We start from the raw sequence: 72,089 nt of genomic DNA, 5'->3' as shown, positions 1-72,089 counted from the left end.
TAGTGCAAATGTTAGAAATATGGTGAGATGTCCTGCATGAGGCAGGTCAGAGGCCATGCAGACTTAGCAGTGTGGGGGTTGGGGCAGAGTTTAGAGCAAGGCAGCGAAGATGTTGCATGTCATATTGAGCATGGTAGAGCATATGCCTTCATGGGAGGTAGGTGCAGTAGCAAAGGTAGAGTGAGTTTAAGTTATCAGAGAGAAGAAAGTGGCACTTACCTTGGTGGAGCAGCAAAGGTCATTGACCTTCTTCCTAGACTGCTGAGCATTCCTCCAAATGGTTGAGACTACTCTGACCCAGGTAGCAACTTGATCCCAGGCTGGTAGGGCCTGATGTTGTGGCCTTTCTCTGTCACTTCTGGTGGAAGAGAAGGCCTTCCTCTGCATCATCCTATCCATCAGGTCCTCCACAAAGTGTAGCGCCAAATTCCCCTTACCTGCCAGGTCTGAAGTGAATATCATAAACTGCACAGTCCGGCTCCAGGCTATCAGAAACAAAATTTAAAAATGCTTGAGAAACTCAGCAGGTCTCGCACCATCTGTGGAGAGAAAGCAGAATTAATGTTTTGGGTCCAGTGATCCTTCTTCAGAATAGGTTGTCAGTGCTTGACCAGGTGCACAGTGGCCTTTTAAAAATAGCACCGGGTTCAGAGATGCTAGTCTTTCAGGAATATCCAGACAGTGGCAAGTACTTCCAGCTGCAGCAAGTGGAAGAATCAGGCTAGCATCTGATGAGAGGAGGGTATCAGGGCAGTAAGGTAGGTAGACAATGAGATGAGTTTGGGATGATGGCATGAGAAAATTGGCTGAGCCTCATAGAGAGAATTGCCCCATGGAACTTGAATATGCCAGTAGCCAAAAAAATTTATGATTTGCCCAGTGTTCTGGATTACAGTGCGATTGGTGGCCTTATTAAATCTCTGCTCACAGGCAGGCCCATGTGATCTGATTGTCACTTCAAGAAACTTCGCCAAAACCTCTGCCAAATCAATTGATGGTTTTCACACCTTCACACAGAGATGGAACAGCTGCTTTTTGAGGAATAAAAGGCAGACTCTGAGAGATATAATGGAACTCCTGAGAGCTAGTCCTCTGTAAGTGGATAAAACAGGTAGGTCTTTTGAAGATTTAAGGAACAAACAGTCACCAAGGTTGTTCTCAATATTGGAAGCCAATTCACATTCAAATAGTATAAAACAGTCAAGCTGAGTTAACCAGATGCTCCCTCTGATTTGCCTGAACAATATGCATTAGTCTTCCAAAAAAAAATTGTACTTTTATGAACAATTATTTTAATTTTTGTTACATAACTCTATATCTGTAACTTTTCTACTGAAAATAGCAAATGTATGCCAATTGTACCGATGGCTAACAATTTATTATAGAACTTGTAAGCACTATAAACAACAACGTACAAATGAAATATACTGCATGTGCAGGAAAACTGTAATATGAACAAAAAGTGCTAGAAATACTCAGGACTCAAAGCAGCTTTGTAAATAGTCATAGAGTCATACAGCACAGAAACAGACGCTTTGGTCCAACCAATCCATGCCAAATATAATCCCAAACTAAACTTGTCTCACCTGCCTGCTCCTGGCCCATATCCCTCCAAACCTTTCCTATTCATGTATTTATGCAAATATCTTTTAAGCATTGTAATTGTACCCACATCCACCAGTTCTTCAGGAAATCTATTCCACACAGGAACCACCCTCTGTGTAAAAAAAATTGCCCTTGATGCCCTTTCTAAAGCTCTCTCCTCTCACCTTAAAAATGTGCCCTCTACTCTTGAAATCCCCCATCCTAGGGAAAAGACAACTAATATTAACCTTATGTATAACCCTCATTACTTTATAAACTTCTATAAGGTCACCTCTCAACCTCGTATGCTCCAGTGAAAAAGTCCCAACCTATCCAGCCTTTCTTTATAACTCAAATCTTCCATACCTGGCAACATCCTGGTAAATCTCTTCTGAACCCTCTCCAGCTTAATAATATCTTTCTTATAACTGGGTGACCAGAACTGGACACAGTATTCCAGAAGAGTCCTCACCAATGTCCTGTACAACCTCAACATGATTTCCCAACTCCTTTAATCAAAGAACTGAGCAATGAAGGCAAAAATGTTAAACACCTTTTTAACCACCCTGTCTATATGTGACGCAAACTTCAAAGAATATGTACATGAAACCCTAAGTTCCTCTGTTCTATAACACTACCCAAGGCTTTACCATTAATTGTAAAAGTCCTACCCTTGTTTGTTGTACCAAGATGCAATACCTTTACATTTATCCAGGTTGAGCTCTACTGCCATTTTCAGCCCATTGACCCATTTGATCAAGATTCGTTTGTAATCTTAGAAAACCTTGTTCACTCCAATGGAGATATTTCTTAATCACCCTGTTCAGAGTTGCTATCACCTCTGCAACAGGTGGTGACCTGAATGTGGGCCTCTTGATCCAGAGATTATCACTGCACCACAAGAGCCCCCTATAGTCCAATGGGCAAAATTTTAACTAACTCAAAACACATGCACTTACCTAGACTTGAAAGTGGGCCTAACATCAATGGCCTTTTGTTGGAACTGAAAAGGTTATAATTGTGACAGGTTTTAAACAGAGGTGGTTACGATAAACAAAAATGAACATTTGTGCCAGGGTGGAGGGCAGGAGAGACGAAAAGAAGCCGACACAGAGAATAGTGGAGAAACTCAGCAGGTCTGGCAGCATCTGTGAAGAAAGAAAAACAGAGTCAAGTTTCAAGTGCTGTGTGACACCTCTTCATATTAGACTCAAAACATTGCCTCCATTTCTCTCTCCACTGATGCCACCAGATCTGCTGAGTTTCTTTAGTATTCTCTGTGTTTATTTCAGATTTCCAGTATCAGCAGCATTTTGCCTTTACTCAAGAGATTAAAAGACAAAAGGATAGTGATATAAGGCAGAGGGATGTGGTTATGGAATGTAATAAGAAACAAAAAATGAATATGTTAGAATTATAAATAGCAACAACAGAATCATTAGCGAGAACTTCTTTCTGAAATATAGGGACAGTAATAATGATCTGAAATTGTTGAGTTTGATTTTGCGCCCAAAAGTGCTTAATTGAAAGTTGTATCTTAAGCTTCCATTGGGCTTTGGTGAAACAATGTATTTGGCAGGAGAGACTCCAGTGGGAGTATGGCGGAGAATTAACATGGCAACTGACTGGAAGTTCAAAGTCACGTTTGTAGACTTAATGGAAGTATTCCACAAAGAAATCACCATTGAAGATGAGACACATTGTGAGCAGTGAATGCTGGAAACCAATTTGAAAGAAGTAAAGAAGAAACAAATAGCAGGTTCTCCTAGAAGAGGTATTGGTATGTCTAGATGGCAAATTAAGGAGGTAAAAGGACACGTGTTCCATTCCCTGGACTTGTGTGGAAAGGTGCCACAGGAATGGGAGTGGTGTTAAGGAAGCTCAGATATTGGAGTGTGTCACAGAGGAAATAATCCCTTTAGGATGCTGAAAAGGGAGAAGATGCAGTTGGATGACATCGCAGAACAGGAAGATGAAGACTAGGGAACTCTGATGTGGTTCTGAGAAGGAGTAAAAGGATTGAAGGCAGAAGTACAAGAAATCAGAAGGACAGAGCCCTGTCAACCAATGGGACTAGGTGAACACTTGTCAAGGAAAAAAGAAGACATCAAAAGTATAGGCAATGTTCCTTACAATCTGTTTGAAGAGGATTCAATCAAGGTTCTTTACTATGGCTATAAACAGAGAACTAGCCAAAGACAATACATGGTCTGATCAAATAGATATACCTCCTGTTCTATTGGTTGTTAACTATTTAATTTCAGAAAGAGATAAGCGAAATGCTGAGCTAATTCTGCCGATTATGCAGCACTAAGTGCGGTGCTTACAACTAAAGTTCGGTTTATCCTGGCTGACTTACCTTACCCAAGAACGCATTATTGCGATGATAATATTTAATTGTTAACTGTGGCATAATGAGAAGTAAATAAGCCAAAACTGAGGCAAACTAAGAGGTAAATCCTAATTTTTTGTGTATGTGAAGAAATCATTATCGAATGTTCTCGATCCCAGAGGCGAAAGGATAATGCGCTACAGAATTATGCCGTTCACTTCCAACACAGCTTTTATTTAGCACTAGAGCAACATTAAACAGAGGCTCGGAAGCAGACTGTTACGCCATTGGTCTCGCATGAGAAATGATAATTGATATTGGACGGCGGTAGAAGAGGCGAGAGGGTAAACGAACACATTGAACCATAAAAGAAATTATTTAGAACCTGAGAGTTTCAATTACTTCTGCCTTAAACCAGCTCAAAAAGGATTTTTTTTGAAGGGGCATGAGATAGGCACAGTCAATTCGTGAATGAATCGTTTAAATGTTTTGAAATGTCATATCTTCATAAGCAAACCGAATTTATCCGGAGTGGGTTACTGTTTATGAGCACAATAGAAAGTAAATTGCAACGTTATTCAGCTTTTAAAAGCTTTAACTGTCAATCATGCAGCGGAATGAAGCAAATACCAGTCTCGACCAGTTGTCTGAAAATTATATCGCCCAAGAAATCAGAGCAACTGTTAAAAGAAACTGAATTAATGACCGCTTTTTCTTTCTTTTTTTTTCAAGGCAAATCATTTTCCTTTGTATTTGTAAACGTAATTTGACACACTTTCAGGAAGAAAAGCTCATGAGGAAAAGTCAGTGAGGCTGGCGTCCACGAAAAAGGTGCTTGAACAGACTGCCCATGAACTGGAACTAGCAAACTGGCAGAGACAGACATCACTGGTCAATCGATTGTAACTTTAATTTTAGGGAGTTCACTGCAGGCGATTTATTTTGTTAGTGGACAGATTATCTTAAAAAAAAATTTTACACAACTTTCAGGATCAAAGAAAAACTTACTGAGCATTTAGAACAGTTAAACCAGTTTTGATTTCAGTCTAAATATTCAGGGGTTTGTTTTCGACTTCAACAAGTACGTCTTTGATTTCTTTCCTTCGCGTGACTCTAAATATGACATATGCGTCCCCTCTCTTTGCACTGCAAAAATTTTGATGAAATCACGTTTTCCTGCTCTTGGATTACCCCAGACTTCAAACTTCACCGTACAATATGACTGTCGTGTAACAAACACAAATAGGAAATGCTGGAGAAGCTCAGCAGGTCTGGCAGGATCTGTGGAGTGGGAAACAGTTTAACATTTTGAGTCCAGTGACCCTTCTTCAAAATTATGCTTTCTCTCCAGACATGCCATTATTGAGCTTTTCCAGCGAATTTCTTATTTTGTTTGTTTCAGATCTCCAGCGCCCGTGGTTCTTTGTGTAATTAAGTTATTATTATGTAGCTGTAAATAGTAATTTTATGTATATTATTAGCATTCTACATTCGGTGCGCACCATAGACTAATAGTTGATAGTTTTACTCTTAGAGACGTTCATTGGAAAGGAGGTTCATTACCTCAGGATCACACAAGACTGATTTTCCTCCCCTATTTTCCGCAGAGTTGAGGAAACAAAACATGCCTTTAATGACCTTCCAAACTTTCAGACTGGAGTTTATTTCCATTTTGTGGGAGATAAACAAAGCAAAGATCTATAGAAGTTGCATTCCGGCTCAGCATTCTTTTACGCGTGTGATCATTTGAATCTCATCAGATGGTCTATTTTATCCGATCAAATGGAAAGGTCGATTTAGTCCCACCTGGTAAAATCGACCGTATTGTTTACTTGGGCTTTATAAATTTCAATTTTCTGGTAATGCTGATTTTTGGCCGCAATTATTCACAGAAGATTTTGTTCGCTGGCGTGTGATGGAATACCCTGCACATACCTGGATGAATACTGGTACATCCTGACACCATCCAGGACAAAGCGGCCTGCTGGATTGACATCCCATTCACTGCCTTCCCCATTCACTCCCATCACCACTGGCGCACAATGGTAGCAGTGTGCACCATCAACTCGAAACCTTAGCTTGCTGTCTTTTCATGGATGCTGCCTGACCCGCTGTGATTTCCAACATGTTTTGTTTTCTGCACCATCTAAGAGACGCAATTCAGCAATGTTCCTTCAGCAGTACCCACAAAACTTACAACCGCTACCAACTTGAGGAACAAGGGGAGTAGATGCAGGAGATCACTTGCAACCTCCTCTTCAAGTCATGCACCATCCCCACTTGAAACTATATTGCTATTCCTTCGCTATGGCTGGTTCAAAATCCCAGAATTCCCTTCCTAACAGCACTTGAGTGTCTCTAAACCTCGGATTGCAGTGGTGAAGAAGGCAGTTCACCACCACCTTCTCCACAGCAATTAGAATCAGGTAAAAAATGCTGGTTTAGCTAGTAGTGTCTATACACCATGAAAGAACTAATAAAATATATATGGTTTGGTAAAATGTTCATTGGATAAATAGAACAATAATCAAAAACACCAATGGAATGCTGGCAAATTATAAGTAGATGAGTAGAATACAAGATGCTAGAAATTATGCTACAGCTATGGTTAGACTGGACCTGAAGTATTGTGAGCAGCCCTTAGCAATACACCTAAGCAAATATATTTTGGCCTTGGAGGAAGCATGAATTAGTTATTATTAAATGTCAGATTAAGAATCTCTAAGGGTCAATTTACAAGACGAGATTTCACAAAATAGGGGTTACATTCCCTGGAATTGAAATGATTGTCAAGATATTAAGCAGAACAGAGTTTTTTTTTCCCACCAATATTGTTTCTGGATTCTAGAAAATTCTGGAACCATTGACTATAGTGTAAAACAAAAAGCCAGATTTTGAAATGCAAAAGGTAATAGAGGTTTTGAACTTTCTTCTGCAAATGACAGTTGATACTAAATCAATTGTTGTGTCAATGTCAATGTTACCTTTACCTTTACCATCTCTGTCCACAACCACTACAACACCACTGCCCAAGCAATGTGAAACTGTCCAGTCCAATTTATTATTAGCTTAAAACCTCAACAATGGGAAATTTCAGTTAATTAAAGGAACTTGGTCATCTTTACTAGCTATAGACTGGGTCCTATAATGAAATGTCCACTTCTCTATGAGTTTTCAGATTAGCAAAACTATGTCAGGATAGGATATATATATCAGCATCAGAATAGTGAAAGGCATTTATGGGGAAAATAGTGAGGGTACAGGGCAAATACATTCCCACAAAAAGACAAAGGGTAGGACCAAGACTGGAGAATCCTAGATGTCAAAGACAATGAGGGTTAGAATTAAGAAAGAAAAAGCAAGAAGCTTGTGACAGATACCAAGGGCTCAATGCACCAGAGTTCCCAGTGGAATATAAAAGTACCAGTAGAAACTTTAAAAATGTAAATTAAAAAATCTAAGAGAGTGCATGTGAAAGCTTTAGTGGATAGAATAAGGGAAAAGCTGAGTTGTTTTATTAAAATATATAAAGTAACTATAGAAAGACTAAGGCCATTGGGGACCAGAAACATGATCTGTGTGTGGATCTGGAAGATGTTATCCATTGTTATCCTTGTTATCCAATGTTATCCTTGGAGAGCAGGTTCAGAGTTCCTTGAAAATGGAGTTGCAGGTAAATTGGATAGTAAAGAAGGTTTTTGGTATGCTTGCCTTTATTGGACAGTGCATTGAGTATAGGAGTTGGGAGGTCATGTTGCAGCTGTAAAGGACATTGGTTCGGCCTCTTTTGAAATATAGCATGCAATTCTGGTCTCCCTGCTATAGGAGGGACATTATGAAACTTGAAAGGGTTCAGAAAAGATTTACAAGGATGTTGCTAGGACTGGAGGGTTTGAGCTATAGGATTTGAGCTGAATACACTGGGACTATTTTCTCTGGAATGTCAGAGGCTGAGAGGTGACCTTATAGAAGTTTATAAAATTATGAGGGGCATGGATAGGGTAAATAGCCAAAGTCTTTTCTCCAGAGTGGAGGAGTCCAAAACTAGACAGCATAGGTTTACATTGAGAGCAGAAAGATTTAAAAGGGACCCAAGGGGCAACTATTTCACGCAGAGGGTGTATGGAATGAGTTGCCAGAGGAAGTGATGGAGGCTGGTAAAATTACAACATTTAAAAGGCACCCAGACGGGTATATGAATAGCAAGGGTTTAGAGGGATATGGGCCAAATGCTGACAAATGGGACAAGATTTATCTAGGATATCTGGTCGGCATGGACGAGCTGGACCGAAGGGTCTATTTCCATGCTGTACATCTCTATGAGTCCATGTGGGCACAGGCCTCAATGCATATTTTGCATTGGTCTTCACAAAGGAAAGTAATGACACAGATGTGGACTAGTGAAGGACTGTGAATTTTTTTTTTAAATAGAGAATGTACTAGGGGAATTAGATGCCTTAAAAGTGGATAAATCCACAGATCTGGATGAAATGTATCCCAGGCTGTTGAGTATACAAGGGAGGAAATATCAAGGGCCTTGGCAGTAATTTTCAAATCTTTTGTACCCACACCCGAGGTGCCAGAAGACTGGAGGACTGCTGATGTCCTATTATTACAAAAAGGAGAAAGAGATACTCAGGTTAAGTAGTCTAACTTTGGTGATTGAAAAGTTGTTGGAAGGGATTGTGAGGGATAGAATATATCTGCACTTTAAGAGACACTGATTTGTCAGGGATGGTCAGCATGGATATTTAATGAAAGGTCATGTTTTAGAAATTTGGTTGAGTGCTTTGAGAAAGTGACCAGCAGTGTTGATGAGAAATGCATTTCATGTGGTTTACTGGGACTTTAACAAGGGTTTTGAAGAGGTCCCTCATGGCAGAATGCTCAAGAAAGTAAAAGACCCATGAGATCCGAGGCAAAGGGGCACATAGGATGCAGAAATTTGCTGAGAGGTAGAAAGCAGATGGTGATGTTTCTATGACTGGAAATCTGTTTCCACTCAGATTTAGCAGGGTACTAATGATATTGTTGTCTGTGGTGTACACTGATGATTTGGAATTTAATTTTTGGAGGAATGGTATGATCAAGAGTTTTGAGGATAATACTGAATAGGAGTAAATGGTGAGGAGGATAGTCATATCAATCAACTGGTCAGGTAGGCATAGAAGTGGCAAGTGGAAATCACCCTGGAAGTGTAAGGGAAGAGAGAGCTAACGGTTCTGATTCAGTACGTAGATACACCTACTCGAGAAGGTACAAAACTTGACCTGCTCTTGGGAAATAAGACAGGGCAGATGACTAAGGTGTCAGTGGGGGAACATTTTGGTGTCTGCGACCATAATTCTATTAGTTTTAAAATAGTTATGGAAAATGATAGACCAGATCTAAAAGTTAAAGTTCTTAATTGGAGGAAGGCCAATTTTGAGGGTATTAGGCAAGAACTTTCAAAAGTTGATTAGGGGACGGATGTTTGCAGGTAAAGGGATGGCTGGGACATGGGAAGCCTTCAAAAATGAGATAACGAGAGCCCAGGGACAGGATGTTCCTGATAGGATGGAGGGCAAGGCTGGTAGGCGTAGGGAATGCTGGATGACTAGGGAAATTGAGGTTTTCATCAAGAAAAAGAATGAAGCATGTGTCAGGTATAGACAGCAGAGATCGAGTGAATCCTTAGAAGAGTACAAAGGCAGTAGGAGTATACTTAAGAGGGAAATCAGGAGGACAAAAAGGGGACATGAGATAGCCTTGGCAAATAGGGTTAAGGAGAATCCAAAGGGATTTTATAAGTACATTAAGGACAAAAGGGTAACTAGAGAGACAATGGGGCCCCTCAAGATCAGCAATGTGAGGAACTGCAGGAGATGGGAGAAATAATAAACAAGTATTTTGTATCAGTGTTTACTGTGGAGAAGGATAAGGAAGATGTAGAATATGGGGAAATAGATAGCGACATCTTTAAAAATGTCCATGTTACAGAGGAGGAGGTGCTGGATGTCTTAAAACTCATAAAGGTGGATACATCCCCAAGATCTAATCAGTGTACCCTAGAACTCTGTGGGAAGGTAGAGACGTGATTGCTAGGCCCTTTGTTGAGAGATTTGTATCATTGATAGTCACAGGTGAGGTGCCAAAAGGCTAGAGATTGGCTAATGTGGTGCCACTATTTAAGAAAGATGCTAAAGAAAAGCTAGGGAACTGTAGACTGGTGAGCCTGACATCGGTGATGGGCAAGTTGTTGGAGGGAATCCAGAGGGACAGGATTTACATGTATTTGGAAAGGCAAGAACTGATTAGGGATAGTCTACATGGTTTTGTGCATGAGAAGTCATGTCTCACTAACTTTATTGAGTTTTTTGAAGAAGTAATGAAGAGGGTTGATGAGGGCAGAGCGGTGGACATGATCTATATGGACTTCAGTAAGGCGGTCGACAAGGGTCCTCATGGTATACTGGTTAGCAAGGTCAGATCACATGGAATACAGGGAGAACCAGCCATTTTGATACAGAATTGGCTTGAAGGTAGAAGACAGAATGTAGTGGTCATGAGTTGCTTTTCAGTCTGGAGGCCTGTGACTAGTGGAGTGTCACGAGGATCGTTGCTGGGTCCACTGCTTTTTATCATTTATTTAAATGATTTGGATGTGGACATAGGAGGTATGGTTAATAAGTTTGCAGATGACACTAAAATTGGAGGTGTAGTGGACAGTGAAAAAGGTTATCTCAGACTACAATGGGATCTTGATTAGATGGGCCAATGGGCCAAGGAGTGGCAGATGGAGTTTAATTTAGATAAATGTGAGGTGCTGCATTTTGAAAAGGCAAATCAGGGCAGGACTTATATACTTTATGGTAAGGCCCTAGGGAGTGTTGTTGAACAAAGGGACCTTGGAGTGCAGGTTCATAATTCTTTGAAAGTGGAGTCACGGGTACATAGGATAGTCAAGAAGGCGTTTGGTACACTTGCCTTTACTGGTCAGTGCATTGAGTATAGGAGTTGGGAGGTCATATTGCAGCTGTACAGGACATTGGTTAGGCCACTTTTGGAAAACTGTGTGCAATTCTGGTAACCCTGCCATAGGAAGAATGTTTGAAACTTGAAAGCGTTCAGAAAAGATTTACAAGGATGTTGCCGGGGTTGGTGTGCTTAAGCTATAGGGAGAGACTGAATAGGCTGGGGCTATTTTCCCTGGAGCGTGACCTTCCCTGGAGGGGTGACCTTATAAAGGCTTATGAAATCATGGGGGGCATGGATAGGGTAAATAGACAAGGTCTTTTCCCTGATGTGGGGGAGTCAAAAACTAGGGGCATAGGTTTAAAGTGAGAGGGGAAAGATTTAAAAGGGACTTAAGGGCAACTTTTTCATGCAGAGGGTGGTGTGTGTATGCAATGAGCTGCCAGAGGAAGTGGTGGAGGCTGGTACAATTACAACATTTAAAAGCCATCTGGATGGGTATGTGAATAGGAAGGGTTTAGAGTGATAAGGGCCAAATGCTGGCAAATGGGACTAGATTTATCTAGGATATCTGGTTGGCATGGACGAGTTGGAACGAAAAGTCTGTTTCTGTGCTGTACATTTCTGTGACTCTGAGTCATGGGATCACACTTTGATTAGTAGGATCCCGCAAAGTATAGAGGACCTTAGTATGCATATCCACAGCTCCCTGCAGCTAGCAGGTCAGGTACATAAGTAATTTAAATTTACATACAATTTTGAAATTTTAATTTTTAAAAAATGTTTTTAAATTAATTTTAAAGAAACAAGTGGATATTCAAACAAATGTATGTGATGAAGTGTATGCTTGCAACCAATATATAGTATGAAGTGTCTTTGTCTCAGTCTTTAAGTGGAATTTGTATCTAACAAGATGGCTAAATTGTGATGTGGGTCTGTGTCAACTCACGTGGACTTTTTAATCTGTGCTGCTGTCAAAAAATCAAGCTGGCATTTGTATTATGTAGATGTATTTTTAGGTCACAAAGGCAAGTCACTTTTTTTTAACCTTCTCACTTACTTTCTTAGCTTTCTTTAATTCTTCTGTGTTCTCATTTTTATGAGATTTAACAATAAATAGTTCAGTAGCTTTGGTTCAATCTTTCAATAAATAGTTGATTGAGGCAGCACAGTGACTCAGTGGTTAGCACTGCTGCCTCACAGCGCCTGGGATCTTGGTCTGATTCCAGTCTCAGGTGACTTTGTGGCGTTTACATAATCTCCCAGTGTCTGCGTGGGCTTCCTCCAGATGCTCTAGTTTCCTCCCACATTCCAAAGATGTGTAGGCCAGATGGATTAGCCATGGGAAATGCAGGGCTATGGGGATAGTGTAGGGGGTGTGGGTCTGGGTAGGATGCTCTTCGGAGCGTTGGTATGGATTCAATAGGCTGAATGGCCTGCTTCTGCACTGTAAGGATTTTATGATTCTAATAGCTTCAATAGATATTCAGAAACTCCATTCACCTTTTGTGTTTGAAATTTATTTGATATCTAATTTATTGTGAACGAAGGGATAAGCGGGGAACAGAGATGTCTAAAATGGACTACCGTTTGGAACAGCAAATCTTCCATGACAAAGCATCCCCAAAAATGGCAAGCTAATAAGTAAGATTGCAGAAGTTTAATCAGTTTAAGTCAAACAATGTGACTCACAAATGTATGAGAAGAAAACAGCATTGATATTTCAAGTCCAGTGACCCTTGGCACTGCTTTCTCCCGACAGATGCTTTTGGACGTGCTGAGTTTCTCCAACAATTTCTGTTTTTGTTTGTTTTGGATCTCCAGCATCCGCAGGTCTTTGTTTTGTTTAACCATTAACATCTATTTTGTTCTTCTATTACCATTAACACTCCCTTTGTATTTGCTCTGGGTATGCTCACCATTTTTTCCACTAACTCCTATTCCCCCTCTCTCAACAGTACAAAAACCATCATTCTCCTTCTGTGGATGGGTGGTGAATTTGAACTACTGTTCACTAGAATTATTAACTTCAAATGATTAGTAGGCTACTGTATCCAGTAAGTGAGAGAGAAACCAAATGGAAGAAAAAAGATTAATCACAATTATAAGCTAGACCATAATAGCAAGTCATGTTCTGAACTGAGAGCATGAAGCCCCTTTGTGTACACACTGATTAATAACTGACTTAGGGTTAGGGTCTGCATGAATGAGGGATGGTAAAAATTGAGCAAAAAGCAATTGGGTGCAGTGATGGGAGATTGTAAGGCTCTGTGAAAGGATGAGTTTTATTTCCATTTTATATCCTTGAATTGCAAACAATCTGATTTCATTCGACTTTTCAACAATAACAAATTACAACTTTATAGTTCCATTAATGTGGTAACATGTCCTTCACAGAAACATTATCAGGCAATAAGTGACACAAACTCACATTAAGTTAATCTTAGAGTAGGTGATCTAAAGCTTGAGATAAGTTTCAAAGGAGTTTTTTTTATATAGAGGAGGAGAGAGAGTATGAACCGCTTGGGGAGAGAATTCCAGAAATGTAATAGCTAACATCAACGAAGTGATGGCCACCATTAGTGAGAAAAAGGAGATTGAGGAAGTCTAAGAGGTTAGAATTGAAGAGTGTAGAGATCTATGGGTGGTTACAGATAGAGGGAGGGGTCAGGCAAAGGATACGAAGGTAAGGCTGAGAATTTTAAATTTGAGTCATTGCTGCTGTATGATAAATATGACATCTCTCAAAATCTCAAAGTCTGTTCACATCAACACTGAAGAGAGGCTGACTCATTAAACCCGCCATCCAAATGATGATACATCCTCGTGATCATCTAACTTTCAGATAAAAGAAGAATAACAGCATTATCAAACTGTGTTTTAGACTTTAAATCAAGAACAAGATGACAGTGCTGGAACGATAGGTGGTGTTCGGGCTGACCCCTTCTGCTCCAGGCTGGCTGCATTCTTTTTCTTTCCCTCCTTTTCATTTTTTTTCTTTTTCTCTTTCTTTTCTTCATCTTCCTGACATTGCATTACTGTTTTGATGGTGGATCATTGGCTGCAGTGGTACAATGCCCAGGGTGGGCACTCCTGGCTGCAGTAGGCCCAGAACAGGAACCTTGCAGAAGTCCTGGAACCTATTTGGAACCTTGGCCAATGAAGATGAACTCTATTTAAATACTTTTTATACTTTATGTACCTCAAAATGGCACCAGATTGTGGTGACAGAACACATTTCACTGTATCTCCCTAAATATTTGTGACAATAATTAATTAATTGGGTGGCACGGTGGCACAGTGGTTAGCACTGCTGCCTCACAGCGCCAGGGACCCAGGTTCGATTTCAGCCTCGGGTGACTGTCTGTGTGGAGTTTGCACATTCTCCCCGTGTCTGCGTGGGTTTCCTCCAGGTGCTCTGGTTTCCTCCCACAGTCCAACGATATGGATTGGCCATGCTAAATTGCCCATAGTGTTCAGGGATGTGTAGATTAGGTGGGTTATAGGGGGATGGGTCTGGGTGGGATGCTCTGAGGTTCGGTGTGGACTTGTTGGGCCGAAGGGCCTGTTTCCACACTGTACAGATTCTATGATAATTCATTCAAATATACAATAGGACAGCAAATTAAATATTTTGTTATTTCATGGAGAAATGCTGTGTAGATTAAACTAAGTGAAACTAATCATAATTAATGGTCTGTGTTCACCTTTCTATGTGATAAATCAGCTTAACAATTAAAACAAAACAAACCCCATCTGCTTTCAACTCAGTTAGCTGTCAGAGAGATTAATTATTTGTATGCGTGGGAGATAAGTCATCCTGTTCCTGTCACAAACAACATGATGGTTATAACCACTGTTTCTATTGTTGTTCCAGTAGATATTGGCAGTTCTGAAATAACTGTCATTAAAGTTACTCTGTCCTTGTGCAGAATGACCGGTGCCATTCAACAACAGATGGCATCTGTGGCAGATCTGAATTGATTATGGGAGGACAGTGGTAATGAACTTTGACTGGTAATATAAAGGCGCAATGCTCTGGCTCAGCGGTTCAATCCCACCGATTTAAATTCAATTAATATATCTGGAAGGAAAAGCAATGTAGATAGGCATGTGCTGTCAGTTTGCTAAGTAGACAAACAGAATTTGCAAGATTAATCATTCAGACTTCAATGTAGTGTTTAGAAAGCTGAACAACTCATCCTGATCTGGTGATCATATACTCATGTGGAGAGGTATGTGTTCTGCTTGGTTGCTCTTGCTTGACAACTTGGTTGCCTTGCTGCTGGTTGCTGTGACTCAACATCATGTACAATCATCATCATGAGTTTTCTTCCTTACTTTCCTCATGCATGATGTGTTATACTTAAGTCTGGCTTCTATTCTATTGCAATGCAATGTGATGATCTGTAATAACTTTGTATGATGTGAATTGGTTGTATGTTCTAGAAACCTTTGCTGATATCCAAGTACCTGTAATTGTATTTCTCACATGTGCTCAGACAAGTGTGCAGTTCTGATAGCTCTCTACCTGCTCATTGTATTTTGTCATGTATTTAATTAATTCTCCTCTGTATTTGAAGAAGAATGTCCGGTGCCTCTGAGTGGATAGAGAATTGATTGTGGTGAAAATTTGTTTGTAATTGCCTACTTAGCATAAGTTGTACGAGAGATGGCAGTGCATTCGCTTTTAGCACTGCATGAAAAAGAAGCTTTGCAAATGTGACATTTGACACTTGATCATTGATTTGATATACATACAATATGTTTTGCTTCATGGTTTCAGTGAGGATAATGGAGTGATGACGTGATATAGGTTACTCAGTACTTAGCACCTATCTTGAAATGATCTGTTTTGAATTGTGGTCCATTGTTAAAAACCACCCACTCTGGAACTTCGAATAAAATGAAAATAGCTGTTATCATATCTGCAATGGCTGCACTCGTATCATTAAGAGGTTGAACAATGGGTAATTTGGAGAATTAATCTATCAGAAGGATGTAAACTTCCCAGTGCACTGTGAATAGGTCCATTGCTTTTTTCATCCAAGCAGTGAAAAGAACGTTGTGGAGATGTGAGCTGCCTCCGCTGCTGGTGCTGATACATCTGGTATGCCTCACATGCATTCATGAGTCATTGAATATTATGATTCATCCTTGGCCAGTACACCAATTCACATGCTAATTTTCTTGCAATGCAGCACCTCATCAAGACTCCTTCAAACCCATGACCTCTGCTCTGTTGAAGGACAAATGCAGTGCATGAATGAAACATCACCATTTCCCATTTCCCTTCCAACCCACAGAGTGTGCTGATTTGAAACAATGTCACCATTCTTTTACTTTCACAGATCAAATCCTAGAATTCATTTTCTAATAATACTTTGGGCATACTTACACCATGTGGATTGCGAGCAGATGAAAAATGTAGTTTAGCACCATCTTCTCTGGGGCAATTAATGGGATGGCCAACAGCACATGCTAGTGACACCTTGTACCATGAAAGAATAGATGAAAAAAGGCAACATTGTACACATGTTTCATTAGAATTCAATGCAAACTTGTATTAATATGAATCAGAGATAGTAGGAACTGCAGATGCTGGAGAATCCGAGACACCAAGGTGCAGGGCTGGATGAACACAGCAGGCCAAGCAGCATCATAGGAGCAGAGAGGCTGACGTTTCGGGCCTAGACCCTTCATCAGAAAAGGGGGAGGGGAAGGGGGTTTTGAAATAAATAGGGAGAGAGTGGGAGGCGGATAGAAGAGGGATAGAGGAGAGGATAGGTGGAGAGGAAACAAACAGGTCGAAGAGGCGGGGATGGAGCCAGTATGGTATCAATGTGGATTTCACAAGTTTCAAAATCTCCCCTCCCCCTACCGCATCCCAAAACCAGTCCAGCTCGTCCCTGCCTCCCTAACCTGTTCTTCCTCCCACCTATCCCCTCCTCCCACCTCAAGCCGCACCTCCATCTCCTACCGACCAACCTCATCCCGCCCCCTTGGCCTGTCCGTCCTCCCTGGACTGACCTATCCCCTTCCTAACTCCCTACACCTACACTCACCTTTACTGGCTCCATCCCCGCCTCTTCGACCTGTTTGCTTCCTCTCCACCACTCTATCCCTCTTCTATCCGCCTCCCACTCTCTCGCTATTTATTTCAAAACCCCCTTCCCCTCCCCCTTTTCTGATGAAGGGTCTAGGCCCGAAACGTCAGCCTCTCTGCTCCTATGATGCTGCTTGGCCTGCTGTGTTCATCCAGCCCTGCACCTTGTTGTCTTGTATTAATATGAGTTGAGTCACCACTGGTCAGGGTAATACAATGTCAGTTAGGCAATACAAAACTACTTTAGCATGGACAAATGCTCATACAATTGACTCATAGTATTGCGCGAGTCACAATCTGATGCAATACCAATATTTTCTGAGAACACAGTGGCTGATTGGCCAAGCTTAGCAAATCCATCTAAATTTGTTTTGGGGGAAAACATCAACTGTATAAACCATGAATATCAGGAACTACCAGTGCTGGCACTAATCTTATGCAATATAAAAGACAATATAGGATGTTATACTATATATCAGCTTTGCCCCTCTTGAATTTATCCTTCAGTAGCATTCAGGCTTCTCCCTGTTTCTTACTGAATTGATACCACATTGGGGGGGTGGGGGGTGGGGAAAGGGTCCAATCAGAGTCAAGCTATAAGGTATGGATGATGGTGGTGCTACTTGTAAAATTTCTACCACCAATGCATTGTTAACTAGACAGCACAATATTACAGACAATAAGTAATATCTTTCTTGGCAGAATGCAACAAGCTTTGGGAGACCAAGCTATGACAGGTCCAGCCCGAGATTGAGCAGAAAGGTGCCCTCTGTTAAACCATGTTAGTTGCTGACTATTCAATCATTACTTTCAAGCAGGTGGCACAATATTCACACAGACTTCACTCTCTTTATTCTAGGTTTTCCCAATGTAGTGAATCTGCATTTTAATACAAATCGTACTTGATTTGTTTTGTACGGAATTTATCCCATGGGGTCAATGACTCTCACAGTCCATACTTTCTTAATGTTCTCATTTTTGGCAAAGTTTGGATTAAATAGGTTTTAACTATATGCTTGAAATTTAGTGTGGGAGCAACTTTCGGTGCCAGCCAAAGGACATGTGCACTGTAAGATGTGCGCCATAAGCAAAGCACTAATGTAAAAAAGACAAAGGATTGAATTTGTATTTTATTACCATTGTTGATACATTCAAGAAAGGATACTATTACTTTTTTTTCGTATGATTACTCTACTTGAACTGCAGTACTGAAGACATGCTGAAGTCCATGTAGGGGGAGTATTATCGTGATTTCGCGCCCTCGAGAATCACCAGAAAATGTCAAACGACATCCACATTCGTCAAAGTAGCATGGCCTATTTTACGATGCAATTTTCCAAGCTTTTTGAAGAAATTGTGGTTCAATTTTCTCGAGACCGGTTACAATTTTGTAATCACCATGGACAGCTCTCAGCGTTACGCAATTTGCTGCAAAATCGGAGCATTTGTGGTGTTTCCTCTATACAATTAGGAACGGAGTGGACCACAGCTTGTTCCAGTAGGAGTTAATTACCATTACATTCGTATTTTCTGTCAATGCTTTAGATATGCAAGTTGGAAGGTAAAAGTTAGGTTAGGACACAATTGGGAACTTCTCGGGCACAAGATTACTTTTTCCATTATACCAGCAACATCACTTCAAACTGCTTACATACTGCAAGGATGTTATCCTGTACCACAATGTGCCTCATTTATTAGCTTTGCTAACGAAATATTTGTCTATAGGAGGTTTATCGAATAGTGTAGTAAATGTGATTGAATTCGGTTACTAAATGTAACAATTTTATTTCCACCCAGTATACATCAAGCTTTGACCACGGGTTTTAACAATGCTGAGAAGGCTGGTCGTACAGAGTGTTCTGTCCCCAGGAATCCCTCAGTTTCGAGTCCGTACTGCGCTGTGAAATCAAGATCTGCTGACGGAGGTGATTGCTGACGCTAATCCAGCTCCATCTACTGAGTCCTGTAATAAAGTTTGTTTTTTTCTTTAATAAAACCTTTTTTTGCATACGATTGCCAGCTTTTTTTTTTCGTTTCCTTTAATGATTGGCCACATTTGTTGCAGTTGAGTGGTTCGGGATTAGTTTTCGGATGTGATGATCATCATCAAACCGGCTTACTGAAACGCACATTAACGTGGTGTGATGTCAGAGAAAAGGTACTTATCAAGGCTCGGTCTCAAGCCCCCACACAGAGAGTTTGAAACCTCGGACAACAGCGGTGCGAGAGTATGATTGGCAAAGGCAAGGACAAAAGTCAGTTATTTTTGTATTAGTTTTAAAGTTTGTTCGGTGAAGTTCTTGTTTCAGAAAGAACTGTTGGTCATCCGCAAAGAATTCCCGAAGTCTTCCAAGATCTGCCCAATCTTCAATTCGAAATTCCGCTACAAGACGTCTATTTGGTGAGTGTTGGGCTTCAATTTCCTCGTATCGGTTTTTACAAGTCAAATCTCGTCCACACATTCTGTAATACACATCCTTGTACGGGATAACTGGTATAGTCGTTGAAGAATTGACAAATGTTCGAGATAAAGTGTCGATTATTATATCAGAACGTGGTGTTCCTATAAATTTTAATTTCGACTACTCAGTGCTTCTTTAAACTTCTACAGGTAAGATAATAAGCACAGGCGCGCACAGTTTAAAACGGATCGGGACAACGCTGTGAAATAGTTGACATTTCCATTGCAACGCCGCTGGATTCGATGGACCCTGGAGAGGGTTCCTGCGTCTTTAAATTGATGAGCGAGTTTAAATTCGGAGCTCTGCTCCTTACGTCTCTGGCAGAGCAGAGCCTCCCACTGGCTCCAACCATAGTCAGCGAGCTGCAGTTTCATCCATTCCATGCGATCGTGAAGAATAAATCAAGTGTTTTTATTTTAAAGAGTCCTTAACACGGCTGGTTAATCCTTTAGCAATTAATTTCCCTCTCTATTCTCTTCAACAGACCACCTGAGGAGGACCTGTATCTTGTAAGGATTCCGATTCAATTTCTCTTCACAAGAACTGACTACCTAGAAGTAAGTGAGGGAAGAGGGATCGATTTACATATGCAGCAGAATCCTGTTTTACATTTTTCACACCGTTCCGAGTCACTGTGTGGGAACATGTCTATCTTTAAAGGTTATGCTGAAATTTCTGTGCATTTGATTTTGACTCGCACATTCTCCTGTTTACAGGTTAGAACGGAGATGTCCAACACAAGCCGATTGTTTGAGCAGCTGAGTTTTGCGATATTTATTCTGTGTTGTTCACTGCCCATATTTGGGAAACCAGTGGATGAAATCTCCATTATAAAGTAAGGCTTTCTCTTGTGGTTTTTATTCCTTATTTGTGGTTAGCAGAGACTGAGCGCACTGACCGGGCTGTAGTGTGTGCTGAATGCTGCGCGTAATGTATTCACATATTTCCCTGTGCATTGCAAGAGGTGAATTACAGTTTTCCTTGTAATAACTGTACCTACTTAAATACAGCAATTGTGTCAGCTTTTCGTTAAACTGTGACACGTGATTTGGGTGCACGTTTCATCAGTTTTAAGTCGAAGGCTGTGGCGGGTCGCGAAAAAGTTGGCGATTTAATCAAATTGCAGGCAATGACAAAGTGAAACTGCGCAGCCAACACTTTGTCTCAGTATTTAATCCCGTTTGTACCGCAGCGCCCCAGCTCGAGGTGCAATCAGTTTGCGACCAGTTGCAAACGCCGTTCGACTTGGGAATCAACTGACTCAGGATGAAGAGTGCTGTACCTTCTGGCCGCATGACGTCGTTCGGGTCAAACCTCGGCTTTAGATGTCCAGTTCACTTTCTGCACCTTGAAGTGATCTTGGCAGAAAATAATTCATAATGAAATCAAAGCATATTAAAACGTTGACTCTAACATGACTGCGGCGCTGTGTTCAGTTGGAATGCATTTTGGATAGTACAGCTTTCCTCTTACGGTCGATTGGAATTTGATGGCTGTGTTTTGATGTGGTTAGAACTGGTTTGAACTGTGCTTGCGCCTGTGCCGAGCTGTCTAATGTAAAATAATAAAAATCTCGTGTCTGTGTTTTGTAGGAAGAGGTCTGTCTCGGAGCACCAGTTCATGCATGACAAGAGCAGGTCTATCCAGGAGCTACAGAGGCGGATCTGGCTGCATAATGTCATGGGCGAACTGCACACAGCAGAGGGCCGGGGAATGGCTCAGCCACAGACGCCCCGTAACCCCAAACACCCGGCGACGTGGCCGGACTCGGCGGATCTGGCCGTGCTCCTCATCAAACTGGCAGCCAACAACAACAGCAACAACAACGAGGGCACCAGGACTCCGCTAGAACAGATACAAGACACCAACAAGCCCGGTCCTTTCAAATACCAGAACTCGAAGAAAAATGGCAAGAAGAAGAAGCAAGGGAAAAACAACAAGCGCAAAGCTCACAGAGGTCGGGAGGAGAAGAGCAGGAGGCAGGCACGCTCGGTGAATTCCGAAATCGGGGATCCCAATATCGCATCCGATTCCGTGCCGCTCCCCACTGCCGCCTCTGGACGGTTTTGGCACTGAGGGGCCAACCTCTAACAAATAGCCCTAGGTAATTACGTAATATTCTTCCAATAAATTATCTCAGACTTGCTTTAAAGGTCAGTGTTGCAGGTAAAAAAAAGCCGAGAGCGGTAAATTGCGGCTGTCATGTACAGTCAATAAAATCCGGTCACTCACATAATGATCCCGGACTGACGAGAGCTGCCAGATACAAGGAGCACAGGTCAGTTTATACTCGAGTGCTCGCACCTTACTCCCTTTTAATATTCACAGAGGATAGGTCCCATTCAACATTTTAAATGGGTACGTTCCAAATGTATTTTTGCACCAGCCTATAGGTATACCATTCATCCCGCTCAAACCTGCAAGTGCTGTGAGACAGGGACCTGGAGGGTATCCAATGGAATTGATGGCAGATCAGCAACCAAGTTACTTTTCTGATTTTCACATTCCGTTCCGGTGAAAGTGGCTGCCTTAGGGATTTATTTTGCTTTAATAACTAACGAACAAGAAGGGTACTTAAAAAGTGAAAATTATAGCCAGAGGCTGTAACATGTTGGAATTTAATCGACTATGTACAAACCTAATCCTTCCCAAAATGATTTACCGCTGCGCTGATGCTATCATTTTTTCTGACCAATCAAAGCAGTTTTGACTGTGTGCCAATAGAAGTTGGGATCGAATCTAAAGCCAAGGAGGTACCAGACCTCTCCAGAAATCAATTTTGCAACAGAGACTGGTCACTATATGGAATGTAATTCCCATGTGCGCCAGCAGGTTTAAAAGCAGCTCAGATGAAGCAATCTCTTGTGCACTTTTAACTTTTTATACCGTACAATTAATGTCACATGTTTTGAGAAAACGACGCGACCCCCCAAGACTCCTGCAGTTTAAAAAAATGTACAGAGGGAGTACAGCTCTGTGCAAACACTCGCAAAGCATCATCTTACATGAAGACTTCACAGAAACATGGTCATTGAGACCAAGAAAACGATAATGCAAGGCGAATTTAAAAATTGGTCAAAATGCTGGGGTTTAAGAGAGGTGTTAAATTAAGAGCGAGATCGAAAGGGTTAGGAAGAGAATTCCAGAACTTGGGACCAAGATATCTGAATGCCTTACCTGCTGTGTATTCGGAGGAATGTAAGGGTTAGAGAAGACTGACCGAGATAAGGAATAATTACCTACTCTAGCCGGCACCATCCCGTTCACTACCACATTTAGTGCTTGCTTTGGTTTTGTATATTGCAAGTACGTATCTTGTGTTGACACTACAACGTCAGTGTTTCTGTAAAATAGGTTTTATAAAAAGATAACGATACAGAATTGCAGTTCTGTATTCTTTTAATCCCGTGGATATTTCTAAATGTGTAATTTGACATCATGCTGGAGTTATACTCTATGTTGTGCCAAACCCAAGTGATTTGAGGCTGCCTCAAATCAGTTGGGTTTGGCACAACATGGAGTGTAACTCAGCATGATGTCAAATTACACTTTTAGAAGCATCTACAGGATTAAATGAATTTCCTAGATACATATTAAAAACCAGCAGAATTTAATTTAAACATTTAGATAGTGTGGAACTGCTGGAGTGGCTACAAACTAAACCAGCCTGTATTACAGGCTGGTAACAGCTATTTTAGCAACTTGCATTATATAGTACGTTTAAAGTAATGAAATGTTCCAAGGCACTTAACATGAGCCTTATAAAGCCTTTCTTTAACAATAAGGTACATAAAGCATCATTATAGCAATGGCAATAAGCTTGTGCAAAGAGGAAAATGTAAGTAATGTTTTAAAGGAGGGGTGGCGGCTGTGAGGTTCAGAGAGTGAATTCCAGAGCTTAGTGCCTGGGTAGCTGAAGGTAGAGACCCCAATATTTGAACAACTAGAATCTGGAATGCTCAAGAGGTCAGCAGATATCTCAGAAATTTGCTGGGCTGCAGAAAATCACAAAGATAGGAAGAGACAAGGCCATGAAGGGATTGGAAGGAGGATGAGAATTTTAAACTTGAGATGTTGCTTAATTGAGCACTAATAATATAGACTAATGAATATGGGAAAATACCACCAGGTGCAAGTAAAGACACAAGTACCAGAGTTTTGGTTGACCTCAAGTTTACAGAACATACAATTTGGGAAGTTGGCTAGGAATTTGGTGAAATAGCCAAACCAGAGATAACAAAGATATGGATAAGCGTGTCAGATTCTGAAGATCTCTAGGACAGAGTCAAGTGACATAACAGATGTGGAAATAAATGAAATTAATCATGATGCAGTTACGTGGTCAGAAGCTCATCTCATGGTCAAATCTGATACCAAGGTCACAAACAAACCAGATCAGCATCTAACAGTTGCCACAAATCGGATGGCAAATGCAGCATGAGATTGTCAGAGTTAATAATAGAGCAGAGAAAGTGGATAGTGACATACGAATGCTACAATGTACCAGGAAATCATAGACAAAGAGAATACAGTTAGGGTGGGTTTACATTTTTAACTTTGTGAAAAATGTTGAGAGAATACGTGCAATATCTTTTGACTTCACTCTGTTAGATCAGGTTCTGACTTTAGATTACACTTCAATTATTTTATTTGCATTACATTAATTTGCACCAATGCTACACTTACCATGTGTAAGACTAAGAAAAATACATAATTGGTGATTGTTCTTCAAACTTATGAACTCGTGCATCTAAAATCTGTTTAACTAAGCATTATTATTGTATAAACATACTATTTGTTGAAGCATAACTGCTCTGATATTTACTTTGTGTTCTAATACCTGTTTTTGATTCATAGATTCATAATTTAAAGGTATTAGGATGTGGTTTAGTAAAGTATTATATGAAAGCTATCCAACAGCCAATCCAAAAGTGATCAATATTTTCCAATGGCCTTCTTTCACACTACAACAGAATACAATGGAGACAACTTCAAGTAATTTGCCCTGCTGACCTTTTGATTTACAAGAACAAAGAAATTTCCAATACATTCATATTTTATCATATTTTGTTTGATTTTGTAATCTGCCCTTGGAGATGAAGAATGACGTTTAATTTCAATGGTCATGAGATATCAAACCAAGTACACGTTGTGACCACATGGAGTAACCTAACAAGGAATGAACGATTGTTATACTTTGTAAATTTGTCCCATGGGAACTGGAATAAACTTGAAGGAACATAATTAACTTAAGCTTATAGGTTTTCTAGCCCACTATGCCAAATGACTTCCACGCCTAAAACGCAAAATATAAACTAACAAGTATTCGATTACATTAAGTTGTAGAATTTCCCGTGACCTGGATAGTGTTTGGAGCAACATCGAATGAGAGCCAGCAGCTCGATATTGAGCCGGACAGCCTGCATGACTTTTTGATATTTGAAGAGGAATTCCCAAATAAGTTTCATTGCAAAGCTATCAATATAGTTGTTGATTGGTTGTATTTCTATGGAACGTTGCTGATTTTGTTTATTTTAAATTCTAAGTGACAGAAGAATTTTCCTTTTTTTCCAGGCAGGTCTGTTATTCAGGAAAGACCAACAAACTCTTTTGCAGTATTCTGTATTTGTGATCATAATTAAAGTATTAGACATATTTATTGATTGTAAATATTAAAAAAGAATAAAGAAGTGTGTTCACTATGGAACTGTACATCGGTTATTATGAATATTTAAAATTCATGATTAATGTCACATACTGTAATTTATTTGTTAAATCATCTATTTATTTAAATTGTGTATCTTGGTGCTGCTAATATGTAGGTACATTGTAAATATATGCACTTTAGAGTTCGAGTAATGTTGTTAAGTGACCTATAATAAAGAGTTTCGTGGTTCGTTGAATTGCAAAAGGAAGTATTGCTCTTTAATAACACGAATTATACATTTTACCGTGGCATCTGGTGAAATTTTTAAAAAATCAGAATGTTCAATTATTTGGCAAAGAGCCCTGCAATTCCTTAAAGTGCTCTGATTTGAAAGGTGTTCTTCCAGTGAGTAAACGAGGATTAGATATAATAAAAGGGGGTAATATCAGCGGTCTCAAGCCAAAAAATACTTCCAAGGAAGACATTCGAGTTCGCGGCATAGCGTTTAGACGAATCATGGGCACACCTGCTTAGTCAGGAATGCTTTGTATGACCACCCAGAAACCTTTGCTAACGAAAATGTTAACTTCTGATTTTATTTTGAGGAATAGATCCCTGGTTTTGCAATAAGAATCTGAAGGGAAGCTTATATTTAAAGTCTGACAGTCACAAAGCGGATTTCGGTGAAACTACACAGCCACGTGACTCGCACCACGTTAATCTATCGATTAGTAGGTTTCGCTACCTACGTTAGATTATGAAGCAAGAATTTCAAACAAAATGTTGGTATGAGTGAACGGAAACCTTCAGCTTCCGTGTGCCAGTGGAGGGCAGCACGGATCCGAGGCACAATCGAGAAAAAGCCGAAATTAATCCCCAAATTAAAACGCCAGAGTTCAATTTCAGACTTGAAGCGATTGTATAAATGAAGCATTTTTTTTTGTTGTTGCTGCGTTATCAAAGAGAGGTCAACTGTGAGGGAAACACATTCGGCTGTTCAGTAAGCGGTGTCTAACCATCTAAGTAAAAACCGAAAGAACTGCGGATGCTGTAAATCAGAAACAAAAACAGAAGCTGCTGGAAAGCTTGGCAGCATCTGTTCTGAGGAAGGGTCACCAGACTTCACAGATACTATCAGACCTGCTAAGCTTCTCCAGCAATTTCTGTTTTTGTACCTATCTAAACCGGGTATTTCACCTTGTTAATTCCAATCTTTTCCAGGCTTCTATACAGCACACCGATCTCCTGCTCTTTTCCTTCCTGAAAATCTTCGTAGTTAGGAGACAAAAACAGCTTGCGCCTTTATTTAGATCTAAATAGTACTTTATAAGTAATAATTAAGCACACAGTTAAGCAAATGCTGAAATAAATATCGACACATACTGCGAGACAGTCCTCATTATTATTCTTGAGTGGTACTTGAGACTAAATATGTAAAACAAATCTTATTTTGAAATTCAACCTGATTCGTATTATTCAAATCTCTGCACACGAATTTATTGATGTGCGTTTCTCATTCAAGAAATGAATCACAATATCTTTACCCTGAATGAGTAGTATTTTTCTTTGTGTCAGACATCCACTTCTAAGTAGTTGCCAAAATCAACTATGCTATTCATGGTGAAAACCTGCATGAAGTTTGGCTGGAAAGCCAGACTTCAAAGTTTGCATTTGTACCACAGCGGCCCCAATTGGTCTATGGAGCAACACTTTTTAATTCCAGATGAATAATTTTCAATCTGATTGCAACAATTTCTAAATCCTCCCAGAACAAGGACATGTGACTTATGTAAAGGTTTCATTTTCAAGTTCTGTACAAGTCTTCTGTTGCAAACACACTAGAAAACTAGCAAATAACGTAATATGTCATAAAAGTTTTGAAAAATAGAGCGGCACGGTAGTTAACACTGCTGGCTCACCGCACCAGGGACTCGGGTTCAATTCCATCCTCGGGCGACTGTCAGTACGGGTTTCCTCCCACAATCTAAAGATTGGCCAAGCTAAATTGCCCATAGTATTCAGGGATGGGTGGGTTTGCCATGGGAAATGCAGGGATAGGGCGGGGGTATGGGTGTAGCTGCGATGTTATTTGGATGTCGATGGGCCGAATGGTCTGCTTCCACACTGTAGGGATTCTATGAATTCTATATCTAAAAAGGAAGAGATCAGCCAATGTAAACGTGCCTCCGTTACAAGTAAAGATAACATAAATAAGGAAATGGTTGTATATTAAACAAATACGGTAAAATATGCCTAAAACGAGTTCTAATGAGAATAAGAAGCTTAAAATAGCACGGGTAAAATTAATGGAACAAAAACATTAACCTACCAAATCAATTCGACTTAATGACTTATATTCTATAAATTTAAAAGGTTCACTACAAAGTTAGTGGATGCCATTAGTTTTGATCTTCTCAAATTCCCTAGATTTTAGTATCATTCCCACAGATAGGAAGGTAGAAACATAAATTTGTTGTTCAAGGAAGGAAGTAGAGAGAAACAAGTAGAGAGGATAATGTAAGAATCCATTGTCAAGTAATGGTACCAGGAAACATAAAAAAAATCATAATCTGATTTGAAATCAACATACTGTTAGCCAGTCTGTTGGCTCAGTTGGCTGGTTTGTGATACAGAGCGATGCCAACAGTATGGGCTCAATTCCTGCACCAGCTGAGGTTACCATGAAGGATTCTCCTTCTCAACATCTCCCCTCACATGAGGCTTGATGACCCTTAGGTTAAACTGCTAGCTGTCATCGCTCTCTAATGAGAAAGCAGCCCATGGTAACTTTATCTTTACCTAGTGTATTTGGGTTTTCAAAACAAAAATACATCTCATTGGAAGGGAGAAATGGCTTGGCATGGATTGAGGATCTGTGACTGGGTAAAAAACAGATCAATTTGAATTTGACATGTTGTAACAGAAGGACTCTCTGCTATTTACAAATTATATCATTGGTTTGGATGAGGGAACTATAGGTATGTTAGTGTATCCAAGTTTGTTGATTTTACAGCATCAGATAGAAAAGTAATCGGTGAGATAGACGTAAAAAGGCTCCAAAAGGAGATAGACTAGGTACGTGGGCCAGAAGGTAGGCTGGCGAAGTGGGAAGTCATTTACTTTGGTAAAGAAAATAGAGTAACAGAATTGTTTTTAAATAATGAGAGTCTGGGAAATATTGGTATTCATAATGATCGAATGTCCTTGTATATGAATGACAGATAGCTAACATGCAAATTTAGTGAGATTGTTGGAAAACAAATAGTGCATTATTCCTTACTACAAAGTGTTCAATGTACAAAAGTGTAGAAGTTATATAGGGTTATACAGGGTCTGAGAGAGATCACACCTGAAGCATTGTGCACAGTTTTGATCACCTCACCTAAGAAATAATATACTAATCTTGGAGGATATGCAAGATAAACTCACTAAACTGATTCATGGGGTCAAGGGAACAAAAACAGAAATTGCTGGGAATACTCAGCAGGTCTGGAAGCATCTGTGGAGAGAAAGCAGAGTTAAATCAACTTGATATGTTAATTGTGCTTTCTCAATAGATTGAGTACTAAAGGATTCAGGGGTATGGATATTGGGTAGGAAAGTCAATTTGAAGTATAGGATCAGCCATGATCTTGTAGAATTTTGTAACAGATTCAAAGGGCAGAATAGCCTACTCCTACTGATACAATTACTTAGAAATTATAGATTTCCATTGTAAATTATTAAAGGAAAACTGTCTTCAGAAAGTGGTAAAATGCTCTTATTTGTCAAATTGAAGAACTGAAGATAATTTTCAGCAGAAGTGTCACACCCAAATGTTTTTAATCAATTTACCTATAGTCAATTATAATCAAGAAAATAAAACTTAAGTGCTTTTTTTTATGAAGAGAATGCCCACCCTCCAAATTTAATTCTCCACAGTTGCTTTTGTATGGCAGACTGTGAACATATGCTGAGACTGGGGTGATCTAAGGTCAATTAAACATTTATAAATCTGCCATTAATTAAAATTCTCACTTAAATATCCAAAATAACTAAAAAAAACACATTAAAAAGATCATTTACAGATGTGCTTTGCTTATCTCTTTTCTTCCAAAGTTAACAACATCCATTGCCTTTTAGTTGGGCCCACATAAATGAAGAAATAGATTTGGAACATGGGTCTATACTCAACTAAATGAAAGAAAAAATCACCAGGAAAAAATGTTTGTTTTCATTCCTTTACTCCTCAATCTCATTCTTCTGGTGCACCATAATGATATTGCAAAGGACATGCCAACAGATGAGCTGCTTATAAATTAAAATCTATCAGTGTAAATCAACTTTGCGTTGATGAGAACTACTCTCAAAAGCAGCAGAGTGGCCTGGGGGCTCTAAAAACTGACGTACTGAAGGCAGGAAACATCACTTTTTTGATCATAATCATGTGATCCTCAGGTAACTCACAAAGTAAACTTTCAGTAGAGCTTTTAAAATGTAGATGTCTTTTAGGATTGTTGGTTATTGATTTTCTTCAATTCAGAGATTGCTTGGTGCCCACCTCCCAAAACAACATTATTGCTGCCAAGAGTTTACCCTAGAACTGAAAGTAATGCTGGCTATGGGCATTCCATTGAGATTGATAATTATAGGTGTTGGATTTAGGATGAAAAGGAATTATCCATGCAAAGAAAAAGATGTTGTATTGTTGAGACAGACTCCTGGCATTAACCCACTTGCAAAATTGGAAGTCAGCATCCTCTGCTTTCCTCCCTTCAGCAGGGATGCAATCCTCAGATTATTCCCCTTAAAAACCTATATTTGAACTGCAGATGACATCCAGCACTGGGATAGCTTTATGACCATGATGTTGAACAATTTTTGCAATTTTGTTTCATTTTAAAGCATCATTAGTGGCAATTGTCAGTATGCCATCTTTCCACATATCACTGCGTCAAACAAGTCACCACAGCCTTGATTATCAAAGGCAATAGTTTGTCATTTTTCCAGTAGAAATGAAAGAATAACTAGAGAACACCAACATTTCTATCAGCTAGCTACATTCCCAAGGGGGCAGAGCATCACTGATGATGACTATTGTTACCATCAGGGGCACAAGTAACAAACATATGACATATAGCAATATTATGAAAAATATATTAATAGTTATGTCTGTGTCAACCTCTCTATTATAAACTCCGCTGTCATTATTAAAGAACAATGAACATCTCAATCATATAAAAGTAAATTATTGCAGATTCTGGTGGTATGAACTAAAAACAGAAAGTGCCGGAGAAACGCAGCAAGTCTGACAGCATTTGTGAAGTGAAAAACAGAGTTAATGTTTCAAGTCCAATTTGACACTTTATTAGAGCTGAATATCTCATTTTTAGCATAAAATCTTAATCCTTACAGAAGCAGTTTATAGCATGTGGTGACAAATTATGGTCCACTGTTTATTATTGCGATGTTCCTTCGTTTAAATAACTTCATATTTCACGTTTCCCTGCCAGAAACAAACAAAATTGACATGAATATTTGGAAATGGACAATTATGCATTTATAGGCATTTATTCTGTTCAATAACTTAATCAAATTAGCTGGTTTATTTAAATGTTAATATGAGAATTTCACATGTTCATGGCTTTAGCTTCTGCTTTACAGTTCAGAGGTTTCAGCCAAGTCGGTCCAAACAAAAATGTGATTGGTGCCAAAATATATCCTGAAAGACTGCATTTATTCTCTAAAAATTAAAATTCCTGGTAAATTAGTGGGGAGGTAAATAACCTCATTAAATGGAAGTGTAGAGCTTATTTTGGGCGCAGTAAAGAATTATAAAAGAATGTTATAAAATATGAGAAATAATTTTACATTGAAAAGGAAATATAAAAACTGTAGGCAAGAGGAATTATGGTTCCTTCAATTAAGAAAAGGACAATGAATCTGGCAAAATCATTATATGTGACAAAGCCAGATAAGGAATAAACTCCCTTAATGGGCCTTTCATTCCATCCTGCCAGCACCAGACAATAAAGATCTGATCACGGTACACCCGTTTTCCAGTTCTTGACCTACAGTCCTGGAAGTTATGGCAATTCAAGTGAATATCCAACTACTGCTTAAATATTATGAGACTTTCTGATTCAACCATCCTTCCAGACTACCACCATTCTCTGGGTGAAAATGTTTCTCCTGAACTCTCTTCTTAGCAAATCTGTGTAGTCTATCTATTGGCTGCTCTACAAATGGAAAAAGTGCCTTCCTATCCACCACATTAATGCCCCTCATAATCATATACATCTCTATCTGCTCCCCTCTCAACCTTTGCTGCCTATCCTATCCAATCTTTCCTTATAGCTCAGACTTTTCAGCCCAGTCAGCATCCTGGTAAATCTCTTTTGTACTCTCTCTAGTGCAGCCACATTTTTAGTGTGATCTGTTTACCTGAACTGCATGCAGTATTCCAGTTATAGCCTAACCGGTATTTTATACAGTTGCAGCATTAATCCCCTGCTCCTGTCTTCTATGCCTCAGCTAATAAAGGCACGGATCCCATTTGCTTTCTAATCAACCTTACCTGCTGCGCTGCGCTAGCTTCAGGGATCAGTGGATATCCACACCAAGGCCTCTCTGTTGTTCAGTACTTTCCAAGGTCCTACTATTCATAGAATAATTCCATGTCTTGTTAGTCCTCTCCAAGTGATTAACCTCACACATTTCTGGGTTGAATTTAGTTTGCCATTGCTGTGCACACCTGACAAGCTTTTTGATCTCTTCCTGCTGTTTACAGCTATCCTCCTTACTATTTAGCACCCTACCAATTTTCATGACATTGCAAACATCTTGACATACCTCCTGCATGTAAGTCCAAATCATTAGTGTACACCACAAACAACAAGTGCCCCAGCACTGAGTCCCGCAGAATCCAACTGGAAACAGACTTCCAGTCACATAAATTTTTCCATAACATCACACTTCACTTGCTGCTTCTCAACCAATTTTTGATTCTATGTGCCACTTTGCCTTGAACGTCATGGTCTCTTAATTTCTTGACCTGTCTGCCATGAGGGATCTTATCAACAGAATTTCTAAAGTTCATACAGACCATATCAAATGTGTTTTTCTCATCAACATTCCTGATTACCTCCTCAAGCAATTCAATCAAATTTGTCAAAAATGACTTAACAAATTCATCCTGACTATCTCTGATTAATCTGCATCTCCAGGGATGCAGATATATCCTACCATTCAGAATTCTTCAAATACTTTCCCTACCACTAAGATTAGACTGACTGGCGTGCAATGTCTTGGTCAAGAACTTGCTCCTTTTTTTTTAATAATGGAACAATGATAGTGGTGCTCCAGTCCTTTGGCACCTCACCTGAGAAAACAGAGTATTCAAAAATTACAGCCAGGGCCCCTGATAACTCCTCCCTGGCCTCCTTTAACACTCTGTGGATTTATCCACTTTTAAGCATGCTAAATTCTCTCGTTCCTCCTCACTCTATGTTAATTTCTTTCAATATTTCACTGTCCCTATCCTGATGTCTACGTCTATGTCATCCTTCTTCATTAATGTGAGATGAATTGACCCAACCTCTCAAGAACCCTTATTAACAGCCATAAAAACATACATTACACCAGTCCACTACCAGCTCCAAAATTCACTAGACTATTAATGCACTACAGTTTTCGACGTTCTGATTATCAAAATAAATAAAGCAATCCACAATATCATGCACAAAATAAAACTGAATTGGATGCTGGACTTTTAGAAATGGCTTAGATATACTGATATGAAATAAGATTTGAATTTTTAATTGTACAAGTCTTAACTCTTACAATTCCTTAAATAAAATATCAGTCTCATTACTTTCAGTCCTTGTTTTGCTATTATTAATGAAATATTTTATTCTGACTTTAAAAGCAGACTTTTACATAAACACTCTCTTGCTTTGACAGACTCTGCTCCAGGATATAAAATGAAGAATAAACAGGGTGCTCAGGGCTCATGTTTGCTTCTCTGCTTTCCTCTGCTATTGTACAATATGCATGATAGAGCCAGGTATTTGAAATAATTCTGTCAAAGATATGCACTGCAAACTAAAGAGTATTTTCTGATAAAACTCTCCTAAAACCTGCTCAGGTGAAAACGCTTGGAAGATCAAACAGTACATGACATTGAGCGTGTGTACCTCATCTCATAAAATATCAACATTGATTGTTTAAAATATGATGATAAGATGGTGTTTACATTCTAAAAATTAACACAGCTCTGTAAAAAAGAAAGTCACCCTCTGATAACAGCCATTAACTCAATTCTCTGGAAAACAAACAGGAAGGCAATCTCCAGGTTTTAACAGGAAATTAATAAAAGCTGACTGAAGTACAAATTGATCATAAAGAGCAATGTTCTTGTTAGAAATCCAAGAATAGAAACAGATTTATATGAGAGATATTGTAAACTGTCTGTTGCATTAAACTTAAAGCACTGTCACAAACATTGAGAATACTAATAAATACACACATAAATGATTCTTAGATGTTTTAATTCTAAAATAAACTACTGCTTTAAAGCTCAAAGGAAAGTGTGAGGTGACTGAACAAACCAGATGATTAAGGGTTAATAATTAAACAGAGTTTGTATTGAACAACTGCTATAAGCAAACAATTCTACTCCATGTGCCACCAGGTTTCACTTGTAAGCTGATGATATCCAGCTTGCTCTCTTTTCAGTGATCTCAATACCCTATCCAACTGTCTCTGGTTTATGAACTTCTTAGCCCAAAATCCAGTCTTAGATGAGCCACAGTTACTTTTTTAAAAATTTTGGGAACTGTTATCTTCAGATCCTACTACAAACGTTATATCTTAAACACTCATGCCATCTCCTCTCTGGTTAAAGGTGCCATCTCGGCATCCTACTGGTTTAAAAAATGAGCACCAGCTTCTCCTTTACAAAGATCTCATAGTTGTACTTTTATAACTTTGCTTGGCTCCATTCCTTTATATCCATCTGTTTAGGATCCTACCTTAAACATTTGCCCATGTTGTCATCGCATCCATTTACAACTATACCAATGTTTCCCTTGCCAGTCTTCCAACCTCTATATACTGTATCTCATCCATCTTCTCAAAGCTCTTTGTATCCTAACCTGTGCCAAATCCATTTTATACTTTACACCATGTGATTTCTGACCTATTTCTGACTTTTGCCTTTCTGTACATACAAGGCAATTTAAAATTCTCATTGTGATCAAATCCACTTTTGACTTCAATCTTCCCTATCTGTATAATTTCTTCTTCTTTACAACCTTCCAAGAACTCTGCAATCTTTCAATTCTGGCCTTAGTATACCCCCACTCACTGCACCTCACACCTTGCATCTGTGCCTTAAGGCATCTAAGCCCTAACTTCTGTAATCTCCTCCATAATCTCTTTTCAAGCCATCTCTTCTTTAAGAGCGACCTTAAAACCTACCTCTTTAACCAAGATTTTAATCGTCACTCATATTGTCTCCTTCAACTCAACATTTTTGTCTAACAATGCTCTTGTGAAACATCTTGGGATGTTTTCTAATTTAAAGGCAGTATCTAAATGCATGTTGTTGTTTTCAAATAATAGTTACACTGAGTATTTCTCTAAATCATTGGCTTCTGATGATATCATCAGGGTTCACTGTAATAACCACAACATCTTGTTTTAATAGCATATTTAAACATTATAGTAAAATGTTCCAATGTATAAGACACTGAACAAAATAAGGACATTTTAGATGACATGATTAACAGCTTGGCCAAAGTTGAAGGCATGAGCACCAATGGGTGAGTTAAATTAGGATGCTGAATAAGCTGGAACCAGAGGAGTAGTGATCTCTTGGAGAGTTGTGAAGCTGGAAGAGTTACAGAGATTAGGAGAGATGGGATCACTGAGGGATTTTTAAAGCAGCGGTAGTAAAGTTAAAATTGAGGAGTTGTTTTACCAGCCATTAGTGTTGGTCAATGTATGGATGAATAGAATTTGGTGAGTTCGGTCACTGGCGGAAAAGTTTTGGATGACCTCAAGTTTATGGAGGGTAAAAACTGGAAGCCCCTTGCAATAGTCAAGTCTGGAGAGACAGGAATGCGAGTTCAAGCAGTCAATAAGCAGAGAAGGGGGTGCAGTCAGGAATTGTTCTGCTGGTGGAAATAAGTGATATTAGTGATGGTGCAAGTATGTAGCCAGAAGCTCACCCTGAGGTTAAATACTGTACTGAGATACTTTGGTTTCACTCCAGATAGTTGTTAGCCATTAAGTCAATGACTAAGGAATAGATTTTTTAAAGAGGAACAAAGGACAATGCCTTTATCCTTTCTAATATTTAATTGCAAGATTTTGTTTAGCTGATCAAGTGAAGTCACAGAACAATTTGTGACACAGAAGGAAGCCCCTTGGCTCATCGAGTCCATGCTGGAACTCTGAAGCAATCCAATCAGTCCCATTCTGTTGAATCCCCAAACCATTAAGTTTATTTCCTTCTAGTGTCCACCCAATTTCCTTTGAATTTATTAACTGTTCCCACTTGTACCACTCTCATAGTCAATCACCTCCGGGTCTTTACAACACACTGCATAAAAATGTTCTTCAAATTTCACCCCTCCCCACTCAGCCACCCCCATCATCTCTTGTCCAAAATCTTTCATCTGTGCCCCCTAACCTCTTGGTCCTTGTATCATCGTGCTGAATTTCGGAGAAGCATTCTCACAATGTCGACAAGGTGATAGCACGAGCAGTGTTGCTGGGATTTAGGGCTGGGTGCCATCATTAAAAACTCCCAAATATTCCAAAAAGTAAATCGAGAAAAAGTTAATTATTCACAGCAGGTTTGTTTTCTGAACTGGGTTACGTAAGTGTCCAGCTTTTAGTTTGTTTGTACGAGGATCGAACTTGTCGACATCGAATGGTTTGAGCTACTTAACGTCATCTAATAGCAGAAAGACCTTATGATTTATTTCCTTTAAACGTGGTTGTGAAACAGTTCCGCTGCAATGAATGTGCATGAACGCTGTTTCTACCTGCAATGATTTGCGTGCGCGGCATTATTCAGGGCGAACCCTAACCCTAACCATGTAGGAGTGGGATATCTGGTTTGATACGACCAAAAGCTACCTGGCCTGAAAGGGACGATCTCTATGTCCGTCGACCAAGATCACTTGCTGCTGCCTTTCGAAAAAAGAATATTGTGAATTTTTAATCATGACCTTTACATATGGCATCATCTTCGCCAGTATTTGCACTGGCATTGTGTTGGTTGGGGTGTTCGCCCATACACTGGTGTTCTACATCTTTACCAAGTATGTTTCATTCAGGAAAAACCGCTTGGACATCCTTTTGGTGAGCATGGCCGTGGCAGATCTCATCGCTCTCTTGCTAGACCCTTTTCTCATCGTGGCTGCCCTACGATATACGTGGCCCTTTGGAAGGATCTTCTGTAAAATACTTCAGTTCCTGGTGACGTTCTCGGTGGCTGCCAGCGCTTACTCCCTGTGCGCTGTCTCCATCACCCGTGCCTGGATCATCCTGAAACCTCACAGCCCCCCTGCAATGACTCTTAGTATGATCATGTTGGTCTTTGTCTGGGTCTTCAGCCTCGGTGTGACCATACCGCTTCGGATCAACGCCACAACAGGGACAGGAAATCACAATACCACCCTCTGCGTCTCGGCTTTATACCAGCACAAATACAAGACAATTCTGGCTCAGTTCGTTCTGTTTTACTTGGTACCCATGCTGGTGATCGCCTATAACTATGCCCGCCTTGCAGTCTTCCTTCTGAAGAGTCCCATGATGTCCTTGGTTAGTTCCAGAAACACAAGGAGGGCGTCCATCATGATTCTGTTTGCCACGGCCTCCTTCTCCGCGTGTTGGCTGCCCAGCTACATCTTAGAGCTCTGCCTGTATTTGGGCGCATGCCATCGCGGACAGAACTGGGAAATGCTCTTTTTTGGATGCACCATCCTTAATTATTTCTACCCGTGTGTCAATTCCATTATTTACATTTTGCTTGCAAAGAGGTACCGCACATCGTGCTGGAGCCTGTCTAAAGTGCACCCCAGGAGCAGTACGATAGGTCTCGAACAGAACGTCTTCTCATGCCGTTGAACTAGCGCGCCTCAAAGCGCACCAGTCTGTACAAGTTGTCCCCGGTTAATACTTAGCGGGAAAACGACGGTCCATTCCTTTTAGGAACCGACGGTTAGTTCAATTCCAGTAACATTCTGCAATCTAATTGGGAGGAGGGTCTGATTTTCAAAAATCAGATTACAGGTATGCAGAACACAGTATCGAGTTGCACAAAAAATATAATCACCGGATCGGCCAGATGGAATTCGAAATGTCGCGGTTTAAAATATATTTTGCAAAATTAATTTTCATTTCTGCAAAACACCATGTTGCAATTTAGCTAAAAACAAATTGGTATATTCCGAACGTTTGTACTTTGGATGTAAGAAAATGTTGAGCTGATAGGAAGCTACAATAAAGTGGAGGATAGATTAATTGCATTTTCTGCGAATTTTTTTCAAAATGAAATGTAAACAAACAGTGCTTTGTAACGAGGAAATCATATTATCACCTTAAATGGTAACATATGTTCTGATAAATTAAATAAAACACTATTCAGCCCACATTTTAAAATAAACATGGTTCAATATTTTAAAAGTAAATCGAACACTCATGTAATATGCTAGTACAATGTTTTGCTGCTCCATAGTTTCGTGCACTTGATTCTTTGCCTGAATAGTACAAGAAAATGATTGTAACAAAATGAAAAACCTTTAAAACAAAACAGAAACAGGGGTATCAGGAGTGAGAGTATTACACCAAAACTCTTCTTACCACTACCCCTCTCCCCCACCCAACACCCGCGTTAGTTATAAATTAAAAGATCAGGAATACATTTCAAGAAAAGGGCTTCAGTTTGACAAAATGCAACGATCAGAGCAATTCAAAATGGAGAGCAAACAACAAAATCAAACAGCTCTGGGCAGTGCAAAATTATTGCTTTGTTTAACTGTATAATTCTTTAATCACATGGCTCTCTTCATATAGTTTGAATCACAAATTAATAATTTGTTATTATTTGAACAGTAAATAAATTTCATCCACCAGATAGGGCAATTATTTTTCTGTAATACAGAACAACACAATTTTTATTCAAATGTTCAGCACAATATTTAAGTGTCATTGCAATACCCAACTAACAATGGGTAACTGTGTATTCCAACTATAATATAATTTATTTAGATTAGTTGCGATCACATTGCCTGTTAAAATTATTGTATTTTAATTCCGTACCCAGCTGCATGGATGAGTTTCCTTAGGAGAAATACCTAACCTTCTAAATTTTATTTATTTTGTTGAATGTTAATGACAACTGTATTTCATTCGTACATTACAGCTATTCTCTAGTGTGTCTATCTTTAGTATGATTGCCTTCCTACATGCAAGAAGAGATATAGCTGCCAGGGGGTCACAAGATTATAATTCAATAAAATCGCAAACTGAGATGAAGGTATCAGTGAGTTATGAACATTAGTAAAATCCTCAATCCTCACAGTAATGAATTTGGCTGTACCCATTAATAATGTCACAGATACATAACAAATAGGAGTTTAAATTTTTTAGGGGTCATTTTAATATCATTCTCATCCATTTTGAATAATCAAATGCTCCAATAGCAAAATGATTAAATAATTAAAGAATACTGCTCCAAAATAAGATGCTACCATTAAAAGAAATCTGATTAGATTGAGTAAATGGGATAGAAAATGATCAACGGTGCTTTCCTGAACCTAGCTACAGATCTTGCAGAAAATAAACAGTAGCTAGTTCCCACAACAGAAGTAGCAAAGTCATTTTCATCACAATGAGAGGCAGGAAACTACTATTGGTTCTTTATTTGCACATCTCTTTCATTTTTTACATAAACACAGAAAATGAGTCTTGGCTTTATTCAGATTATTCCTGCAATTTTATAGAATTTAAGTGTCACAGGAAAAGGAGAAGACTCAATTAGTTGCAGGCATTCTTGTACAGGCTTAAAAATAACTTGACTTCTAGATGTATTAATCTGAATTTCTGAAGAACAGCAATTTTGTTTGAAATGTTTCCTGTTTTTAGTTGTGCGTATGTATATATAGATGTTGGGAGCAATAAAACATTCATAGACTGTTTTCAAAATGTTGAGCAATAACCAATTTTTAAAATTCTTTTTAGTTTAGGTTAGAATAGTCTCATTTTGCTGGCAATGTAATCATTAATATTTTAAATCTAACTAAGATTCAAATAATAGAAGAAATATGTGAATGATATCAAGATTAACACTAAAAGTCTTTACAGTTACATAAAAAGAGAAATCCCTCAGTTGCTGTAAAATATAAACTCATGTCTCCAGAGTATGAATCAAGACCTTTGGATTACCAGTCCTGTAATTTAATCACTATGCTGTTGTTAACATGTAATATATGAAAGGGTAGATGATGTCTAATTAAGCTAATTGGATTAGTGACTAAACAATGTTGCTAATTATTGATGTAATTTGCATGGACGTTTAGAAAGCATTCAATAAAATTTTGTAATAGGCTGTTAGTTAAAATGAAAGCTCGTGGAATTGGAGGCAAACTATAGACTTTTGTTCTGGGCAGGAGATTGGTTAGGTGATAGAAAACAGACAGTAGGATAACAGCTATGCATTCAGTTTGGAATTGAGTGAAGAATGGTGTCACACAAGGATCTGTGCCAGAACCTCAACTATTCATAACATTTATTAATGACTTAAAAAATTAACAGCAATACATCCAAGTTTGTCAATGGCCCAAGGAATGGTGATATACAATAAGGTGTGTAGATGGGAGTGTGTAGTTGGGTGTCAGTTAGCTCAATTCGCTGGATGGCTGGTTTGCAATGCAGAGTGATGCCAACAGTGCAGGTTCACACTCTTTTTGGGCTGAGATCACCATGAAGGTCCTGCCTTCTCAACCTTGCCCCTCCCTGAAGCACGGTGACCCTCAGGTTAAACTCACCTCCAGTTGTATCTCTCTGAGACAGCAGTCCTCTGGGACAATGGTGATTTTACTGGATGGGCACATAAAATTACAAAAAACTATTGCTTGCTACATTTTGGAGTCCATGCTTATAGATAATTAATACATTGTACTAACAAAGAAAAAAACTAATCAAAAGGCTTATGGAATGTTAAAATTTATAACTAGAGACCTAGTTTATACCAGGGAGATGCCAAACTAATGATATACAAAATACTGATTGGAAAAAATCTGGAATACAATGCTAGGCAATGTGATTTAGAAAGGACATTTTGGCCTTTAGAAATGTCAAGCACAGATTCATTAAATTGTTACCTGAGGATTAAATTCTAAGGAGAAATTAAATAAGTAGGTCTTATTTCGCTGTATTATAATTTAAAGGATGATGTAGTTTAGTTTTTTTTAAGATCTTGAAGAGAATAGATAGGAGAATGTGATGGCCAAGCGGTATTATCGCTGGACTGTTAATCTAGAGACCCAGGTAATGTTCTAGGGGCTTGGGTTTGAATTATGTCATGCCATCCTTACCTGGTCTGGCCTACATGTGACTCCAGACCACGGCAATATGACTGACTCTTAACTGCCCACTTGGCAATTAGGATGGGCACTAAATGCTGGCTTGGCCAGTGATGCCCACATCCTGTGAATAAACAAAAAAAAGAGAAAAACTTTTTCCATTGATTGTGTTGTCTAGGATAAGAATGCATAATCCTAAATCACAGCCAGGCTATCTGGGAAGAGAGTTAAGAAAAACATGTTTCTCACAACTTGTGGTAGAAATGTTGCAATCCCATCCACATAAAGCTGTAATTGTTGGCCCAATTATTCATTTTAAATCCAGAGATCTGTAGATTTTTATTAGAATGGGGTATAATAGGTTAGGCATTAAGGTAGTCAGATGGAAGTGAAATACAGATCAAGATGATCTAATTGAATGGCAGGACAAATTTAAGGAGTTGAATGGCCTACACCGTATTGAAACAGTAACTATGAGCAATCAGGATAAGTGTGTAATAAAATTAGAACAATTTTAAAAGTAATTTGATTTTTCATTTAAAATAGCAGTGAGGCCAATGTTGCTCACCATTATTTGTAACTGGCACAGCAATTTCAGGTGAGGGACAGATGTACGTTGAAACATCAGTATCCAAAAGTACCTGTCTGAGTTGTGCTGATTTACAAACATAACATCCTTCTGACTGCCTCAACATGATGAAGTTGTCCTACTTAAAGGTTAGAATGGAACTAAACTCGCTATAGAAAATTAACTGTTGTTACTTCACATGTAAACACACTTTTAATTATATGCTACGTGTTAATAAGAGAGGATGGTTAATAGACAACTAGCATGCAGATTATATTAATGACAACAACACAGGATTCAATCACCATTCCAGCTAAGATAAACTCTGGGCATGTAGCTTTGCCTCACAAATAGTAAAAGAACCAAGCCACTTAGCTGTGATTGAGAGAACAACCAACAAGGTCGTTCATTTGGGCAGACCCTGAAGAATTGTTAATATCAGCCAACTTCTGTAGAACCGAAAATGAATTATCCTTTCAGGTGTTAATTGTTATTGGAGATTATAAAAATGTAGAATTTTAAACCAAGTCTGTTTTTTTTAAACTTCTCTTTTGGGTTTATCTGTCTCAATCTAATATTTCTCACGTTCTCTTTCCGCATTTGATATGACATTAATTTCACCCCCTCTAATTTAAACTTCCTTCTAGTCCTTTAGTCTAATTGAATAAAGAAATATGCAGAGCTTAGCTGTTACTCAGTTCAGCCCAGTTTTCCCTCAGGACAATATTATCTGTTTTCATTTTCAGCAACTTGTCATGCATAGATACTTAAAAACCTAAAGTTACAATGGCAAGTCTAGCAGCAGACACCGTTTGGTGCACTGCTACAGCAAAATCTGAACCAATGTAATTCTTAGACTGTAAAGATGCATTAGGAAACATTGGAATATTATGTAAGTGATTTTTATGGGGTATATGGATATAAAAGTAAACAACAAATGTCCTGTTAAAAGCAAACAAAACATGCAAAGACTCATCAATAATAACTTCTCTGTCACTTCCTCTTCTTTGATTTTACATTATTTGTGGTTGAATAACAAATGTGAAACTGAGAAGCAGATTTGTCTGGGGGAATTGCATTTCCATCCTGAACAAATTAAGGGGCTAATAGATACAGAACTGAAGTGATCTCAGAAGATTATAACTTCAGTGCAACAAGTCCACAAGCATTTTCCAATACGATTGTAGACACAGAAATTTATCATTAAAGTTGACACAGGTGTGTGACAAAAACAGAACAGCTGCAACGTTTTTAATTTATAGACATTTCTAAATAGAAGTTCATTTTGTAATATCAGAGCTTGTTTCAATGGTAGTCAAGTGGAAATCACAAATGGTAGGAGAATTCATATATTTATAGTCTAAAATTTAGGGTTAATTGAGCACCTTTATACTGTCAGAATAAGAATCAGACCAGCCCCAACACTTCACTCTGTATTTTGACACAAATGATCAACAAAAATAAATTAATAATGTAATATAAAGACTTAAAGTGTTGAAATTAATTAAGATTTTGAAATTGATTCATTTTGAAAACACAGAGATAATCCCATTTTAAAGTACACATTCATCTGTAAAATAGCAAACATTGACAAACCAGATTGCTACTGCACATTTTGTGACATGCTCATGAAATGTCTACATAAATTAAATTGAAAATTGTTATTTTTCGGAGTGATGAAAGATTTTTAGAGGAGTAAAATTAAGCTTTTATTAGGTTATAAGTATTCTACACTGAAGACACATCATGCATTATGAGTCACTTACAGGCACAACATCATGCTTCACTGGAATGTACCTTTGCCATCAACAGCCATCTGATAACAAAGCTCCTTCTCAAGTGATTGACACCAATCACTGCCATATAACCATGTTTTCAAAGTCAAGCCTTTGTTCTTCACCATTTAAGAAATATAATTCATTTGTATTATTAACCCAAAAGAATTTATTGGTTTCAGCTTGTGTTCCCCAATTACAATTTTTCCATTAAGTAGGAGATAACTCTTATTTGTATTAACAAGTGTGAAGATTCAGTTCTTGACTAATTGTCTGAGAATAATGATCAACTCCGACTCTTTTAAAGCAGAGCAGTTTGGTTCCATTAAATTGGCCCATATCTAACATTCCTCCTCATTTTAGGATCTTGCTGCAGTTATACCAATTACATTTCATCACAAAGTAATTACTCTTAAATTATATTAGGGAAATACAACGAGCAAAGTAATGTATTTTGTCCAAATGCTGGAAAACGTCGGAATGCTTCCCACATATCTGAAAATAGACTATACTTGAGGAATACACGATGTTCAAGGCTGGTTGTTGGTGCAATATCTCTGCTAATAATGTAGATCCCATCATTGTGCAATGTACAAGTCAAATTTAGTCCAGATTTTGAAGTGTTTTCCTTGAGGTGGAGCCATTCCCTAGTGTTCACATTGTAGGACTGAATCGTAAGCATATCTTCAGTATGGCTTCCTTTTCTACTTCCATCTTTCTCATGGATGCAGCCACCCACAAGATAAATTATATCTTCCACAGACACCATTTGTTGTTTACGAATATGAAGCTCACAGGATTCTAATACAGTCCAAGCATCTGAGGTAGGGCAGTATCGCAAAATGTTCATATTTCTACCTGAAATTACAAGTGTTTTTAGTTAATTTAAAACAAGGCTAACATTTTAAACATCGATAGCATCACAAAACCAATACCAGAACACTGTCAAAGTTGGGAAATTTAATTCAAGCATGTAGTCTCATTTTCCAAGCAGTAAACCTTCTCAATGACAAAACCAAAATATAGAAAAATGCTGAATATAATTAGTACAAAGTGGACCATTATTGCAACAGACTAGATTGGCAATTGAATGAGTTCAGTGTTGTGTAGGCATATCCTGATACTTGTGTTATCTATCACAGTATCCAAAATGCAGCTCAGCAGTTTATTGTTCACATGTGCTGATCATAATGTAATTCTCCACATTATAGACATGACAGAAATGGCATATTATTAAGTCATGACAAGTCAGGCATGCACGGACATGAGAACTGGACATCACATTAGATCAGATGTAAACTTAAAAATTATTATTAATTCCTTAATTTATTCTTATTCATTCAGAGGATATGGACTTCACTGGTTAAACGAGCATTTATTGTCGATCACTAGTTGCTCTTGGGAAGGTGGTGGTGAGCAGCATTCTTGAGCCGCTGCAGTCCATGTGCTGGAGGTAGACCATATGCAGTTTGGGAGGGAATTTCAGGATTTTGACCCAGTGACAGTGAAGGAACAGAAATATATTTTCAAGTCATGATGGCGAGTGACTTAGTTGTGGGGGGGTGGTGGATCTTGCAGGTGGTGGTGTTCCCCAATGAATCTGTTGACCTTGTCCTTCTAGATAGTAATGGTCGTGGGTTTGGAAGGTGCTGTCTAAGGAGCCTTGTCAAATTTTTGCAGTGCATCTTGGAGATTATACTAGATGCTGCTATTAATTGTCAGCTGGGGAAGACAGTGAATGTTTGTGGATGTGGAACCAATCAAGTGGGCTGCTGTGTTTGGAGGGTGCGAAGCTTCTTGAGTGTTGTTGGAGCTGCTCGTCCAGGAGATCATTCCATCACACTCTTGACTTGTGCCTTGTAGATGGTGGAAAGGCAAAGGCAGATAAGCAAATTGCTGCAGGATTCCTAGTCTCTAAACAGCTGTTGTAGCCACAGTATTTATATGGCTGGTCCAGTTCAGTTTCTGATCAATGATAAGCCCCAGTATGTTGATAGAATTGTATTCAGTGATGGTAATGTCATTGACTGTCAAGGAACAAGGGTTAGATTCTCTCTTGCTGAAGGTGGCCTGTGCCTGGCACTTTTGCAACACTTCTCACTGCAAACCTGGATATTGTCCATGTCATGCTGCATTTGGACATGCATTGCTTCAATATCTGAGGAGTTGCAAATACTGCTGAACATTGTGCAGTCACCAGCAAACGTTCCCCCACCTCGTTCTGACCTTATGATGGTGGGTGGGGTGGGGGGGGTGGAGAGGTAGTGGGGGTACATTGATGAAGCAGCAGAAGATGGTTGGATCTAAGGTATTATGCTGATGAATTCCAGCAGAGATGTCTTGGAGCTGAGGTGATTGACTTTCAACAACTACAACAATCTCCCTTCTGTCAGGTATGACACCAATCTATGGAGAGTTTCCTCCATGATTCCCATCAACTGCAGTCTTGATAGGGCTCCTTGTTGCCACATTTAGTTAAATGTAGCCTTGATGCCAAGATCAATGGGGGTGGCATGGTGGCTCAGTGGTTAGCACTGTTGCCTCACAGTGCCAGGGACCCGGGTTTGATTCCATGCTTGGACGACTGTCTGTGTGGAGTTTGCACATACCCCCCGTGTCTGCATTGGGTTTCCCCCAGGTGGTCCGAGTTTCCTCCCACAGTCCAAAGATGTGCAGGGTAGGTGGATTGGCCATGCTAAATTGCCCATAGTGTCCAGAGATGTGTAGATTAGGTGGGTTAAAGGGGGATGGGTCTGGGAGGGATGTTCTGAGGGTCAGCATGGACTTGTTGGGCCGAAGGGCCTGTTTCCACACTGTAGGGAGTCTATGATCTATGGTCAGCCACTCTCACTTCTCCTCTGGAATTCAGCTCCTTTGTCTATAGTTGAACCAAGGCCATAATGAGTTCAGGAGCTGAGTGGCACTTGCAGAACCCAAGCTGAGCATCAGTGAGCTTGTTATTGCTAAATAACTGCTGCTCGATGGCTGTTGATGACATCTTTCATCCCTTTAATGATGATCAAGAGTAGACCGATGTGGCGGTAGTTGACTGGATTAGATTTGTCCTGCTTTTTATGTACAGAGCGTACCTGGGCAATTTTCCACATTATCAAGTAAATACCAATGTTGCAGCTGTACTGAAAACAGCTTGGCTAGGACTGCTGCAGGTTCTGGAGCATCAGTCTTGTGCTACTTCCAAAATAAAGTCAGGGCACCATAGCCATTTTAGTATGCAGTGCCTCCAACTGTTTCTAGCTATACTGTGGAGTGAATCAAATTGGCTGAAGGTACTGAGGAAGGGTCACTGGACCCAAAACGTTAACTCTGATTTTTTCTTCACAGATGCTGCCAGACCTTCTGAGCTTTTCCAGCAACTTCTGCTTTTGTGGCTGAAGATTGGCATGTGTGATACTGGGGATTTCTGGAAGATGCCAAGATGGATCATCCACTTGGCACTACTGGCTGAAGATTGTTACAAATGTGGCAGCCTTTCCTTATGTACTGATGTGCTGCGATCCTCATCTTTAAGGATGGGAATATTTGCAGTACCTCTTCCTGTTTTGAATTATTTAATTGTCCACCACCGTTCATGACTGGATGCGATATGTCTGCAGAACTTAGATCTGATTAGCTGGTTGTGGAGTCACTAAGCTCTGTTAATCAATTGTTGCTAATGCTGTTTGGCATGCAAGTAGCCCTGTTTTGTAGCTTCTGAAGATTAACCCCTCATCTTTAAGAATGCTCTCCTGCATTTTTCATTGAACCAGGGTTGATCCCGTGGCTTGACCATAGAATTGGGTATATTTTTCCTTCTTGTTGGTTCCCGCACCAACTGCCACAGATGCAGTCTAGCAGCTATGTTCTTTAAGACTCGACCAGCTTGGTCAATAGTGGTGCTGCTGAGCCACTCCTGGTGATGTCTCCTACCCCAGAGTACATTCTACACTCTTACCACTTTTGGTGCTTCCTCCAAATGGTGTTAAACATGGAGGAGTATTGATTCATCAGCTGAGGGCAACAGTATGTGGTAATCAGCAGGAGGTTTCCTTTCTTATGTTTGACCTCGGAAGCCTGGAGTCAATGTTCAGAACTGATACAGCAATTCCCTCCTGACCACTGTGTCGTAACCTCTGCTGATGAGACAGGATGTATCCAGGGACACGATGGTATTGTGTTGGAGATTGTGTGTAAGGTATGATTCCATGAGTATGACCATGCCAAACAATTGCCTCTCCAAAGACAGCTCTTCTAATTTTGGCAGTAGCCCCAGATATTAGTGAGGAGGACTTTACAAGATTGACTTTACAGGATTGTGTTTGCCATTATTGTTTCTGGTGCCTGAGTTGATGGCAGGCGGACCATAATTTTCATTTCTCTTTTTCCTTTCTAATGGTTGATACAATTGCTGAATTATCTCAATCAATCACACTGTTGATGGTCTGGGGTCATATGTAGGCTAGACCAGGAATGCCAGCTTCCTTCCCTAAAGAGCATTAGAGAACCAGATAGATTTTAGATGACAGTCAACAATGGTTTTGAGGTTATCATTAGACTTTTAATTCGAGTGTTTTCTTTTATTGAATTCAAACCTCACCAACTGCCATGGTGGGATTCGAATTTGAGTATCTGAAACATTACACAGGTCTCTGGATTACTTGTGTAGTGCTAATAGCACTAGTCCACCGCTTTCTGGTGCTGTCACCTTTCTTTCAGTTTGTTCAAGAAATTATCTCAAAAGAATAGTTTGAGAAATTGAAACTTACAGCCTCTTACTCAGTACACCCTCTGTAGCTGGTGTAGAGTTCCTGCAACAAAATCAAATCTCATCAAAAAGGGAAGAAAAGTTGGATCGATGATCATCCTGGCCAGCTTATCTAATGACTTAGAATAGCTAATTGATAATAACTGGGAACCAGTGAATTGCAGCTGGTATAAATGCCAAGAAAAATGTGAGGGATTTACTTTCCTGGTAACAATGAGTTAGGATTAGAGTTAAGAATGTCAGTTAGTAGTTTCGATAAGGAAATAAACTAGTATTGAAGCTACTCGACTAATGTTGCATTTTTTTTAATTCCAAGAAATACTGTTTTGAAAACTTGGTTACTCAAATTTTACAGTTTTTAAACTCATATTGCCATGGTTCAATTTTGTTAAAATCTGTTCTGTAACTCTGTGGTGTTACATGTTAATACAATACACAGAGTGCCAGCAGGCCTTGCCCAGGATCCCCTCCAGCTTTCCTTTCCTGTCTGTACAAAATTACCAAACCTTCATTCACACCAATGAAACTGAGACCAGGAACTCAAGATTAAAGAAAGTAAAATATTGCCATTGCTAGGGTGGCACTTGTCAATGTACAAATAGATCATCCAGATATGTATATATATGCTTAAGCAAACGGAAAACAAATATCCTTTAAAACATAGAACAAAAAAAACGCAACTCACCTCGAGTTGTGTATCCACCCATTACATAGATCATCCCTTTGCATTCACAGGCTGAAAATTCCACAAGAGGATCTGGCATTGAAGCTACAAAACTCCACCAATCCATCTCTGGATTGTAACATTCAACATTGCAAAGGGACTGACCACCAACTGCATACAATTTCTCACTTACAGCTAGAAGTTTAAAATTCGATCTGAAGAGAGAGAAGTATATTAACAGTACAAAATATTCAAATCTTGTACTTTTCGAAACCACTTACAGTTTTGATAGGATCTTATAAATTACAGCCAATTTTTGACAAAAATATACTTTATCCTCAGAAGTAAGTAACTTACTGCTAGGTAATAGAATATACTCCATTTTTAGCTGTCCATTCCCAGCACCAAAAATTCCCAGTTCAGGTGCAGCAGCGTTAGATACATAAAAAGGCTTTCCTCTGTCTCAACAGTGTACCCTATCCCCAACCTCTACAGAACTAGTGCAGCATTTTCCGTAACCCACAGTGACCTCTCTAAGTGACAGTGACAATTAATGCTGAAATTTGGACAATTTTGGACTTTGGGCAAAGAAATGGTAGCTTGGGACTGGCAATAATGCATTTCATATTCAAGATTTAATGCCTGCAGACAGGACAGTAGGATCTTGTCAAGAAAGATTTAATTCAGATATAGGTTTTAGAGTCTGATTATAAAACCATACTGAAAACTACCATGTTACTAGAATTAAAATACAGAAGATACTACGTAAAAACAGTCTATTATTTAAATGAAGACAGAGTTCGGAGTTCTGAGTGTACAGGTACAACCAGTAATTAGTAAAAAATTGAAAGATTGAAAGGGAGGCAAGTGAAGACTAAGTTTCAGCTGGTGAAAATAAACAAGGTGGGGCTGAGAAGTGAAGACAGGGTATAAGTAGTTGCAGAACTAAACAAAACATAGACTCAGCTTGCAGAGAATGAATGCCTGAACAGACGCTCTTTAAATATGGACCTTTGGTCCCATGAAGAAACAATAAGGGTGTCAGTTTCATGCTCATTCCAACACAGCCTCCTTGTACTTGGATATCTAACTAGTTATAGAGTCAGAGTCACACAACATGGAAACAGACCCTTTAGTCCAACTCGTCCATGCCAACCAAGTTTCCCAAACTGAACTGGTCCCACTTGCCTGTGTTTCGCCCATATCCCTCTAAACATTTCCTATTCATGCACCTATCCAAATGTATTTTAAATATTGTAACTATACCTGCATCTACCACTTCACCTGGCAGTTCATTCCATATACGAACCACCCTCCATGTGAAAAGGTTGCCCCTCAGGTCCCTTTTAAATCTTTGTCCTCTCACCTTAAAAATATGTCTTCTAGTTTTGAACTCACCCAGCCTAGGGAAAAGACCTTTGTTATTCATTTTATCTATGCCCCTCATGATTTTAAAACTTTCTATAACGTCACCCCTAAAACTCCTACACTCCAGTTAAAAAAGTCCCAACCTATCCTTATAACTCAAATCCTCCAGTCCCGGCAACATCCTAGTAAATCTTTTCTGAACCCTCTACAAATTAATAATATGCTTCCCATAGCAGGGCTATCAGAGTTGTGCACAGGACTCCAAAAGTGGCCTCACCAACATTCTGCACAACCTCAACATGCCATCCTGCCCACACGTGAAAGTGACAATCCTTTCCAATCCTCTTTTTAAACTCATTCATGGGATATGGATATCACTGGCTGATCAGCGTTAATTGCCCAGCCTTGGTTACCCTTGGGAAGATGGTGGTGAGTTGCCTTCTTTAATCACTGCAGTCCATTTGCTGGAGGTAGGCCCTTAATGCCATTAAAACTTCTACTCCAAAATGAAAGAATCCACCCTACATCTGAGGGACTACATACAGTTTTGGTCTCCTTACTTAATAAAGTATATACTTGCAGCAGGATCTGTTTAAAAGACACTAAGTGAAGAATTTTGGGATGAAGGGATTATTTTATGGGAAAGTATGGATAGGGCAGATCTTTTTTTTTGGAGTTGAGATGAATGAAAAGTAGTTTTACTGCAATATATAAGATCCTGAGGGGACTTGACAGGATGGCTGCTGAGTGGGTGTTTCCCCTTATGGAAAAAACTAGAACTAGGGGACACAGTTCAGAAATAAGGGGTCTCCTCAATTAAAGACAGAGATTAGGAGATTTTCTTTCTCTCTTAAAGCGTTTTTAATCTGTGGAAATCTCTTCCCTGGAGAGCAGTGGAAGCAGAGTCATTGAATATTTTCAAGGCTAAGTTAGATAAATTCTTGGTTGTCAAGGGACTCAAAGGATACACAGTGTGGACAGGAAGGTAGAGATGAGGATGCAATCAGATTAGTCATAATCTCAACAAATGGCTAGGTAGGCTTGAGGGGTCAAATGGCCTACCCTTGCTGCTAAATCACATGCTCATATTCGTATTTTCAGAATACAGTTTAGGCTTTGCAAAAGCATGCACCTCTCTTGCTGAAAAGGAACCTTTGGAAGAGTGCCAATACTTGCCAGTTTGCATTCCCTGCTGGATGTTGCCAGTTCTGACTTACTGAGGTACTTTATACAATACTTTATTATTTACATTGGTTTGGATTTTCCAATGGCCAGGTAGTGATTTCTGCAGTGTAGGTGGGAGTTGTGCATTGCAACCCTGTGGAATCCCAGACATTGCAGACTCCAAGCAAACTACTGAGGAAACTGAAGATTCTGATGGGAAACACTGCTGCACCTAGAACTCTGCAAAAGTATCTATTTAAATTGGAGCATTCAGAGGGTTCCACTGTAAATAACTAATTTACCCAGGAAACGTTAGACAATTAAAAACAAATTTAAAATTACTGGGCATGTATAAATTTCACCCCCAACTTACTGCACAAATCCCCAGTTCACTTCCCCTCCAGTCCTTCAAAGCCTCAGACCCTGACCTCAGAACTCTACCTTCATCACCCCTCACCTCTGGGACCCGACAAACCCCAGCGCCCTGCTGGAGCCAATACACATCTTTCCACTGGTAATCTTACCCTGCCACAGGAACCAAACAATCCCACGCCGGCCCCAGGGCTCAACATCCCCTCCTCTCCAGGACCTGACATCACTCCTCTCACTGGGACCCAACAAACCCACACTCCACAGGGACCTGACAGCCCTGCCTCACCCTGTCACTAGTCCAACCACCACCCTCACTGCTCCATCCGCCACCACCATCATCCCTCCCCACCCCCACGCTGGACACGACACTCTTATTTCCCCACCAGACCCGATAGCTCCTACCAATCCCAATCTACACTAAACACTCAATCACTTAACTGGTACTCTATTGACCTGGCAGCCTACTGATCAAGTACCATGGCACTCTAGCCTCACACTTAGCTTAAATACACATGCCTTCACAGCATCTGTCAAAGTGTCTGTGCTGCTGGACATTTAAGTTGCAGAATACAGCAACTATTAACTAATGTGAAAAAGGGAGTCTGGTTTGCCTTCCGCTTCACTCTAAGGTCTCAACTGGATTAGAGGTACACTCCACATTTCTGCAGGAGCTATGAATGGTATTTTCTGCCAGAAATGTGGATCTTTCTCCAAACTTAAAGCAGTAGGAATTAGTGACAATTTGACCATAATTGTCATTGCTCAGAAGATAACAGTACAGCAGCTCAACTGCACTCTGGGCATTATATCCCTACATTTGGATTAGTAAACCACATATTTAGTCTTGTGTAAAATATTTCTGTAGATATTCCTTTTCCATGTTGCAAAGGAACATAACCAAACCAGTACCAGCAGTATTAGGACAATATCAGTAACATAGTTCACAAATATGCTGCAATGATTCTCATACATTGCTGCAAAATATTTGCATTGTTATTTTAAATGCTTCCATGAGAACTGCTTGTGGAAATAGAAATTGTATTCTGAAAAGAGCTGTGTAATATATTACTATGGATATGGGATTATCTAAAAGGAAACAGAAGTTGAGATAAATGGGTTAATTTAAGGTTGGTTAACAATAACTAATTGAGTGCGTTCAGTGCTGTCCTCAACAATTTACAATCTATGTTGTTGGCTTGGATGGAGGGATCGAGAGAACTGTAGTAAATTTGCTGACCATTCAAACATAAATAGGTAAGCAAATTGTTTGCAGGCCACAGGGTCTGCAAAGGGATAAGGATAAGTCAAGTGAGTGGGGACACAGTTTGGCAGATGGAGTACAATGTGGGATAATGGAAGATCGTCCACTTAGACAGCAAAAACTAGAAAGCCAGAATATTATTTATTTGGAGAGAGACTGCAGAATGTTGCAGTACAGAGGGATCTGAATGTACTCGTACATGAATCTCAAAAAACATTAGCATGCAGATACAGCAAATAATTGGGAAAGTAGATAATAAGGTGACTTTATATGGTGTTGATCAGCAGGGGTGACAAGCAATGGCAGGTGACTTTCAGGTCCGCCCCCTTCATGATCATGCTTCCTGAAAACAAAGGACTCCTATAACAGAAGCTCACAAATAAACATAACAGAGCTTGGTTTTTTGGACTCCTGCAGGCTGAATACCCAACTTCCTTTGGTTCAATACAAGGTGAGATGATGGTTTTTCATTGCCCACTTAAAAACCTTACCTGGCATTGAGCTAGGAAGACAGCCCCTGAGCTATCCTGTCCTAGATTTAATCAAGGAAGAGGCAAGAGAGCATCAGGATTCCCAACCCACTTCTTCTAACCCAATTAACTCACATCCACCTCAAGAGCTGGCATTAAATTCTGCCTAATGTTTATCCTGTGGGGGAATCTAGAACTAGTGGCACAATTTTAAAAATAATGGGTCTCCCATTTAAGACAGAGTTGAGGATTGAAGTTCTTCTGTCAGATGATCATATGTCGTTGGAATTCCCTTCCCCAAGAGTAGAGGAGTTTGAATCATTGAATATATTCATGCTGAATTAGTCAGATTTGTGATGTGAATGAGAGTTGAGATTTATGGGGACTGGCAAGAAAGTGGAGTTAAGGTCACAATCAGAGTAGCCATTAACTTATTGAGTGGTAGAACTTCAGTGGTGTGTAAGTTGTTGGAAGTGATTCTGAAAGATAGGTTTTTATGCATTTGAAGAGGCAGAAATGATTAAGGATAGTCAGCATGGTTTTATGTGAAGGAAATCATGTCTCACAAACTTGATTGAGTTTTTCAGGAAACAACCAAGAAGACTGATGAGGGCAGAGCGGTAGACATTGTTTACTTGGACTTTAGTAAAGCCTTTGACAAGGTTCTGCATGGTACACTAATTAGTAAAGTTAATCACATGTGATTCAGGGTGAGCTTGCCAATTGGTTACAAAATTGGTACTGGCACGACATGGACAGTGATGGTAGAGGGCTGTTTTTGGGACTGGAGGCCAGTTACCAGTGGTGTTTCACAGGCATCTGTGCTGGGTTCACTTCTGTTTGTCATTTTAAAAAATGATTTTGACGAGAATACAGAAAGCATGGATAGTAAGTTTGCGGATGACACATTAGTGGTATAGTGGACAGTGAAGAAGATTATCTAAGTTTATAAAGAGATCTTGATCAGTTGGGTCAATGGGGTGAAGAGAGCCAGATAAATTTTAATTTGGATAAATGTGGGGTATTACATTTTGGTAAAACAAACAAAGACAAAACTTACACAATTCAAAGTAGGACTCACAGAGTCGTACAGCAGGGAAACAGACCCTTCAGTCCAACCAGGCCATGCCAAACATAATCCCACACTCAGCTAGTCCCACCTGGCTGTTCCTGGCCCATATCCCTCCAAACCTTTCCTATTCATGTACTTATCCAAAGGGTTGTAGAACAGAGAGACCTAGGGGTTCAGGTACATAATTCTTTGAAGTTTGCATCACATATGGTTGGTTAAGGATGGTTAAGAAGGCGTTTGGCATGCTTGCCTTCATTGCTCAGACCGTTCAGTATAGGAATGGGGACGTTATGTTGTGGTTGTACGGGACATTGGTGAAGCCTCTTCTGGAGTACTGTGTCCGGTTCTGGTCTTCCTGTTACGGGAAGAATATTACTACGCTAGAGAAGGTTTCAGAAGAGATTTACCAGTCGCTGGGACTAGATGATTTGAGTTGTAAAGAGACGCTGGATAGTCTGGAACTTTTTTCATTGGAGCGTAGGAGGTTGAGAGGAGACGTTATCGGGATTTATAAAATCATTGAGCGGGTACAGATAAGTTGAATGAATGGCAGGTATCTTTTCCCTAATGTTGGGGATTTCAAGACTAGGGTCATATTTTTAAGATGAGAGGAGAAAGATTTAAAAAAGACATGAGGGGCAATTTTTTTTTTACACAGAGTGGTTTGTGTGTGGAATGAACTTCCAGAGGAAGTGATGGATGCAGGTACAGTTAGAACATTTAAAAGGCATTTAGATTAGTACATGAATAAGAAATATTTGGAGGGATATGGGCCAGCGCAGGCAGGTGGGAGTAGTTTAGTTTGGGAGTATGGTCGGCATGGACTGGTTGGACCAAAGGGCCTGTTTCTGTGCTGTATAACTGTATGACTCTATAACTGTATGACAGGCTCAAAGGTATGAATAGAAGACTCCTGCTCCTATATTTAATGTTCATAAGTGGTACAACAGTGCAATGTTGGAGCGCCATCACAAAATTGTTTCAACCCATTTACTGGACTTCAAAAATATTGTTTCAATTAATTTTGTTTTAGTTAAGAAGCCAGTGTGCTGTACTTACGAAGGAAAAATGGTCTATAACACTTGGCAAGTATCCCAAATATTGAAGTAACTGCTACTTAACAACATAAGAAATGGGAGAAGGAATAGCTATTTAGCCCCTTAAGCCTGCACCAAACAGTTGGTCACTGTAGGCTTTTTGAATGATGAGTTATCTGGTTAGTACATAGGTCTCCCCACTTCTACCAACTGCAAATGACACCCAATCAAGGCATTGTAAGTGCTCTGATTTACTATTTTTATTACTACAAATAAGGCCTGTTTGAAATGTGCAGCATTAAGAGACTAGTTGTACCTTTGTGAGAGAGGGGAATCCTCACTTCATTAGCTTTTCACAGGTTGGAAATGCTTTGGTAAAAATTCTGCCCCATTATCAAAAATAGATTGATAAAAGATCTGGGTCATTGTGATTCTGATTATTTCAAGCATTTATAAACTTTCTTATGTCTTTTGTGAAACTGACATTTATCAGATATATAAATTGTCTATAAAAAACAAAGATTGTTGGTTATAGAAGCAATGTGAGAAATAATATTTCTGACAGCACAAAAAAAACCTAAGAACTGCAGATGCTCGAAATTGGAAACACAAACAGAAATTGCTGAAAAATCTCAGCAGATCTGGCATCTGGCAGCATGCTGCCAGACCTGCGTGTTTTTTGTTTCAGCAATTGCGGTTTGTATTTCTGATATCACACTGTGGTGAGAGTGAACTAAGCGATTACCAGCTTTGTACCTTTTTTGATTCATTGGTGCAATCTGATTCCATTCATTTTTGCAAGGATTGTAGCAATGTGCAGCCGAGATCTCCTGACTAGTCATTCTGTATCCACCAACGATGAAAAGGTAATTATTCAGCACTATGGAACCATAGCCTCTCACATTCACCATGTCATGAGGGAGGCTGTTTGCCAGGGGTAGCCATCTCTGTCCAACCTCATCATATCTCAGCATTGACCAAGCCTCATCAGGAGACTGATCCAAGGAGGTGCTAAAGAAATCCCCTACTGCCACCAAGACAGCTGTGCCTTTAAGGCGCATCTCCCTGACTTGTTGACGCAAAGTGTTGGGTAGATGGCTAAATTCCTGCCTCCTCAGCATTGGGTGGTAGTGACACACCATGAACTTGAGGCAGGCCTTTCTCAGATCAGCGATTCCATAAATTTCAGAAAGTTTATATAACTCCACGCAGTTATCCACCTTAACCTCAGAAAGGAGCAGCTTCAAGATGGAAGACACCTGGAGAAAAGATGCTGTTTCCACTAAATCTTCCAAGATCTCGTTATCAAAATGTACTTTGGAAGTGTTGATGAATTCAATGACTAGCTCCAGTCCATGCGCACTCAAGCCTTGCAGTTGCACCGAATCTTCTTCAGATTCCTTCATCCCGGAGTTATACAGGGCTTTAAAATAATCGCTTTTCTCAATTAACTTACTCTTACTGACATTGTACGTCTTATCGTCTATTATGATAGCTATGATTTCTTCGGAGGACATCGTATCAGCAGATGAGGACTGAATGAATACCCGTCTGTGCAATTGTTTTCTTTCAGCGGGCAGGTTCCGCTTTTATTTATATTTATTCGGATCTGCACGCGGGCCTACATCAGACAAAGCACCCGTTTCAGTTGATTTATTAACATTGCCGTGTCCAGTGTAATATAACAGCAGGACCTTGTTGCACACAGTGCATGCAATCACTAAATGCTTACTCGGTTTCTATGCATATTCGGTTGAAGTTTCAGAACCTGCTCGCTTGTTTCTTTAATCTCGTTTCCCTTGTCATTTTTGTATCGTCACTTCTTGTTCCGTTTACAACGGCCAATCTCCGACTGTAAAAGGCAACAACCGGCACATTCTGCTCTTCTCGTATCTTACCTTTAAAAGGCACTCAACTCACTCTGACTGCGCATGAAATATTGCACGGAGTTACATGTATCATTTGTGACAGTCTGGCAACGGTGTATTTAAAAACAAAAGCAGTAGTATATTATTGTTCCGATTGTTTTTACAAATGTTGTACCGCGTCCTTTTTCATAATGCGATGGGATTTTTAAACAGAGTCGACCAACTTATAAAATAAAAATCCAGCTGTTTTAAAGATAAATAAATAATTATATACACTTTATTTGAATTTAAACAAAAAACACTCAGTAGGTACCTATAGACAACAGAAATCCTGAGGATCGTATTATAACTTTGCAGTATCATAAATGGAACTGATCGCCTGGTCAAGATCACATGTTGAGCACTGCATTCGGTACTGGCCACCGTGTACAAAGAAAACATTACGAAGTTTCGACAGTACAAAGCCAAGCCATTAGTTTAAGAGAACAGAGTCAGGAATGACTTTTTCCATTATGTAAATCACAATACTTTGTAATAAAGGAGGTAAGTGAGCATTGACTTTATGTACAAGAGCGAGTACAGAACCTGTGTTATATCTAGCCTTTCACCTCTCAAGGCTTCTCATAAATAATGGTAAAATTTGAAATGTAACCACGGTAATGAGGCAATTTAAACAGCGCAAGGTCCCACAAATAAGTGTTATTTGGTGCTGGCGGTTGAGGGATGACATTTCGCTACAGAATCTTCTACATCTACTTAATAGCAAGCAAACGGACCCTCGTTTAATGTCTCATCTGAAATATGACACCTCAGTAATGTTACTGCTACACCAAATGTCAGTTGGAAAGACATACTCAAGTCGTGGAGTTGATAAAAAGAATATTTATACAGTTATACAGAGAACAGAAGTTTGCAAAAAGCAGCAGGGATACAGAAACAAAATATTGCAGATATTGGAATTCTTAAATAAAACAGAAATTGCTGGAAATACTCAACAGGTCAGGTGAATATGTGGAGAGAGAAGAAGAGTCAATCTTTCAGTTCAATGACCGTTTATCTCTGTACATTAAATGGAACAAAGAACATACTCTTCCAATTAATAAGACCATGGTTGATCCTGAACTGCAAATCGCCTAATCCTGTTCCTACTTCCTTTCAGATCTCCAGTATTCAGAGTATTTTGCTTTTGATCCTGTATACCTTGATTCTCTTGGAGTACAAATATCTATTAATCTGATGACTGAGCATCCACAGCCCTCTGGTACATAGAATTCCAAATATCCTTCTGAGTGAAAATCTTTTTTTCTCAGTCCAAAATATGATTTCCTTAGATTATGTTCTTTGGTTCAGGAATTTCTAGCCAGGTGAAGCAACTTGTCAACATCCGTTGGCCTTGTCAAGTCCTCTCCACGATCATACATGTTTGAATAATATCACCTCAATCTTCTAAACTCCTGAGAGTAGACACACTCAATATCTCCTTCTAAGACAATCTTCTCAGTCCAGGTTATTAACCTAGTGAATGTTTGCTAAAATCCTTCTCAAGCAAGTATATCCCTCCTTAGGTATGGAATGACCAAAGTTATTCACAACAATCTACAATGGCGTCTCTGTGTAATTAAATCAAGATTTTCTTACGCAAATACTGCAATCCCCTTACGATAAAGGCTAACTCACCTTCCCAGCTGGTTCCTGCAACTGCACATAAACTTTCTATTTGTCTTGTACATGAAAGACAAATCTCTTTGAACATAAACATTTAATGGGTTTTTTTCACCTGTTAAAAGATAATCAACAATTGTATTTTTCTTACCAAAATGAATAACCTCACATTTCCCTACACTATAATCCATCTTCCACCTTTCTGCCGATTAGCGTAACCAATATGTGTCCATTTGTATATTCATATGGCCTCCTCATAGCATACTTTCTCACATGGCTTTCTATCATCAGTAGTTTTGATACGTTATGTTTGGTCCCTTCATGCAAGACATTATTATTTGTATAGTAATAAGTTGGAGCACTGCACTGATCCTTGTGGCACTCCACTAGTTAAACATAGCCAGCCCCAAAATGATCTACTTATTCCTATTCTTTGTTTTCTTTCATTTAAGGTCATGCTATTATACTTTGCCCACCCCAATGAGCCCTTATCTCATGCTATCATCTTACACATGCCACTTTCAAAAAACCTGTTTGAAAATCCAAGTATAGCACTCAATTTCCTATTCTATGTTACTGGCAGAGGCCAAAGAGATAGCTCAATTTTTCCAATACTTAACCAAAAGCAATTACATTGTTAGAAAGGTACGATATTTTAATTTTTTTGTTATATGGGCATAATTGATCTCTTCAATTGGCTGTTGTACATAAAAAGTCTGCCATCTTAAAATAAATTTCTTCCATGTAATTTCATACCTTTTTTCAAATTTTGCCAGAATTAGTTTGCTGTATTCAAATTCAAAGAACAAATTCAAGGGGACAAGGACATTTCAAACTTAAATTTGCCAGGTAAGCAACATAAATTCATCATTATACTTAAAGGACAAGATGATATGTCAGGTCTTAAATTATCCCCTTTCTGAGTTTATTACTGTTATTTTATTGTTTGATCTTGAGACTATCTAGTTATCCGAACACCAGAAAATATAACCTAAAATCCTAGATAAACTTCCTTTAATTCCTTTGACAAATAGCTTCCCAAGTTTAAAACTGAAGCTATCACTTTGAGAAAATTACGGTGAAAGTAATCCATGACATTATTCATTTCTGAAAATTAAGTTGTAGTGAGATGATCAAGTGTGAAGAGAGGCTGGACCAGTGAGAATTATATTCACTGGCATTTAGAAGAATGAGGGGGATCTGGTAGAAGTCTATAACATTCTAATACAACTAGACATAATAAACGCAAGAAGGATGTTCTGGAGAACCACAAGTCACAGTCTAAGGAAACAGTGCAGGCTATTTAGGACTGAAATGAGGAGAATTTCTTCACCCAGAAAGTGGTGAACCTGTGGAATTCTCTGCCACAGAAAGCTGTTAAGGCCAAAACATTGAGTGCTTCCAAGAAGGAGACAGCTAATAGCATCAAAGGTTATGAGGAGAAAACGGGAACAAGGTACTGAGTTAGATGATCAGCCATGATCATATTGAATGGTGGAGCAGTCTCAAAGGGCTGAATGGCATATACCTGCTCCTATTGTCTATGTATCTTGTGTTTCTATTAGAGACATACTGCATGATCTTTTGGAAACTTCAGCAATTATTATAGAATTCAACTATGGCTTTTGAAAACAGAGGTACTGTTTCACCAATTTAATCAGGGCTTTTTTTGAAGAGCTCAGAATTGGATGACAATGCTGTCATGGATCACAAGCACAGAAGGAAGCTTTCTGGCCCATTGTCATCTGTGTTAACTACTTGAAAGAGTTATGAAGTTAGTCATACTTGCCCTTTTCCCCATGCCCTGGAATGTTTTCACAAATATACAAGCAATTCCCTTTGTAATGTGATATAAATCTGCTGCTACCACTCTTTCTGGCAATGTATTCCAGGACAGAATTGTTTAGAGGATGAGGCAAAACTTCTTGACAAAACTGAGAATGCTCTCCTCAGAGAAGAGAAAGTTGGGAGAAAATATGACAGAGATCTTCACAATTACGAGAGCTGCAATCACAATTGACAGGGAGAAACTGTTCTCCTTGGCAAAAGCATTGAGAAACAGCAGGCATTGATACAAGTTGATTGGTAAGAGAGCCAATGGGACCCTGAGGAAAATAAATTATTTATTCAGCCAGTGGGTGAGATCTGTAATGCAAAGGCAGATTCAACCATGGCTTTCTAAAAGAAATTGAAGAAGCACCCAAAGAGAAAATGTTTTTCTGGTTTATGATAATATTAAAATTCTCTTTTCAAGATACTTTGATTTCCAATCTCGGATTCCTATCTCGGATTTTCTTGTTGATTAATGAGAGCTAATTTAAATACTATGACTGAATAACTGGAAATTAAATGTAAAAATGTTATTATGAAATGCCTGCTTGTGATATGCCCTAGTTAAAAGTAGCTGAGAGCTGATATGGTACAAAACTATTGTCTGGATCTTCAGTCATCTAATGTTCTATTTACCCTGAATAGACCCAATACAATTAAAAGTGATCAAATAATCAAAACATAAACATGAGCAGAAATTTAAATGGAGTGTAAAAGCAGAATGTAAATGTGAAACCAAAATATTACAACTTGGTAGGATTTCAGAGATCCAAATAAAGGGACAGAAAAGCAGTAGTACCTTGAAATCATACAATATAGCTGAATAGCAAGGCCACCATTTTGTTTTGCTTTGACCAGGTGCTAGCATTGAAATATTGACACGCTCATAAGGGTCCGAGAGTAGATAAGCTAGTGACTTCAGGAATTATGAGATATTTAACTGACCTGAGTGAACAGATGAGTATGAGACAATATTTTGTAAATGGGCAGCTCAAATAACAGAGGAATGATTGGTTAGTCGTTATCCATCCCTTTTGTTGGCTAACAAGAATGTAAGAAAGAATGCCCTTATAACTTGAGGTTTAGGGGCATTTCGCCAAGGTTTGGGAACTATCTGCTGATGTTGCCTCACTGAAGGACAGGCAGAGGAGGGATCACACATGTACATGATAAGTGTAGTGGTGCTGGGCCAATGGTTCCACACAGCACACAACAGCATTGTTGTTATATTTTCGTACTGGTATCCAAACATTAGCATGTACCTCAAGTCCTGCTTGTACTGAACAAAATACAACTATTTGGGAAATCGCATAGATGTCTGAGATTTGTATCAGAATCTGAAGAGGCCGATCTCGATGTCAAGAGCATCTTACAGTCAGAGTCATAGAGGTCTGCAGCACAGGAAAAGGCTGTTCAGCCCATTGAGTCTGTACCTGTCAAAAAACAACCATACAACTATCTAACAGAAATTGTTAGAGGAACAGTCACCAGACCCGAAACATTAACTCTGATTTTTGTTCACAGATGCTGCCAGACCTGCTGAGCTTTTCCAGCAACTTCAGTTTTTGTTCCTAATTTACAGCATCCACAGTTCTTTCAGTTTTTATTAATGCAACTATCCAGCGCTTGGCCCGTAGCCTTGTATAACTTTGGTATCGCCAGTGTATGTGTAAATACTTCCTAAATGTTATGAGGATTTTTGCCTCTCCCACTCTTACAGGCAGCGAGTTCCAGATTCCCACCACCTTCTGGGTGAAAACAATTTTTCCTTCCATCCTCTCTAAACCTCCTGTCTCTGGTCATTGATCCCTCCATCATGGGGAGAGGTTTCTTCCTAATTACCTTGTCTATGCCCTTGCTAATTTTATATATCTCAATCATGTAACCCCTCAGTCTCCTCTGCTCCAAATAAAACAATCCCAATATATCCAATTCCTTCAGCCCAGGCAACATCCTGGTAAATCTACACTGCACCCTCTGCAGTGCAACTGCATCCCTCCAAGAATGCGGATTCCATAACTGCACACAACACACGGTGTGGCCTAACCAATGTTTTATACAGATCCAGCATCAACTTCCTGCCCTTAAACCCTATGTCTCAGCTAATAAAGGCTCCAACTTTTATTCTTTTGACAAACAGTGTGACAACAATATTTATAAGGGAGGGATAGCATAAAGCATGAATGGGAAGGAGGTCATGTGGGAGGGAGTTCTTCCATGGTCAGGAGGGCTTCAAGCATGGGGCAATATATGACCACATCTGGCATGGTCACCTCATATGCCAGGGGCTGAGTGTGAAGGCTGGGCAGGTTCATGTAGATGGGTTCGGTGGGCACATAGAGGTGGAAAACTGATGGGGTTAATGGGAAGAGTAACCAGGAAGGGATTTTGGATATTTGGGGGCTTACTGACATGTTGAAGCAGAGGCTGCCAGCCACTGACTGAGGAACGTTCATTATCACCTTCCATCGTGTTGGAACTCGAATCTGCGCAATGGGGAAGAAGATTGATGTAACCACACTCAGAGTAGTTGTGTTAAGTGTTTTTACCTGTCAGGGGTTGTCCTGCAGACCCAGCAATGTGAAGGCTTTGAAACAGAAAGCACATTGCACCCAGACCCCTGCAGTGAAGAGGACACAGACATGTAGGGTCTCTAATTCCTGGCCATCCATACGTTGACTCCCTGTTTGCGTTGTGCACCTCCCTGCCACAGACATTGCTGACCAACTTATTCACACCACGACCTTTGGACACAGGCCATGAAAGAGTAAGGATGTTGTAGGAGGAAGGCAAAAGATGTCAGCAGCGCCCATTGCTCAGGCCTGCAGAGCTTAGATCTGATCTGTTAGTTTGGGATTGGTTAGTCCTACCTATTGCATGCTGTTACCACTGTTTGGGTTTCAAGTGGTCCAGGTTTGACACCTTATTTTTAGGTTTGCCCGGTGCTGCTCCTGCCATGCCCTTCTGCACTTTTCATTAAACCAGCATTGATCTCCCAGCTTGATAGTAATGGTGAAAGGGGGACTATGCCAGGCCAAGAGGTTACATAGTGGTGGCTGAATACAATTATGCTGCTGCCGATGGCCCACAGTGCCACACAGATGCCCAATTTTGAGTTGCTAAATCTATTCAAAGTTTTGCACGGTGAAAGTGTCATACAATATGATGGAGGTTACCTTCAATGTCAGATGGGACCGGTCTCAACAAATGCTGTGCAGTGCTCATTCCTACCATCATTGTCATAGAAGGATGCATCTGTGATAGGAAGATTGGTAATGACGAAGTCAAGTAAATTTTCCCTCCTGTTGTTTTCCTCAGTCAACTCAGCTATGCCCTTTAAGATTTGGTCTGATGCTTAGTTAGCAGTGAGCTAAAAATGAGCTGTTGGTAATGAACATTGAAACCTCCCACCCAGAATACATTCTGTATCCTTACCACCCCTAGTGCTTGATCCAAGCGATGTTCAGCATGGAGTATTGATTCAACATCAGCTGAGGGGTTGGGAGCAATGGGTGGTAATAAGCAAGAGTTTACAGCATGGGTCTTATTGCCCATGTTTGACCTGATACCATGAGATTTCAGGGGGCCAGCTCCTTCCCAACTGTACAACACAGTGCGCTCACCTCTCATTGACCTGTCCCACAGTGAGAATATACCCAGTGATGGTGATGATGGGTTCTGGGACAGTCATGTGATTCATTAATATGACTATGTCAGGCTGTTGCTTGACTAGTCTGTGAGGCAGCTTGCCATTATTATTTCTAGTGCTTAGGTCAAAACCAAACTGTTCATCTGCTTACATTCCTTTCCTTAGATTTTGAAGTGTTTTGATACAACTGAGTGGCTTTCTAGTCCATCCCACTACGTGTCTGAGTACGGTAAGGTCAGATCAAGTAAGGATAGCAGGTTTTATGACAACCAACAATGGTTACATCATTGCCTTGAGGTTAGCTTTTCACTTTTTTTATTGAATTCAGATTTCACCACTTGCCTTGGTGGGAATAGAACTTAGATCCCTAGAGCATTGCCTGAGATTCTGCATTGCGAGACCAGTAACTTTACGATTATGCCATTGTCAGTGCTCAGCGATGCCCAGTTTGGGTTCCGCCAAGGCCACTCAGCTCCTGACCTCATTGCAGCCTTGGTTCAAACATGGACAAAACAGCTGAAATCCAGAGGTGAGGTGAGAGTGACAGCCCTTGATATCAAGGCTGCATTTGACTGACTGTGGCATCAAGGAGCCTGAGCAAAACTGGAATCAATGGGTATTGGGGTTGGAGTCATACCTGACACATAGGAAGATGATCGTAGTGGTTGGAGGTCAATCATCTCAGCTCCAGGACATGTCTGCAGCAGTTCCTCAGGGTAGTGTCCTAGGCCTAACCATCTTTAGCTGCTTCATCAATGACCTTCTTTCTATCATAAGGTCAGAAGTGAGGATGTTGAACTGATGATGGAACAATGTTCAGCACCATTTGTGACTCCTCAGATAATGAAGAATCCATGTTCAAATGCAACAAGATCTGGACGATATCCAGGCTTGGGCTGACAAGAGTCAAGTGACATTCACGCCACACAAATGCCAGGCTATGACCATCACCAATAACAGACAATCTAACCACCACCCCTTGACATTCAATGGTGTTACCATCACTGAATCCCCTGCTATCAACATCCTGGGGGTTATCATTGAGCAGAAACTCAACTGGACTCACCACATAAACATAGTGGCTACAAGAGCAAGCCAGAAGCTAGGAATACTGTGATGAGTAATTCACCTCCTGACTCTTCAAAGCCTGTCCATCATCTACAAGGCACAAGTCAGGAGTGTGATGGAATACTCCCCACTTGCCAACAACACTTAAGAAGCTTGACACCATCCAGGACAAAGCAGCCCATTTTATGGGCACTACATCCACAAGCATCCACTACCTCCACCACCAAGGCTCAGTAGTAGCAGTGTGTATTATCTACAAGATGCACTGCAGAAATTCACCAAAGACCCTGAGACAACACCTTCCAAATCCATCTAGAAGGACCAGGGCATCAGACATATGGGAACACCACCACCTCCAAGTTCCCCACCAAGCCACTCATCATCCTGATTTGGAAATATATTGCCATTCCTTCACTGTCATTGGTTCAGAATCCTGGAATTCCCTCCCTAATAGCATTGTGGGTCAACTCACAGCAGGAGGACTGCAGCAGTTCAAGAAGGCAGCTCACCACCACCTTCTCAAGGGAAACTAGGGATGGGCAAGAAATGCTGGCCAGCCAGTGACACCTACAACCCACAAATGAATACAAAAAAAATTGTCTTCCCAGATTATATCCAATTACACAGTCATATAGTCACATTACATAGTCATATTACATGACTTAGTGCCCTTGACTTGCTTGATGATATCTGTCAGTTGAATCTGAAGCATTCAATCTGTGAGCATTTTGAAGGGGTTAATTCTGTACTGTGATATAACTCCATTTAAATATGTCATCCAATGACATTATGCTATTCTACATCATGCTAATGAAATCATGATAATGAGAAATGGAGTTGATAAAAAAAACACTGGAAATTGAAGGGGGTGGAGAAAATCTAAATGGCATTTGTACAAACTAAGAAAACATAGGTTAGATCTCAAGAAGTACTTCACTTTACAGAGACAGGTGGCATGGTGGCACTGATGCCTCACAGCGCCAGGGGCCCAAGTTTGATTCCGCCCTCATGTGACAGTCTGTGTGGGGTTTGCATATTGTCCCCGTGTCTGCGTGGGTTTCCCCCAGGTGCTCTGATTTCATCCCACACTCCAAAGATGTACAGGTTAGGTGGATAGGCCATGCTAAATTGACCGTAGTGTCCAGGGATATGCAGACTAGATGGATTAGCCGATGGAAATGCAGGGTTACAGGAATAAGGGTAGGGGAGTGGGTCTGAGTGGGATGCTCTTTGGATGGTCAGTTTGGAATCAATGAGCCGAATGGCCTGCTTCCGCCCTGTAGGGATTCTATGAGACATTGATCTTGGAATGGATCGCCATATACTAAATGTGGATTCAATACAGGTCTTCAAAAGGAAGTTGTATTTAAATAAATATAAAATATCTTAAACTGTCTTATGAGTGAGAAAGAATACCCCCAAATTCTGAAATAATAGGACATATCTGGAACTGAAGTCAAGTGTACTGCATGTTGTTGAAGATTGGTTGATTGCCTTTTTGAGAAGAGTTCTTTGAGAAATTTATTAAAAATATTTCCTAGATTAGCCCAAGGCTTTTCTTTTGTTTTTGATAGCTCTCAGTTATAAGTGTTTTGAAAAGTGGGTTGCCGATGCACACATGCTGTAACATGTACAACCAGTTGGTCTTTTTTACTCTGCTTCATTTGCAAACATCCTTTTGGTTCTTGAATATGAATTTGTCCTCCACCCAGAATAATGGGATTAGAGTCTTGTCTGTCTCTGCTGATTGTTATTATTTGAAATTATCTTGCATCATTGTCTAGTTGTCAGTGGATATGAATTTATTGAAAAGAACCCTAATTTGGCACTAAATTTTGATTGTAATTGAAAAATAACAAAGTTTGCTAGTGGGTATTCCTGATCTGACACACTGGAGACAAAAGATGCTGTGCAAAGATTGGAGTTAATTTACAACTGGCTGTGCATTAAATAATCTGGGTGCATTTGCTATTGACAGGGTCCTCCATGTGGGTAGTGATCTATCCCCGAGGATATCTCTTATCTGAAGAAGGTCAAACACCAGAAAATGACAGAAATTATGTTGAGTTGTTTCTATAAATTTTCAATTGTCTTTTGCGAATTAAATAAGACACAATACATTCAGTTCAAATACTGTGGTGTGAATTTAACTCAAACAACAGAGTTCATATACTACACAATTCAGTCATGTCCTGAAATATGAACAGAAAATCTGGAAATACTCAATAGGTGTGGCAGCATCTGTAGAGAAAACAGGGTTAACTTTTGAGGTCTGAGTCCTTTCAACAATACGTTATGAAAATAACTCAGTTTAATTGTAATGACAGTAAATTGTAATGACAGTAAAGGCAGTAAATTAATCACAATTTATACCGTACTCTGAACTTAATTAATTGTTGTAGATTACCTGGAATATAAAATTTATGCAAAGGGATAAAAGCAAGATTACAGTTAGTTATGCAGCCATAAATCAAGTCAATGTAACAGGGAGCTTTACCACCAACCCACATTTGTATAACTCAGAGAAGTGGCCTTCTCAAAAAAAAAGCACATGCTGTTGCAATAACAAACAGAATTACCAATTCACTTTACCTTGCTTTATATGTGGTCCTGACATTCTCTGTTGGCTACAGATAAATCCTATCACTGCCTCAATTTATGAGTTAAATGAGCTATCTCAAAAGTAGCACTGTTTGTAAAACAAGGGACTTCTGTTTATATAGTACAATACGGAACTGTCCCAAGAAACTTCTATTACGCAGATGCGAAGGCTGAGTTGGTGAAATGTTACTCTTTGCAACGACTGAAATGCACATTCAGTGTCAAAAATGTGCTGATGTCTCTATTTAGAATTAAACTACATCATGTACAACTTAAGCTTGTCCTTGAGAACAATGTTTTCTTTCAACTTTGCCAAGTGTGGACGAATTGTTTTCCTTGATAATGAATGTTACGCAATTCTCGGTCGACTTTTTTCTCCCAATAATGAGATCTCACAGTACCGTGGGTGTACTCATGGGGTGAGGTATGGGGGGAATATTTCCCTCTGATTATCCTCGACTTTATTAGACAATGTTAGCCTCGTGGGGATGAATTAAATATTCAGTGTTTTGCATGACTGATATTAAAAAAGCTCACTAAAATCTTGCTTACATAAAACAATAAACTTGCTCGGATATACAAGATTTAATTTTCGAATTTTATATTTCATGGTCGTAAGTAATACAACCATTAATGGGGGAGAAAAGGTCCACCACAAGCTCATTCCCGAAATAATAAGAGGATTTCCAATCACTGGTCCACGGAAGATGTCAGAGTTACTTCGGCAGGATTCATGTTGAAACTTGGTAAACCCTAACTGATGCCAATATAAAGGATCCGGAGGGCGACAGAGAGATGTGGCTGTAGTGCAGCCATTCGTGAAAATCCAGCTGAACATCTCTTTCCCTGTTTGATTCGCGACGAGTGTACTTGTACTTACAAAAACTTAACACACATTCTTGTAACATTTAGATTCATTGTCACCTTAAATATGACTATTAAAACGCAATTAAGCCCTGTACAATGTTAAACTCTTACAAAGCGTAAAATTCTCTAACTTACTTTCCAGTAACTCGACTCTGTACGAATTCCAGATAGGGACAGGAAATTGATTGTTTGAACGATCAGAAACTCACCTGCCGATAATGAAAACATCGGATAATAATTAAGAAGCGTCAGTCCAAAATGTCAGCGACTACACCCACTCCCACTTTCCCCATTGTCATTAAAAAAATCTTGAAGCAATGCCATACTGGACATGGTCAATTCTGGCTCAGAAGCACTATCTCGCCTTAATAAGTATATTGTTGCAAGAGCGCGGACACTGAAGATTGCTCGCCCCCGTCAGATCTGAAACTATGATTCTCACCTTGTCCTTGCTGATATTCTTTGCTGTTTTCCAGAAATCAGCTTCTCGGTGTTCGCCTACAGTATTTTATAGAAACTGCTGGATGCATCGTCTTCCGGGGGTACTTATAGATGTGCCTCTGTCCAGGAGCAGAGGCGCCCATTTGGTCAATTATTACTACGCGAAGACGGCTCGGCAGTGCAGCCGGACTTGCTGCCTCAGGCGGAATGGTGAGTTTCACAGAGTCTCCAATCTGCCTTCAGAACTGCAGCCGACCGGAATTTGCAGTAAATCATCTCTCCTCTTCCCACCCATCCTGCCAAGGATAACCTTTCATGATTAATTAATTATCCAAATCCGATTTAACTATATTCACTATGAATAACATAATTGTTGCTTGTCGTCTGTAATCGCTCAACGCGCGTCGGAGGCAAATGCCTGCACTAGGGATACAGAAGGAAAAAAATCCGTGTTATCTTCGAGATAAGCCAGTTATTATTAAGGTCGCAAATGAGTAACCCGATGTCAGAAAAACAACTGATCAAGACGACGGTTGATATTGGCCTCCCTAACGATTTATCACCGCTCAATCAAAACAAATACCTCAGCTATAACATTTTTTACTTGTTTACGAGGTTTATTAGTTTTAAACAAAACGTTTCGATTCCAAATTTATGGATTCCTAAAGATAATATAAAACGAGGCTGGAATTTGCATTGAAGAGCAGATTTGACTAAAAGAATTAAGAACATTGTTGATCGATAAGACTGTCATTTTGGGTGAAGCTTAAGTTTCATGAAACTGTACTTTGTTTCAATACAATGATCGTTATGTTCCTGCAGTCCAGCCCAGCCCAGGTGTGGTACGACCTTTCTGCTGCATGCTAAATGCCACTCTACTTGCTTTCATTCAGCCGGTAACAATAACTGCGCTGCTTATTGCTTCTGCATAACATGATCCTGAAGCTCGTATGTACTTTCTATTGGTCTTCTGCAGGCATACTGCACCGCTTATTCTGCATTCTCCAATTCAGATAATGCAGTCTTGTCTGTTGCCTGGAAAAAGAATGCTGGCGAGTCCCCCTGTATCTTTTTAATCAGTGGGTATGGGATCTCTCGTGTAAGAGCACTCCCTCTGCGCAACACCTCCCCCCACCCACCCCCCGCAACTCTTAGACACCATATCTGAATAACTTTTCCAGGTAATTCGTCCTTGCTTTCCATTTATTACAGATACTTGTAACATAGCCGTTTTCAAACTTGTTCAAGATCAGAGCCGTTCCAACTGTTTTCACCTCAACTGCCCAAGTCAGGAAAGTTGCATAATGAGAAGGAAGATTGATTTTATACTCTTTAACGTTACAAGAGGTAAACACACCACGTCATGACATTCAAAAGCGAATGGGTTAATAATATCCATGCAGTTGTTTTTTATATTTTATTGCAAGTGTTTGATTATGATTTGAAAACCAATAATAAAGCAGTTAGTTATTTCAGCGTAATCTAGCTACAAATCGCCAATATTCATGCTTCAATAAACATATGCCGAAATAGATTTGCTATCAACATAACTGCGACTTTACTTCAAAGTAATTCGCTTTGCAATGCGCTTTGAAGAGGTTCAAGAATGTAAATGATGCTGGATGAATTCAAGTTCTTCCTTTGGCGAATGAAGCATCTGTAAGAATTTAACACAGAGACACCTGAAGGAGAACGTGATTTTCACTGTCAGTCTCAAGCTGTTAAGTAAATGATGACATTTTGCTTCAATTTCGAGAGCCTCAGTTTTCACTTAATTCGTCCACAGGACAGGATCCAGATTTGCTCATTTTTGGAAATCGCCGTATTAAAGGTAGAGAGCCAAGCTTTCGTTTCTCAACCAACGCATCAAGATTTAATAATTCAGAATATCTCGGTTTGGAGAAGCAACGCCACCACAACAGGTACATTTCCCTTCCATCACAAGCCACTCTTCCCACTTACAACTGGAATAAGTCTGTGTCACTGCCACCACAGATACCTCTTCCTTCCATATTCAATCTAGTGTCCAGCAACGATTCTCAAAATATTTCAAGTGGTGCTAGTAGGAGCCGAACCTACTCACCTGAGCCGTCAGAGGCTCCAGCCTTAGTCGAAGGCGATGTGGCCATTCGCATCATGACGCAAGGAATGGTCCAGCTCTCTCACTTCCCAGCTGCCAACTACTATACCCAAGGATCTGCTTATGTTACACCGACTTCTAACATCCTCCCTCTGAACCAGGGGAACACCACCAAAGGGACCTCTGACAAGAATCAGACCATTGCTAACATCACTACTCCTTCACCTTGGCAACTGGGCCCAGAGGTTTTGTTGACTCCCTTGTTGATGATTTCATTAATCACATTGACCTGTTTGTGTACTCTTCTGTGGATAGCGGCACAATGCAGGAAAAACAGGGGTTACTGTGAAACTGTCCAGCCAGGTGATGCTGGGTAGAAAACAAAACATGTACAATGAGCACCCATTACAATCAGATTATACCAAATGGCTTGAATCAATAATTATAATGGAACACTTTAAAGAATTATCATTGATTTGTCATATCACTGAAAGAGGGAACCCATTTAAACCACGTACGCTGAGAATTGATGACCAAAACCTTTCCGTACGCGCATTATACGCATGATGTAAATACTTTCTTCTATTTGAACTACATCCGCTGCTTGATTTCTGTTTATAGTAGAATTACAGCTTTAAACGGTTGGTACAGAGAAATATTAGATAGTATTTTCTTCATTAATCCATACAAACAGCTATATCTCGGGCTGTGAAGCTCACATCGGACAGGTAGAATCTAATCATAGCTTTAAGGAGTGAGTTGAAAAGAATATTGTGTTGGAGTGGCATTCTGTCCTTGGTTGCTAGAGTATTTGCTAAAAGTGCTAGGTGGCCACTAGCGGCGAAAC

At 39.7% G+C, this 72,089-nt stretch overlaps 4 protein-coding genes across 5 annotated transcripts; 3 read left to right on the top strand and 1 right to left on the bottom strand.

Annotated features, from left to right (window-relative positions):
• The first annotated feature begins 19,187 nt into the window (after positions 1-19,187).
• On the top strand, positions 19,188-25,244 carry LOC109915706 (parathyroid hormone-related protein). 2 transcript variants are annotated; one of them, XM_048607655.1, is made up of 5 exons: positions 19,188-19,377; positions 19,923-19,995; positions 20,160-20,273; positions 21,031-21,542; positions 24,779-25,244. In XM_048607655.1, exons 3-4 carry the CDS (start codon positions 20,167-20,169, stop codon positions 21,512-21,514), a joined length of 591 nt encoding a protein of 196 aa, XP_048463612.1. In that variant the 5' UTR covers positions 19,188-19,377; positions 19,923-19,995; positions 20,160-20,166; the 3' UTR covers positions 21,515-21,542; positions 24,779-25,244. The 2 variants fall into 2 exon arrangements, with proteins under 2 accessions (XP_048463612.1, XP_048463611.1); XM_048607654.1 differs by having other exon boundaries at positions 20,155-20,273.
• Positions 25,245-36,091: 10,847 nt separating this feature from the next.
• LOC125485383 (mu-type opioid receptor-like) lies at positions 36,092-37,440 on the top strand. The gene is made up of 2 exons (XM_048607899.1): positions 36,092-36,097; positions 36,225-37,440. Exons 1-2 carry the CDS (start codon positions 36,092-36,094, stop codon positions 37,203-37,205), a joined length of 987 nt encoding a protein of 328 aa, XP_048463856.1. The 3' UTR covers positions 37,206-37,440.
• A 5,095-nt stretch (positions 37,441-42,535) lies between these two features.
• klhl42 (kelch-like family, member 42) lies at positions 42,536-57,059 on the bottom strand. The gene is made up of 3 exons (XM_020515365.2): positions 55,933-57,059; positions 48,454-48,647; positions 42,536-43,864 (listed from the first exon to the last, which is right to left on the bottom strand). The coding sequence occupies exons 1-3, from the start codon at positions 56,691-56,693 to the stop codon at positions 43,419-43,421; spliced, it is 1,401 nt and encodes a 466-aa protein (XP_020370954.1). The 5' UTR covers positions 56,694-57,059; the 3' UTR covers positions 42,536-43,418.
• Positions 57,060-69,052: 11,993 nt separating this feature from the next.
• LOC125485342 lies at positions 69,053-71,812 on the top strand. Its single transcript, XM_048607653.1, has 4 exons — positions 69,053-69,127; positions 69,198-69,372; positions 70,375-70,509; positions 70,949-71,812. Exons 1-4 carry the CDS (start codon positions 69,053-69,055, stop codon positions 71,617-71,619), a joined length of 1,056 nt encoding a protein of 351 aa, XP_048463610.1. The 3' UTR covers positions 71,620-71,812.
• Positions 71,813-72,089: the final 277 nt, after the last annotated feature.

Source organism: Rhincodon typus, chromosome 18 (genome assembly GCF_021869965.1).
Source record: "Rhincodon typus isolate 14 chromosome 18, sRhiTyp1.1, whole genome shotgun sequence".
NCBI classification, from domain to species: Eukaryota; Metazoa; Chordata; class Chondrichthyes; order Orectolobiformes; family Rhincodontidae; genus Rhincodon; species Rhincodon typus.
Note: the sequence above shows the minus strand (reverse complement) of the source record. Positions and strands in the feature narration are given on the sequence as shown.

What these genes read in the sequence shown, in the direction of transcription:
- LOC109915706 (XM_048607655.1), top strand. Translation starts at nt 20,167, where the DNA reads ATGTCCAACACAAGCCGATTGTTTGAGCAGCTGAGTTTTGCGATATTT. An exon ending in GATGAAATCTCCATTATAAA is followed by an intron (nt 20,274 to 21,030) that starts GTAAGGCTTTCT and finishes TGTGTTTTGTAG; the next exon opens with GAAGAGGTCTGTCTCGGAGC.
- klhl42 (XM_020515365.2), bottom strand. Translation starts at nt 56,693, where the DNA reads ATGTCCTCCGAAGAAATCATAGCTATCATAATAGACGATAAGACGTAC. An exon ending in GCACCAATGAATCAAAAAAG is followed by an intron (nt 48,648 to 55,932) that starts GTACAAAGCTGG and finishes CTCTCTCTTCAG; the next exon opens with ATCGAATTTTAAACTTCTAG. An exon ending in GGGTGGATACACAACTCGAG is followed by an intron (nt 43,865 to 48,453) that starts GTGAGTTGCGTT and finishes TTGTAATTTCAG; the next exon opens with GTAGAAATATGAACATTTTG.
- LOC125485342 (XM_048607653.1), top strand. Translation starts at nt 69,053, where the DNA reads ATGGTCAATTCTGGCTCAGAAGCACTATCTCGCCTTAATAAGTATATT. An exon ending in GAGCGCGGACACTGAAGATT is followed by an intron (nt 69,128 to 69,197) that starts GCTCGCCCCCGT and finishes GCTGTTTTCCAG; the next exon opens with AAATCAGCTTCTCGGTGTTC. An exon ending in ACTCTTTAACGTTACAAGAG is followed by an intron (nt 70,510 to 70,948) that starts GTAAACACACCA and finishes ATTCGTCCACAG; the next exon opens with GACAGGATCCAGATTTGCTC.